Consider the following 72,089-nt stretch of genomic DNA (forward strand, 5'->3'; position numbering starts at 1 on the left):
TACAGTCGGTGCTTTGAGCATTCCCTGTGAGACCAGTATTAGTTTTCGATACACCACTGCAGGTTGAATGTATTCCTTGGAACATCACATTGACGATGAAACACAGAAATCGCATCGGAATTAAACACAAATGGTACAATGCCGCCTTAAGTACAAGAATAGAGACTCTTCTTACAGTCGGTGCTTTGAGCATTCTCTGTGAGACCAGTATTAGTTTCCGATACACCACTGCAGGTTCAATGTATTCCTTGGAACTTCACATTGACGATGAAACACAGAAATCGCATCGGAATTAAATACAAAAGGCACAATGCCGCCTTAAGTACAAGAATACAGACTCTTCTTACAGTAGGTGTTTTGAGCATTCCCTGTGAGACCAGTATTAGTTTCCGCTGCACCTCAGCTGGTTCAGTTTATTCCTTGGACCTTCACATTGACGATGGAACACAGAAATGGCATCGGAATGAAATACAAAAGGCACAATGCCGACTTAAGTACAAGAATAGAGGCTCTTCTTACAGTCGGTGCTTTGAGCATTCCCTGTGAGACCAGTATTAGTTTCCGATACACCACTGCAGGTTGAATGTATTCCTTGGAACTTCACATTGACGATGAAACACAGAAATCGCATCGGAATTAAACACAAATGGCACAATGCCGCCTTAAGTACAAGAATAGAGACTCTTCTTACAGTCGGTGCTTTGAGCATTCTCTGTGAGACCAGTATTAGTTTCCGATACACCACTGCAGGTTCAATGTATTCCTTGGAACTTCACATTGACGATGAAACACAGAAATCGCATCGGAATTAAATACAAAAGGCACAATGCCGCCTTAAGTACAAGAATACAGACTCTTCTTACAGTCGGTGTTTTGAGCATTCCCTGTGAGACCAGTATTAGTTTCCGCTGCACCTCAGCTTTCAGTTTATTCCTTGGACCTTCACATTGACGATGGAACACAGAAATGGCATCGGAATGAAATACAAAAGGCACAATGCCGACTTAAGTACAAGAATAGAGACTCTTCTTACAGTCGGTGCTTTGAGCATTCCCTGTGAGGCCAGTATTAGTTTCCGATGCACCACTGCAGGTTCAATGTATTCCTTCGACTTTCACATTGACGATGAAACACAGAAATGACATCGGAATTAAATACAAAAGGCACAATGCCGCCTTAAGTACAAGAATAGAGCCTCTTCTTACAGTCGGTGCTTTGAGCATTCTCTGTGAGACCAGTATTAGTTTCCGATACACCACTGCAGGTTCAATGTATTCCTTGGAACTTCACATTGACGATGAAACACAGAAATCGCATCGGAATTAAATACGAAAGGCACAATGCCGCCTTAGGTACAAGAATAGAGACTCTTCTTACAGTCGGTGCTTTGAGCATTCCCTGTGAGACCAGTATTAGTTTCCGCTACACCTCAGCAGGTTCAGTTTATTCCTTGGACCTTCACATTGACGATGAAACACAGAAATGGCATCGGAATGAAATACAAAAGGTACAATGCGCCTTAAGTACAAGAATAGAGACTCTTCTTACAGTCGGTGCTTTGAGCATTCCCTGTGAGACCAGTATTTGTTTCCGCTACACCTCTGCAGGTTCTTTTTATTCCTTGGACCTTCACATTGACGATGAAACACAGAAATCCCATCGGAATTAAATACAAAAGGCACAATGCCGCCTTAAGTACAAGAATAGAGACTCTTCTTACAGTCGGTGCTTTGAGCATTCCCTGTGAGACCAGTATTAGTTTCCGCTACACCTCTGCAGGTTCAGATTATTCCTTGGACCTTCACATTGACGATGAAACACAGAAATGGCATCGGAATTAAATACAAAAGGCACAATGCCGCCTTAAGTACAAGAATAGAGACTCTTCTTACAGTCGGTGCTTTGAGCATTCCCTGTGAGACCAGTATTAGATTCCGCTGCACCTCTGCAGGTTCAGTTTATACCTTGGACCTTCACATTGACGATGAAACAAAGAAATGGCATCGGAATTAAATACAAAAGGCACAATGCCGCCTTAAGTACAAGAATAGAGATTCTTCTTACAGTCGGTGCTTTGAGCATTCCCTGTGAGACCAGTATTAGTTTCCGCTACACCTCAGCAGGTTCAGTTTTTTTCCTTGGACCTTCACATTGACGATGAAACACAGAAATGGCATCGGAATTAAATACAAAAGGCACAATGCCGCCTTAAGTACAAGAATAGAGGCTCTTCTTACAGTTGGTGCTTTGAGCATTCCCTGTGAGACCAGTATTAGTTTTCGATACACCACTGCAGGTTGAATGTATTCCTTGGAACATCACATTGACGATGAAACACAGAAATCGCATCGGAATTAAACACAAATGGCACAATGCCGCCTTAAGTACAAGAATAGAGACTCTTCTTACAGTCGGTGCTTTGAGCATTCTCTGTGAGACCAGTATTAGTTTCCGATACACCACTGCAGGTTCAATGTATTCCTTGGAACTTCACATTGACGATGAAACACAGAAATCGCATCGGAATTAAATACAAAAGGCACAATGCCGCCTTAAGTACAAGAATACAGACTCTTCTTACAGTCGGTGTTTTGAGCATTCCCTGTGAGACCAGTATTAGTTTCCGCTGCACCTCAGCTGGTTCAGTTTATTCCTTGGACCTTCACATTGACGATGGAACACAGAAATGGCATCGGAATGAAATACAAAAGGCACAATGCCGACTTAAGTACAAGAATAGAGACTCTTCTTACAGTCGGTGCTTTGAGCATTCCCTGTGAGGCCAGTATTAGTTTCCGATGCACCACTGCAGGTTCAATGTATTCCTTCGACTTTCACATTGACGATGAAACACAGAAATGACATCGGAATTAAATACAAAAGGCACAATGCCGCCTTAAGTACAAGAATACAGCCTCTTCTTACAGTCGGTGCTTTGAGCATTCTCTGTGAGACCAGTATTAGTTTCCGCTGCACCTCAGCTGGTTCAGTTTATTCCTTGGACCTTCACATTGACGATGGAACACAGAAATGGCATCGGAATGAAACACAAAAGGTACAATGCGCCTTAAGTACAAGAATAGAGACTCTTCTTACAGTCGGTGCTTTGAGCATTCTCTGTGAGACCAGTATTAGTTTCCGATACACCACTGCAGGTTCAATGTATTCCTTGGAACTTCACATTGACGATGAAACACAGAAATCGCATCGGAATTAAATACAAAAGGCACAATGCCGCCTTAAGTACAAGAATAGAGACTCTTCTTACAGTCGGTGTTTTGAGCATTCCCTGTGAGACCAGTATTAGTTTCCGCTGCACCTCAGCTGGTTCAGTTTATTCCTTGGACCTTCACATTGACGATGGAACACAGAAATGGCATCGGAATGAAATACAAAAGGTACAATGCGCCTTAAGTACAAGAATAGAGACTCTTCTTACAGTCGGTGCTTTGAGCATTCCCTGTGAGACCAGAATTTGTTTCCGCTACACCTCTGCAGGTTCTTTTTATTCCTTGGACCTTCACATTGACGATGAAACACAGAAATCCCATCGGAATTAAATACAAAAGGCACAATGCCGCCTTAAGTACAAGAATAGAGACTCTTCTTACAGTCGGTGCTTTGAGCATTCCCTGTGAGACCAGTATTAGTTTCCGCTACACCTCTGCAGGTTCAGATTATTCCTTGGACCTTCACATTCACGATGAAACACAGAAATGGCATCGGAATTAAATACAAAAGGCACAATGCCGCCTTAAGTACAAGAATAGAGACTCTTCTTACAGTCGGTGCTTTGAGCATTCCCTGTGAGACCAGTATTAGATTCCGCTGCTCCTCTGCAGGTTCAGTTTATTCCTTGGACCTTCACATTGACGATGAAACAAAGAAATGGCATCGGAATTAAATACAAAAGGCACAATGCCGCCTTAAGTACAAGAATAGAGATTCTTCTTACAGTCGGTGCTTTGAGCATTCCCTGTGAGACCAGTATTAGTTTCCGCTACACCTCAGCAGGTTCAGTTTTTTTCCTTGGACCTTCACATTGACGATCAAACACAGAAATGGCATCGGAATTAAATACAAAAGGCACAATGCCGCCTTAAGTACAAGAATAGAGGCTCTTCTTACAGTCGGTGCTTTGAGCATTCCCTGTGAGACCAGTATTAGTTTCCGATACACCACTGCAGGTTGAATGTATTCCTTGGAACTTCACATTGACGATGAAACACAGAAATCGCATCGGAATTAAACACAAATGGCACAATGCCGCCTTAAGTACAAGAATAGAGACTCTTCTTACAGTCGGTGCTTTGAGCATTCTCTGTGAGACCAGTATTAGTTTCCGATACACCACTGCAGGTTCAATGTATTCCTTGGAACTTCACATTGACGATGAAACACAGAAATCGCATCGGAATTAAATACAAAAGGCACAATGCCGCCTTAAGTACAAGAATACAGACTCTTCTTACGGTCGGTGTTTTGAGCATTCCCTGTGAGACCAGTATTAGTTTCCGCTGCACCTCAGCTGGTTCAGTTTATTCCTTGGACCTTCACATTGACGATGGAACACAGAAATGGCATCGGAATGAAATACAAAAGGCACAATGCCGACTTAAGTACAAGAATAGAGACTCTTCTTACAGTCGGTGCTTTGAGCATTCCCTGTGAGGCCAGTATTAGTTTCCGATGCACCACTGCAGGTTCAATGTATTCCTTCGACTTTCACATTGACGATGAAACACAGAAATGACATCGGAATTAAATACAAAAGGCACAATGCCGCCTTAAGTACAAGAATAGAGCCTCTTCTTACAGTCGGTGCTTTGAGCATTCTCTGTGAGACCAGTATTAGTTTCCGATACACCACTGCAGGTTCAATGTATTCCTTGGAACTTCACATTGACGATGAAACACAGAAATCGCATCGGAATTAAATACAAAAGGCACAATGCCGCCTTAGGTACAAGAATAGAGACTCTTCTTACAGTCGGTGCTCTGAGCATTCCCTGTGAGACCAGTATTAGTTTCCGCTACACCTCAGCAGGTTCAGTTTATTCCTTGGACCTTCACATTGACGATGAAACACAGAAATGGCATCGGAATGAAATACAAAAGGTACAATGCGCCTTAAGTACAAGAATAGAGACTCTTCTTACAGTCGGTGCTTTGAGCATTCCCTGTGAGACCAGTATTTGTTTCCGCTACACCTCTGCAGGTTCTTTTTATTCCTTGGACCTTCACATTGACGATGAAACACAGAAATCCCATCGGAATTAAATACAAAAGGCACAATGCCGCCTTAAGTACAAGAATAGAGACTCTTCTTACAGTCGGTGCTTTGAGCATTCCCTGTGAGACCAGTATTAGTTTCCGCTACACCTCTGCGGTTTCAATGTATTCCTTGGACCTTCACATTGACGATGATACACAGAAATCGCATCGGAATTAAATACAAGAGGCACAATGCCGCCTTAAGTACAAGAATAGAGACTCTTCTTACAGTCGGTGCTTTGAGCATTCCCTTTGAGACCAGTATTAGTTTCCCATACACCACTGCAGGTTCAATGTATTCTTTGGAACTTCACATTGACGATGAAACACAGAAATCGCATCGGAGTCAAATAAAAAGGCACAATGCCGCCTTAAGTACAAGAACAGAGACTTTTCTTACAGTCGGTGCTTTGAGCATTCCCTGTGAGACCATTATTAGTTTCCGATACACCTCTGCAGGTTCAGTTTATTCCTTGGACCTTCACATTGACGATGAAACACAGAAATGGCATCGGAATTAAATACAAAAGGCACAATGCTGCCTTAAGTACAAGAATAGAGCCTCTTCTTACAGTCGGTGCTTTGAGCATTCCCTGTGAGACCAGTATTAGTTTCCGCTACACCTCTGCAGGTTCTTTTTATTCCTTGGACCTTCACATTGACGATGAAACACAGAAATGGCATCGTCATTAAATACAAAAGGCACAATGCCGACTTAGGTAAGAGAATAGAGACTCTTCCTACAGTCGGTGCTTTGGGCATTCCCTGTGAAACCAGTATTAGTTTCCGATACACCACTGCAGGTTGAATGTATTCCTTGGATCTTCACATTGACGATGAAACACAGAAATGGCATCGGAATTAAATACAAAAGGCACAATGCCGCCTTAAGTACAAGAATAGAGACTCTTCTTACAATCGGTGCTTTGAGCATTCCCTGTGAGGCCAGTATCAGTTTCCGAAGCACCACTGCAGGTTCAATGTATTCCTTGGACTTTCACATTGACGATGAAACACAGAAATGGCCTCGGAATTGAATACAAAAGGCACAATGCCGCCTTAAGTACAAGAATAGAGCCTCTTCTTACAGTCGGTGCTTTGAGCATTCCCTGTGAGACCAGTATTAGTTTCCGATACACCACTTGAGGTTTAATGTATTCCTTGGAACTTCACATTGACGATGAAACACAGAAATCGCATCGGAATTAAATACAAAAGGCACAATGCCGCCTTAAGTACAAGAATAGAGACTCTTCTTACAGTCGGTGCTTTGAGCATTCCCTGTGAGACCAGTATTAGTTTCCGCTACACCTCAGCAGGTTCAGTTTATTCCTTGGACCTTCACATTGACAATGAAACACAGAAATGGCATCGGAATGAAATACAAAAGGCACAATGCGCCTTAAGTACAAGAATAGAGACTCTTCTTACAGTCGGTGCTTTGAGCATTCCCTGTGAGACCAGTATTTGTTTCCGCTACACCTCTGCAGGTTCTTTTTACTCCTTGGACCTACACATTGACAATGAAACAGAGAAATCGCATCGGAATTAAATACAAAACGCACAATGCCGCCATAAGTACAGGAATAGAGACTCTTCTTACAGTCGGTGCTTTGAGCATTCCCTGTGAGACCAGTATTAGTTTCCGCTACACCTCTGCAGGTTCAATGTATTCCTTGGACCTTCACATTGACGATGATACACAGAAATGGCATCGGAATTAAATAGGAAAGGCACAATGCCGCCTTAAGTACAAGAATAGAGCCTCTTCTTACAGTCGGTGCTTTGAGCATTTCCTGTGAGACCAGTATTAGTTTCCGCTACACTTCTGCAGGTTCTTTTTATTCCTTGGACCTTCACATTGACGATGAAACACAGAAATGGCATCGGAATTAAATACAATAGGCACAATGGCGCCATAAGTACAAGAATAGAGACTCTTCTTACAGTCGGTGCTTTGAGCATTCCCTGTGAGACCAGTAATAGTATCCGATACACCACTGCAGGTTAAATCTATTCCTTGGACATACACATTGACGATGAAACACAGAAATTACATCGGAATTAAATACAAAAGGAACAATGCCGCCTTAAGTACAAGAATAGAGATTCTTCTTACAGTCGGTGCCTTGAGCATTCACTGTGAGACCAGTATTAGTTTCCGCTACACCTCAGCAGGTTCAGTTTTTTTCGTTGGACCTTCACTTTGACGATGAAACACAGAAATGGCATCGGAATTAAATACAAAAGGCACAATGGCGCCATAAGTACAAGTATAGAGACTCTTCTTACAGTCGGTGCTTTGAGCATTCCCTGTGAGACCAGTATTAGTTTCCGCTACACCTCTGCAGGTTCTTTTTATTTCTTGGACCTTCACATTGACGATGAAACACAGAAATGGCATCGGAATTAAATACAAAAGGCACAATGGCGCCATAAGTACAAGAATAGAGACTCTTCTTACAGTCGGTGCTTTGGGCATTCCCTGTGAGACCAGTACTAGTTTCCGATACACCACTGCAGGTTGAATGTATTCCTTGGATCTTCACATTCACAATGAAACACAGAAATCGCATCGGAATTAAATACAAAACGCACAATGCCGCCATAAGTACAGGAATAGAGACTCTTCTTACAGTCGGTGCTTTGAGCATTCCCTGTGAGACCAGTATTAGTTTCCGCTACACCTCTGCGGTTTCAATGTATTCCTTGGACCTTCACATTGACGATGATACACAGAAATCGCATCGGAATTAAATACAAGAGGCACAATGCCGCCTTAAGTACAAGAATAGAGACTCTTCTTACAGTCGGTGCTTTGAGCATTCCCTTTGAGACCAGTATTAGTTTCCCATACACCACTGCAGGTTCAATGTATTCTTTGGAACTTCACATTGACGATGAAACACAGAAATCGCATCGGAATCAAATAAAAAGGCACAATGCCGCCTTAAGTACAAGAACAGAGACTCTTCTTACAGTCGGTGCTTTGAGCATTCCCTGTGAGACCATTATTAGTTTCCGATACACCTCTGCAGGTTCAGTTTATTCCTTGGACCTTCACATTGACGATGAAACACAGAAATGGCATCGGAATTAAATACAAAAGGCACAATGCTGCCTTAAGTACAAGAATAGAGCCTCTTCTTACAGTCGGTGCTTTGAGCATTCCCTGTGAGACCAGTATTAGTTTCCGCTACACCTCTGCAGGTTCTTTTTATTCCTTGGAACTTCACATTGACGATGATACACAGAAATCGCATCGGAATTAAATACAAAAGGCACTATGGCGCCATAAGTACAAGAATAGAGACTCTTCATACAGTCAGTGCTTTGAGCATTCCCTGTGAGACCAGTAATAGTATCCGATACACCACTGCAGGTTCAATCTATTCCTTGGACATACACATTGACGATGAAACACAGAAATTACATCGGAATTAAATACAAAAGGAACAATGCCGCCTTAAGTACAAGAATAGAGATTCTTCTTACAGTCGGTGCTTTGAGAATTCCCTTTGAGACCAGTATTAGTTTCCCATACACCTCTGCAGGTTCAGTTTATTCCTTGGACCTTCACATTGACGATGAAACACAGAAATGGCATCGGAATTAAATACAAAAGGCACAATGCCGCCTTAAGTACAAGAATAGAGACTCTTCTTACAATCAGTGCTTTGAGCATTCCCTGTGAGGCCAGTATTAGTTTCCGATGCACCACTGCAGGTTCAATGTATTCCTTCGACTTTCACATTGACGATGAAACACAGAAATGGCATCGGAATTAAATACAAAAGGCACAATGCCGCCTTAAGTACAAGAATACAGCCTCTTCTTACAGTCGGTGCTTTGAGCATTCTCTGTGAGACCAGTATTAGTTTCCGATACACCACTGCAGGTTCAATGTATTCCTTGGAACTTCACATTGACGATGAAACACAGAAATCGCATCGGAATTAAATACAAAAGGCACAATGCCGCCTTAAGTACAAGAATAGAGACTCTTCTTACAGTCGGTGTTTTGAGCATTCCCTGTGAGACCAGTATTAGTTTCCGCTGCACCTCAGCTGGTTCAGTTTATTCCTTGGACCTTCACATTGACGATGGAACACAGAAATGGCATCGGAATGAAATACAAAAGGTACAATGCGCCTTAAGTACAAGAATAGAGACTCTTCTTACAGTCGGTGCTTTGAGCATTCCCTGTGAGACCAGTATTTGTTTCCGCTACACCTCTGCAGGTTCTTTTTATTCCTTGGACCTTCACATTGACGATGAAACACAGAAATCCCATCGGAATTAAATACAAAAGGCACAATGCCGCCTTAAGTACAAGAATAGAGACTCTTCTTACAGTCGGTGCTTTGAGCATTCCCTGTGAGACCAGTATTAGTTTCCGCTACACCTCTGCAGGTACAGATTATTCCTTGGACCTTCACATTGACGATGAAACACAGAAATGGCATCGGAATTAAATACAAAAGGCACAATGCCGCCTTAAGTACAAGAATAGAGACTCTTCTTACAGTCGGTGCTTTGAGCATTCCCTGTGAGACCAGTATTAGATTCCGCTGCACCTCTGCAGGTTCAGTTTATTCCTTGGACCTTCACATTGACGATGAAACAAAGAAATGGCATCGGAATTAAATACAAAAGGCACAATGCCGCCTTAAGTACAAGAATAGAGATTCTTCTTACAGTCGGTGCTTTGAGCATTCCCTGTGAGACCAGTATTAGTTTCCGCTACACCTCAGCAGGTTCAGTTTTTTTCCTTGGACCTTCACATTGACGATGAAACACAGAAATGGCATCGGAATTAAATACAAAAGGCACAATGCCGCCTTAAGTACAAGAATAGAGGCTCTTCTTACAGTCGGTGCTTTGAGCATTCCCTGTGAGACCAGTATTAGTTTTCGATACACCACTGCAGGTTGAATGTATTCCTTGGAACATCACATTGACGATGAAACACAGAAATCGCATCGGAATTAAACACAAATGGCACAATGCCGCCTTAAGTACAAGAATAGAGACTCTTCTTACAGTCGGTGCTTTGAGCATTCTCTGTGAGACCAGTATTAGTTTCCGATACACCACTGCAGGTTCAATGTATTCCTTGGAACTTCACATTGACGATGAAACACAGAAATCGCATCGGAATTAAATACAAAAGGCACAATGCCGCCTTAAGTACAAGAATACAGACTCTTCTTACAGTCGGTGTTTTGAGCATTCCCTGTGAGACCAGTATTAGTTTCCGCTGCACCTCAGCTGGTTCAGTTTATTCCTTGGACCTTCACATTGACGATGGAACACAGAAATGGCATCGGAATGAAATACAAAAGGCACAATGCCGACTTAAGTACAAGAATAGAGACTCTTCTTACAGTCGGTGCTTTGAGCATTCCCTGTGAGGCCAGTATTAGTTTCCGATGCACCACTGCAGGTTCAATGTATTCCTTCGACTTTCACATTGACGATGAAACACAGAAATGACATCGGAATTAAATACAAAAGGCACAATGCCGCCTTAAGTACAAGAATACAGCCTCTTCTTACAGTCGGTGCTTTGAGCATTCTCTGTGAGACCAGTATTAGTTTCCGCTGCACCTCAGCTGGTTCAGTTTATTCCTTGGACCTTCACATTGACGATGGAACACAGAAATGGCATCGGAATGAAATACAAAAGGTACAATGCGCCTTAAGTACAAGAATAGAGACTCTTCTTACAGTCGGTGCTTTGAGCATTCTCTGTGAGACCAGTATTAGTTTCCGATACACCACTGCAGGTTCAATGTATTCCTTGGAACTTCACATTGACGATGAAACACAGAAATCGCATCGGAATTAAATACAAAAGGCACAATGCCGCCTTAAGTACAAGAATAGAGACTCTTCTTACAGTCGGTGTTTTGAGCATTCCCTGTGAGACCAGTATTAGTTTCCGCTGCACCTCAGCTGGTTCAGTTTATTCCTTGGACCTTCACATTGACGATGGAACACAGAAATGGCATCGGAATGAAATACAAAAGGTACAATGCGCCTTAAGTACAAGAATAGAGACTCTTCTTACAGTCGGTGCTTTGAGCATTCCCTGGGAGACCAGTATTTGTTTCCGCTACACCTCTGCAGGTTCTTTTTATTCCTTGGACCTTCACATTGACGATGAAACACAGAAATCCCATCGGAATTAAATACAAAAGGCACAATGCCGCCTTAAGTACAAGAATAGAGACTCTTCTTACAGTCGGTGCTTTGAGCATTCCCTGTGAGACCAGTATTAGTTTCCGCTACACCTCTGCAGGTTCAGATTATTCCTTGGACCTTCACATTCACGATGAAACACAGAAATGGCATCGGAATTAAATACAAAAGGCACAATGCCGCCTTAAGTACAAGAATAGAGACTCTTCTTACAGTCGGTGCTTTGAGCATTCCCTGTGAGACCAGTATTAGATTCCGCTGCACCTCTGCAGGTTCAGTTTATTCCTTGGACCTTCACATTGACGATGAAACAAAGAAATGGCATCGGAATTAAATACAAAAGGCACAATGCCGCCTTAAGTACAAGAATAGAGATTCTTCTTACAGTCGGTGCTTTGAGCATTCCCTGTGAGACCAGTATTAGTTTCCGCTACACCTCAGCAGGTTCAGTTTTTTTCCTTGGACCTTCACATTGACGATGTAACACAGAAATGGCATCGGAATTAAATACAAAAGGCACAATGCCGCCTTAAGTACAAGAATAGAGGCTCTTCTTACAGTCGGTGCTTTGAGCATTCCCTGTGAGACCAGTATTAGTTTCCGATACACCACTGCAGGTTGAATGTATTCCTTGGAACTTCACATTGACGATGAAACACAGAAATCGCATCGGAATTAAACACAAATGGCACAATGCCGCCTTAAGTACAAGAATAGAGACTCTTCTTACTGTCGGTGCTTTGAGCATTCTCTGTGAGACCAGTATTAGTTTCCGATACACCACTGCAGGTTCAATGTATTCCTTGGAACTTCACATTGACGATGAAACACAGAAATCGCATCGGAATTAAATACAAAAGGCACAATGCCGCCTTAAGTACAAGAATACAGACTCTTCTTACAGTCGGTGTTTTGAGCATTCCCTGTGAGACCAGTATTAGTTTCCGCTGCACCTCAGCTGGTTCAGTTTATTCCTTGGACCTTCACATTGACGATGGAACACAGAAATGGCATCGGAATGAAATACAAAAGGCACAATGCCGACTTAAGTACAAGAATAGAGACTCTTCTTACAGTCGGTGCTTTGAGCATTCCCTGTGAGGCCAGTATTAGTTTCCGATGCACCACTGCAGGTTCAATGTATTCCTTCGACTTTCACATTGACGATGAAACACAGAAATGACATCGGAATTAAATACAAAAGGCACAATGCCGCCTTAAGTACAAGAATAGAGCCTCTTCTTACAGTCGGTGCTTTGAGCATTCTCTGTGAGACCAGTATTAGTTTCCGATACACCACTGCAGGTTCAATGTATTCCTTGGAACTTCACATTGACGATGAAACACAGAAATCGCATCGGAATTAAATACAAAAGGCACAATGCCGCCTTAGGTACAAGAATAGAGACTCTTCTTACAGTCGGTGCTTTGAGCATTCCCTGTGAGACCAGTATTAGTTTCCGCTACACCTCAGCAGGTTCAGTTTATTCCTTGGACCTTCACATTGACGATGAAACACAGAAATGGCATCGGAATGAAATACAAAAGGTACAATGCGCCTTAAGTACAAGAATAGAGACTCTTCTTACAGTCGGTGCTTTGAGCATTCCCTGTGAGACCAGTATTTGTTTCCGCTACACCTCTGCAGGTTCTTTTTATTCCTTGGACCTTCACATTGACGATGAAACACAGAAATCCCATCGGAATTAAATACAAAAGGCACAATGCCGCCTTAAGTACAAGAATAGAGACTCTTCTTACAGTCGGTGCTTTGAGCATTCCCTGTGAGACCAGTATTAGTTTCCGCTACACCTCTGCGGTTTCAATGTATTCCTTGGACCTTCACATTGACGATGATACACAGAAATCGCATCGGAATTAAATACAAGAGGCACAATGCCGCCTTAAGTACAAGAATAGAGACTCTTCTTACAGTCGGTGCTTTGAGCATTCCCTTTGAGACCAGTATTAGTTTCCCATACACCACTGCAGGTTCAATGTATTCTTTGGAACTTCACATTGACGATGAAACACAGAAATCGCATCGGAGTCAAATAAAAAGGCACAATGCCGCCTTAAGTACAAGAACAGAGACTTTTCTTACAGTCGGTGCTTTGAGCATTCCCTGTGAGACCATTATTAGTTTCCGATACACCTCTGCAGGTTCAGTTTATTCCTTGGACCTTCACATTGACGATGAAACACAGAAATGGCATCGGAATTAAATACAAAAGGCACAATGCTGCCTTAAGTACAAGAATAGAGCCTCTTCTTACAGTCGGTGCTTTGAGCATTCCCTGTGAGACCAGTATTAGTTTCCGCTACACCTCTGCAGGTTCTTTTTATTCCTTGGACCTTCACATTGACGATGAAACACAGAAATGGCATCGGAATTAAATACAAAAGGCACAATGGCGCCATAAGTACAAGAATAGAGACTCTTCTTAGAGTCAGTGCTTTGAGCATTCCCTGTGAGACCAGTAATAGTATCCGATACACCACTGCAGGTTCAACCTATTCCTTGGACATACACATTGACGATGAAACACAGAAATTACATCGGAATTAAATACAAAAGGAACAATGCCGCCTTAAGTACAAGAATAGAGATTCTTCTTACAGTCGGTGCTTTGAGCATTCCCTTTGAGACCAGTATTAGTTTCCCATACACCTCTGCAGGTTCAGTTTATTCCTTGGACCTTCACATTGACGATGAAACACAGAAATGGCATCGGAATTAAATACAAAATGCACAATGCCGCCTTAAGTACAAGAATAGAGACTCTTCGTACAATCGGTGCTTTGAGCATTCCCTGTGAGGCCAGTATTAGTTTCCGATGCACCACTGCAGGTTCAATGTATTCCTTCGACTTTCACATTGACGATGAAACACAGAAATGGCATCGGAATTAAATACAAAAGGCACAATGCCGCCATAAGTACAAGAATAGGGCCTCTTCTTACAGTCGGTGCTTTGAGCATTCTCTGTGAGACCAGTATTAGTTTCCGATACACCACTGCAGGTTCAATGTATTCCTTGGAACTTCACATTGACGATGAAACACAGAAATCGCATCGGAATTAAATACAAAAGGCACAATGCCGCCTTAAGTACAAGAATAGAGACTCTTCTTACGGTCGGTGTTTTGAGCATTCCCTGTGAGACCAGTATTAGTTTCCGCTGCACCTCAGCTGGTTCAGTTTATTCCTTGGACCTTCACATTGACGATGGAACACAGAAATGGCATCGGAATGAAATACAAAAGGTACAATGCGCCTTAAGTACAAGAATAGAGACTCTTCTTACAGTCGGTGCTTTGAGCATTCCCTGTGAGACCAGTATTAGTTTCCGCTACACCTCAGCAGGTTCAGTTTTTTTCCTTGGACCTTCACATTGACGATGAAACACAGAAATGGCATCGGAATTAAATACAAAAGGCACAATGCCGCCTTAAGTACAAGAATAGAGGCTCTTCTTACAGTCGGTGCTTTGAGCATTCCCTGTGAGACCAGTATTAGTTTCCGATACACCACTGCAGGTTGAATGTATTCCTTGGAACTTCACATTGACGATGAAACACAGAAATCGCATCGGAATTAAACACAAATGGCACAATGCCGCCTTAAGTACAAGAATAGAGACTCTTCTTACAGTCGGTGCTTTGAGCATTCCCTGTAAGACCAGTATTAGTTTCCGCTACACCTCTGCAGGTTACGTTAATTCCTTGGACCTTCACATTGACGATGAAACACAGAAATGGCATCGGAATTAAATACAAATGGCACAATGCCGCCTTAAGTACAAGAATAGAGACTCTTCTTACAGTCGGTGCTTTGAGCATTCCCTGTGAGACCAGTATTAGTTTCCGATACACCTCAGCAGGTTCAGTTTTTTTCCTTGGACCTTCACATTGACGATGAAACACAGAAATGGCATCGGAATTAAATACAAAAGGCACAATGCCGCCTTAAGTACAAGAATAGAGACTCTTCTTACAGTCGGTGCTTTGAGCATTCCCTGTGAGGCCAGTATTAGTTTCCGATGCACCACTGCAGGTTCAATGTATTCCTTCGACTTTCACATTGACGATGAAACACAGAAATGACATCGGAATTAAATACAAAAGGCACAATGCCGCCTTAAGTACAAGAATAGAGCCTCTACTTACAGTCGGTGATTTGAGCATTCTCTGTGAGACCAGTATTAGTTTCCGATACACCACTGCAGGTTCAATGTATTCCTTGGAACTTCACATTGACGATGAAACACAGAAATCGCATCGGAATTAAATACAAAAGGCACAATGCCGTTTTAGGTACAAGTATAGAGACTCTTCTTACAGTCGGTGCTTTGAGCATTCCCTGTGAGACCAGTATTAGTTTCCGCTACACCTCAGCAGGTTCAGTTTATTCCTTGGACCTTCACATTGACGATGAAACACAGAAATGGCATCGGAATGAAATACAAAAGGTACAATGCGCCTTAAGTACAAGAATAGAGACTCTTCTTACAGTCGGTGCTTTGAGCATTCCCTGTGAGACCAGTATTTGTTTCCGCTACACCTCTGCAGGTTCTTTTTATTCCTTGGACCTTCACATTGACGATGAAACACAGAAATCCCATCGGAATTAAATACAAAAGGCACAATGCCGCCTTAAGTACAAGAATAGAGACTCTTCTTACAGTCGGTGCTTTGAGCATTCCCTGTGAGACCAGTATTAGTTTCCGCTACACCTCTGCAGGTTCAGATTATTCCTTGGACTTTCACATTGACGATGAAACACAGAAATGGCATCGGAATTAAATACAAAAGGCACAATGGTGCCATAAGTACAAGAATAGAGACTCTTCTTACTGTCGGTGCTTTCAGCATTCCCTGTGAGACCAGTATTAGTTTCCGATACACCACTGCAGGTTCAATGTATTCCTTGGAACTTCACATTGACGATGAAACACAGAAATCGCATCGGAATTAAATACAAAAGGCACAATGCCGCCTTAAGTACAAGAATAGAGACTCTTCTTACAGTCGGTGCTTTGAGCATTCCCTGTGAGACCAGTATTAGATTCCGCTACACCTCTGCAGGTTCAGTTTATTCCTTGGACCTTCACATTGACGATGAAACACAGAAATGGCATCGGAATTAAATACAAAAGGCACAATGCCGCCTTAAGTACAAGAATAGAGGCTCTTCTTACAGTCGGTGCTTTGAGCATTCCCTGTGAGACCAGTATTAGTTTCCGATACACCACTGCAGGTTGAATGTATTCCTTGGAACTTCACATTGACGATGAAACACAGAAATCGCATCGGAATTAAACACAAATGGCACAATGCCGCCTTAAGTACAAGAATAGAGACTCTTCTTACAGTCGGTGCTTTGAGCATTCCCTGTAAGACCAGTATTAGTTTCCGCTACACCTCTGCAGGTTACGTTAATTCCTTGGACCTTCACATTGACGATGAAACACAGAAATGGCATCGGAATTAAATACAAATGGCACAATGCCGCCTTAAGTACAAGAATAGAGACTCTTCTTACAGTCGGTGCTTTGAGCATTCCCTGTGAGACCAGTATTAGTTTCCGATACACCTCAGCAGGTTCAGTTTTTTTCCTTGGACCTTCACATTGACGATGAAACACAGAAATGGCATCGGAATTAAATACAAAAGGCACAATGCCGCCTTAAGTACAAGAATAGAGACTCTTCTTACAGTCGGTGCTTTGAGCATTCCCTGTGAGGCCAGTATTAGTTTCCGATGCACCACTGCAGGTTCAATGTATTCCTTCGACTTTCACATTGACGATGAAACACAGAAATGACATCGGAATTAAATACAAAAGGCACAATGCCGCCTTAAGTACAAGAATAGAGCCTCTACTTACAGTCGGTGATTTGAGCATTCTCTGTGAGACCAGTATTAGTTTCCGATACACCACTGCAGGTTCAATGTATTCCTTGGAACTTCACATTGACGATGAAACACAGAAATCGCATCGGAATTAAATACAAAAGGCACAATGCCGTTTTAGGTACAAGTATAGAGACTCTTCTTACAGTCGGTGCTTTGAGCATTCCCTGTGAGACCAGTATTAGTTTCCGCTACACCTCAGCAGGTTCAGTTTATTCCTTGGACCTTCACATTGACGATGAAACACAGAAATGGCATCGGAATGAAATACAAAAGGTACAATGCGCCTTAAGTACAAGAATAGAGACTCTTCTTACAGTCGGTGCTTTGAGCATTCCCTGTGAGACCAGTATTTGTTTCCGCTACACCTCTGCAGGTTCTTTTTATTCCTTGGACCTTCACATTGACGATGAAACACAGAAATCCCATCGGAATTAAATACAAAAGGCACAATGCCGCCTTAAGTACAAGAATAGAGACTCTTCTTACAGTCGGTGCTTTGAGCATTCCCTGTGAGACCAGTATTAGTTTCCGCTACACCTCTGCAGGTTCAGATTATTCCTTGGACTTTCACATTGACGATGAAACACAGAAATGGCATCGGAATTAAATACAAAAGGCACAATGGTGCCATAAGTACAAGAATAGAGACTCTTCTTACTGTCGGTGCTTTCAGCATTCCCTGTGAGACCAGTATTAGTTTCCGATACACCACTGCAGGTTCAATGTATTCCTTGGAACTTCACATTGACGATGAAACACAGAAATCGCATCGGAATTAAATACAAAAGGCACAATGCCGCCTTAAGTACAAGAATAGAGACTCTTCTTACAGTCGGTGCTTTGAGCATTCCCTGTGAGACCAGTATTAGATTCCGCTACACCTCTGCAGGTTCAGTTTATTCCTTGGACCTTCACATTGACGATGAATCAAAGAAATGGCATCGGAATTAAATACAAAAGGCACAATGCCGCCTTAAGTACAAGAATAGAGATTCTTCTTACAGTCGGTGCTTTGAGCAGTCCCTGTGAGACCAGTATTAGTTTCCGCTACACCTCAGCAGGTTCAGTTTTTTTCCTTGGACCTTCACATTGACGATGAAACACAGAAATGGCATCGGAATTAAATACAAAAGGCACAATGCCGCCTTAAGTACAAGAATAGAGGCTCTTCTTACAGTCGGTGCTTTGAGCATTCCCTGTGAGACCAGTATTAGTTTCCGATAGACCACTGCAGGTTGAATGTATTCCTTGGAACTTCACATTGACGATGAAACACAGAAATCGCATCGGAATTAAACACAAATGGCACAATGCCGCCTTAAGTACAAGAATAGAGACTCTTCTTACAGTCGGTGCTTTGAGCATTCCCTGTAAGACCAGTATTAGTTTCCGCTACACCTCTGCAGGTTAAGTTAATTCCTTGGACCTTCACATTGACGATGAAACACAGAAATGGCATCGGAATTAAATACAAATGGCACAATGCCGCCTTAAGTACAAGAATAGAGACTCTTCTTACAGTCGGTGCTTTGAGCATTCCCTGTGAGACCAGTATTAGTTTCCGCTACACCTCAGCAGGTTCAGTTTTTTTCCTTGGACCTTCACATTGACGATGAAACACAGAAATGGCATCGGAATTAAATACAAAAGGCACAATGCCGCCTTAAGTACAAGAATAGAGGCTCTTCTTACAGTCGGTGCTTTGAGCATTCCCTGTGAGACCAGTATTAGTTTCCGATACACCACTGCAGGTTGAATGTATTCCTTGGAACTTCACATTGACGATGAAACACAGACATCGCATCGGAATTAAACACAAATGGCACAATGCCGCCTTAAGTACAAGAATAGAGACTCTTCTTACAGTCGGTGCTTTGAGCATTCCCTGTGAGACCAGTATTAGTTTCCGCTACACCTCTGCAGGTTCTTTTTATTCCTTGGACCTTCACATTGACGATGAAACACAGAAATCCCATCGGAATTAAATACAAAAGGCACAATGCCGCCTTAAGTACAAGAATAGAGACTCTTCTTACAGTCGGTGCTTTGAGCATTCCCTGTGAGACCAGTATTAGTTTCCGCTACACCTCTGCAGGTTCAGATTATTCCTTGGACCTTCACATTGACGATGAAACACAGAAATGGCATCGGAACTAAATACAAAAGGCACAATGGTGCCATAAGTACAAGAATAGAGACTCTTCTTACTGTCGGTGCTTTCAGCATTCCCTGTGAGACCAGTATTAGTTTCCGATACACCACTGCAGGTTCAATGTATTCCTTGGAACTTCACATTGACGATGAAACACAGAAATCGCATCGGAATTAAATACAAAAGGCACAATGCCGCCTTAAGTACAAGAATAGAGACTCTTCTTACAGTCGGTGCTTTGAGCATTCCCTGTGAGACCAGTATTAAAATCCGCTACACCTCTGCAGGTTCAGTTTATTCCTTGGACCTTCACATTGACGATGAATCAAAGAAATGGCATCGGAATTAAATACAAAAGGCACAATGCCGCCTTAAGTACAAGAATAGAGATTCTTCTTACAGTCGGTGCTTTGAGCATTCCCTGTGAGACCAGTATTAGTTTCCGCTACACCTCAGCAGGTTCAGCTTTTTTCCTTGGACCTTCACATTGACGATGAAACACAGAAATGGCATCGGAATTAAATACAAAAGGCACAATGCCGCCTTAAGTACAAGAATAGAGGCTCTTCTTACAGTCGGTGCTTTGAGCATTCCCTGTGAGACCAGTATTAGTTTCCGATAGACCACTGCAGGTTGAATGTATTCCTTGGAACTTCACATTGACGATGAAACACAGAAATCGCATCGGAATTAAACACAAATGGCACAATGCCGCCTTAAGTACAAGAATAGAGACTCTTCTTACAGTCGGTGCTTTGAGCATTCCCTGTAAGCCCAGTATTAGTTTCCGCTACACCTCTGCAGGTTAAGTTAATTTCTTGGACCTTCACATTGACGATGAAACACAGAAATGGCATCGGAATTAAATACAAATGGCACAATGCCGCCTTAAGTACAAGAATAGAGACTCTTCTTACAGTCGGTGCTTTGAGCATTCCCTGTGAGACCAGTATTAGTTTCCGATACACCTCTGCAGGTTCAGTTTATTCCTTGGACCTTCACATTGACGATGAAACACAGAAATGGCATCGGACTTAAATACAAAAGGCACAATGCCACCTTAAGTACAAGAATAGAGACTCTTCTTACAGTCGGTGCTTTGAGCATTCCCTGTGAGACCAGTATTAGTTTCCGATACACCACTGCAGGTTCATTGTATTCCTTGGACCTTCACATTGACGATGAAACACAGAAATCGCATCGGAATTAAATACAAAACGCACAATGCCGCCTTAAGTACTGGAATAGAAACTCTTCTTACAGTCGGTGCTTTGAGCATTCTCTGTCAGACCAGTATTAGTTTCCCCTACACCTCTGCAGGTTCAATGTATTCCTTGGACCTTCACATTGACGATGATACACAGAAATCGCATCGGAATTAAATACAAAAGGCACAATGCCGCCTTAAGTACAAGAATAGAGACTCATCTTACAGTCGGTGCTTTGAGCATTCCCTTTGAGACCAGTATTAGTTTCCGATACACCACTGCAGGTTCAATGTATTACTTGGAACTTCACAATGACGATGAAACACAGAAATCGCATGGGAATCAAATACAAAAGGCACAATGCCGCCTTAAGTAAAAGAATAGAGACTCTTCTTACAGTCGGTGTTTTGAGCATTCCCTGTGAGACCAGTATTAGTTTCCGCTACACCTCTGCAGGTTCAGTTTATTCCTTGGACCTTCACATTGACGATGAAACACAGAAATGGCATCGGAATTAAATACAAAAGGCACAATGCGCCTTAAGTACAAGAATAGAGACTCTTCTTATAGTCGGTGCTTTGAGCTTTCCCTGTGAGACCAGTATTAGTTTCCGCTACACCTCTGCAGGTTCTTTTTATTCCTTGGACCTTCACATTGTCGATGAAACACAGAAATCCCATCGGAATTAAATACAAAAGGCACAATGCCGCCTTAAGTACAAGAATAGAGACTCTTCTTACAGTCGGTGCTTTGAGCATTCAATGTGAGACCAGTATTAGTTTCCGCTACACCTCTGCAGGTTCAGTTTATTCCTTGGACCTTCACATTGACGATGAAACGAAGAAATGGCATCGGAATTAATTACAAAAGTCACAATGCCTCCTTAAGTACAAGAATAGAGACTCTTCTTACAGTCGGTGCTTTGAGCATTCCCTGTGAGACCAGTATTACTTTCCGATACACCACTGCAGGTTCAATGTATTCCTTGGAACTTCACATTGACGATGAAACACAGAAATCGCATCGGAATTAAATACAAAAGGCACAATGCCGCCTTAAGTACAAGAATAGAGACTCTTCTTACAGTCGGTGCTTTGAGCATTCAATGTGAGACCAGTATTAGTTTCCGCTACACCTCTGCAGGTTCAGTTTATTCCTTGGACCTTCACATTGACGATGAAACACAGAAATGGCATCGGACTTAAATACAAAAGGCACAATGCCACCTTAAGTACAAGAATAGAGACTCTTCTTACAGTCGGTGCTTTGAGCATTCCCTGTGAGACCAGTATTAGTTTCCGATACACCACTGCAGGTTCATTGTATTCCTTGGACCTTCACATTGACGAAGAAACACAGAAATCGCATCGGAATTAAATAGAAAACGAACAATGCCGCCTTAAGTACTGGAATAGAAACTCTTCTTACAGTCGGTGCTTTGAGCATTCTCTGTCAGACCAGTATTAGTTTCCCCTACACCTCTGCAGGTTCAATGTATTCCTTGGACCTTCACATTGACGATGATACACAGAAATCGCATCGGAATTAAATACAAAAGGCACAATGCCGCCTTAAGTACAAGAATAGAGACTCTTCTTACAGTCGGTGCTTTGAGCTTTCCCTTTGAGACCAGTATTAGTTTCCGATACACCACTGCAGGTTCAATGTATTACTTGGAACTTCACAATGACGATGAAACACAGAAATCGCATGGGAATCAAATACAAAAGGCACAATGCCGCCTTAAGTAAAAGAATAGAGACTCTTCTTACAGTCGGTGTTTTGAGCATTCCCTGTGAGACCAGTATTAGTTTCCGCTACACCTCTGCAGGTTCAATGTATTCCTTGGACCTTCACATTGACGATGATACACAGAAATCGCATCGGAATTAAGTACAAAAGGCACAATGCCGCCTTAAGTACAAGAATAGAGACTCTCCTTACAGTCGGTGCTTTGAGCATTCCCTGTGAGACCAGTATTAGTTTCCGCTACACCTCTGCAGGTTCAGTATATTCCTTGGACCTTCACATTGACGATGAAACACAGAAATCGCATCGGAATTAAATACAAAAGGCACAATGCCGCCTTAAGTACAAGAATAGAGACTCTTCTTACAGTCGGTGCTTTGAGCATTCAATGTGAGACCAGTATTAGTTTCCGCTACACCTCTGCAGGTTCAGTTTATTCCTTGGACCTTCACATTGACGATGAAACGAAGAAATGGCATCGGAATTAATTACAAAAGTCACAATGCCGCCTTAAGTACAAGAATAGAGACTCTTCTTACAGTCGGTGCTTTGAGCATTCCCTGTGAGACCAGTATTACTTTCCGATACACCACTGCAGGTTCAATGTATTCCTTGGAACTTCACATTGACGATGAAACACAGAAATCGCATCGGAATTAAATACAAAATGCACAATGCCGCCTTACGTACAAGAATAGAGACTCTTCTTGCAGTCGGTGCTTTGAGCATTCCCTGTGAGACCACTATTAGTTTCCGCTGCACCTCTGCAGGTTCAGTTTATTCCTTGGACCTTCACATTGACGATGAAACACAGAAATCGCATCGGAATTAAATACAAAAGGCACAATGCCGCCTTAAGTACAAGAATAGAGACTCTTCTACAGTCGGTGCTTTGAGCATTCCCTGTGAGACCAGTATTAGTTTCCGCTACACCTCTGCAGGTTCAGTTTATTCCTTGGACCTTCACATTGACGATAAAACACACAAATGGCATCGGAATTAAATACAAAAGGCACAATGCCGCCTTAAGTACAAGAGTAAAGACTCTTCTTACAGTCGGTGCTTTGAGCATTCCCTGTGAGACCAGTATTAGTTTCCGCTACACCTCTGCAGGTTCAGTTTATCCTTTGGACCTTCACATTGACGATGAAACACAGAAATTGGCATCGGAATTAAATACAAATGGCACAATGCCGCCTTAAGTACAGGAATAGAGACTCATTTAACAGTCGGTGCTTTGAGCATTCCCTGTGAGACCAGTATTAGTTTCCGATACACCACAGCAGGTTCAATGTATTCCTTGGAACTTCACATTGACGATGAAACACAGAAATCGCATCGGAATTAAATACAAAAGGCACAATGCCGCCTTAAGTACAAGAATGGAGACTATTCTTACAGTCGGTGCTTTGAGCATTCCCTGTGAGACCAGTATTAGTTTCCGCTACACCACTGCAGGTTCAATGTATTCCTTGGACCTTCACATTGACGATGAAACACAGAAATCGCATCGGAATTAAATACAAAAGGCACAATGCCGCCTTAAGTACAAGAATAGAGACTCTTCTTACAGTCGGTGCTTTGAGCATTCCCTGTGAGACCAGTATTAGTTTCCGCTACACCTCTGCAGGTTCAGATTATTCCTTGGACCTTCACATTGACGATGAAACACAGAAATGGCATCGGAAGTAAATACAAAAGGCACAATGCCGACTTAAGTACAAGAATAGAGACCCTTCTTACTGTCGGTGCTTTGAGCATTCCCTGTGGGACCAGTATTAGTTTCCGCTACACCACTGCAGGTTCAGTTTATTCCTTAGACCTTCACATTGTCGATGAAACACCGAAATGGCATCGTAATTAAATACAAAAGGCACAATGCCGCCTTAAGTACAAGAATGGAGACTCTTCTTACAGTCGGTGCTTTGAGCATTCCCTGTGAGACCCGTATTAGTTTCCGCTACACCTCTGCAGGTGCAGTTTATTCCTTGGACCTTCACATTGACGATGAAACACAGAAATGGCGTCGGAATTAAATACAAAAGGCACAATGCCTCCTTAAGTACAAGAATAGAGACTCTTCTTACAGTCGGTGCTTTGAGCATTCCCTGTGAGACCAGTATTAGTTTCCGATACACCACTGCAGGTTCAATGTATTCCTTGGAACTTCACACTGACGTTGAAACACAGAAATCGCATCGGAATCAAATACAAAACGCACAATGCCGCCTTAAGTACAAGAATAGAGACTCTTCTTACAGTCGGTGCTTTGAGCATTCCCTGTGAGACCAGTATTAGTTTCCGATACACCACTGCAGGTTCAATGTATTCCTTGGAACTTCACACTGACGATGAAACACAGAAATCGCATCGGAATCAAATACAAAAGGCACAATGCCGTCTTAAGTACAAGAGTAGAGACTCTTCTTACAGTCGGTGCTTTGAGCATTCCCTGTGAGACAAGTATTAGTTTCCGATACACCTCTGTAGGTTCAGTTTATTCCTTGGACCTTCACATTGACGATGAAACACAGAAATCGCATCGAAATTAAATACAAAAGGCACAATACCGCCTTAAGTACAAGAATCGAGACTCTTCTTACTGTCGGTGCTTTGAGCATTCCCTGTGAGACCAGTATTAGTTTCCGATACACCACTGCAGGTTCAATGTATTCCTTGGACCTTCACATTGACGATGAAACACAGAAATCGCATCGGAATTAAATACAAAACGACAATGCCGCCTTAAGTACAAGAATAGAGACTCTCCTTACAGTCGGTGCTTTGAGCATTCCCTGTGAGACCAGTATTAGTTTCCGCTACACCTCTGCAGGTTCAATGTATTCCTTGGACCTTCACATTGACGATGATACACAGAAATCGCATCGGAATTAAGTACAAAAGGCACAATGCCGCCTTAAGTACAAGAATAGAGACTCTCCTTTCAGTCGGTGCTTTGAGCATTCCCTGTGAGACCAGTATTAGTTTCCGCTACACCTCTGCAGGTTCAGTATATTCCTTGGACCTTCACATTGACGATGAAACACAGAAATCGCATCGGAATTAAATACAATAGGCACAATGCCACCTTAAGTACAAGAATAGAGACTCTTCTTACAGTTGGTGCTTTGAGCATTCCCTGTGAGACCAGTATTAGTTTCCGCTACACCTCTGCAGGTTCAATGTATTCCTTGGAACTTCACATTGACGATGTAACACAGAAATGGCATCGGAATTAAATACAAAAAGCACATTGAAGCCTTAAGTACAAGAATAGAGACTCTTCTTACAGTCGGTGCTTTGAGCATTCCCTGTGAGACCAGTATTAGTTTCCGATACACCACTGCAGGTTCAATGTATTCCTTGGACCTTCACATTGACGATGAAACACAGAAATGGCATCGGAATTAAATACAAAAGGCACAATGCCGCCTTAAGTACAAGAATAGAGACTCTTCTTACAGTCGGTGCTTTGGGCATTCCTTGTAAGACCAGTATTAGTTTCCGATACACCACTGCAGGTTCAATGTATTCCTTGGACTTTCACATTGACGATGAAACACAGAAATGGCATCGGAATTAAATACAAAAGACACAATACCGCTTTAAGTACAAGAATAGAGACTCTTCTTGCAGTCGGTGCTTTGAGCATTCCATGTGAGACCAGTATTAGTTTCCAATACACCACTGCAGGTTCAATGTATTCCTTGGACCTTCGCATTGACGATGAAACACAGAAATCGCATCGGAATTAAATACAAAAGGCACAATGCCGCCTTAAGTACAAGAATAGAGACTCATCTTACAGTCGGTGCTTTGAGCACTCCCTGTCAGACCAGTATTAGTTTCCGATACTCCTCTGCAGGTTCAGTTTATTCCTTGGACCTTCACATTGACGATGAAACACAGAAATGGCATCGGAATTAAATACAAATGGCACAATGCCGCCTTAAGTACAAGAATAGAGACTCTTCTTACAGTCGGTGCTTTGAGCATTCCCTGTAAGACCAGTATTAGTTTCCGCTACACCTCTGCAGGTTCAGTTTATTCCTTGGACCTTCACATTGACGATGAAACACAGAAATGGCATCGGAATTAAATACAAAAGGCACAATGGCGCCATAAGTACAAGAATAGAGACTCTTCTTACAGTCGGTGCTTTGAGCATTCCCTGTGAGACCAGTAATAGTATCCGATACACCACTGCAGGTTCAATCTATTCCTTGGACATACACATTGACGATGAAACACAGAAATTACATCGGAATTAAATACAAAAGGAACAATGCCGCCTTAAGTACAAGAATAGAGATTTTTCTTACAGTCGGTGCTTTGAGCATTCCCTGTGAGACCAGTATTAGTCTCCGCTACACCTCAGCAGGTTCAGTTTTTTTCCTTGGACCTTCACATTGACGATGAAACACAGAAATGGCATCGAAATTAAATACAAAAGGCACAATGCCGCCTTAAGTACAAGAATAGAGACTCTTCTTACAGTCGGTTCTTTGAGCATTCCCTGTGAGACCGGTATTAGTTTCCGATACACCACTGCAGGTTGAATGTATTCCTTGGAACTTCCCATTGACGGTGAAACACAGAAATCGCATCGGAATTAAATACAAATGGCACAATGCCGCCTTAAGTACAAGAATAGAGACTCTTCTTACAGTCGGTGCTTTGAGCATTCCCTGTAAGACCAGTATTAGTTTCCGCTACACCTCTGCAAGTTCAGTTTATTCCTTGGACCTTCACATTGACGATGAAACACAGAAATGTCATCGGAATTAAATACAAATGGCACAATGCCGCCTTAAGTACAAGAATTGAGACTCTTCTTACAGTCGGTGCTTTACGCATTCCCTGTGAGACCAGTATTAGTTTCCGATACACCACTGCAATTTCAATGTATTCCTTGGACCTTCGCATTGATGATGAAACACAGAAATCGCATCGGAATTAAATACAAAAGGCACAATCCCGCCTTAAGTACAAGAACAGAGACTCTTCTTACAGTCGGTGCTTTGAGCATTCCCTGTGAGACCAGTATTAGTTTCCGCTACACCTCTGCAGGTTCAGTTTATTCCTTGGACCTTCACATTGACGATGAAACACAGAAATGGCATCGTCATTAAATACAAAAGGCAAAATGCCGCCTTAGGTACAAGAATAGAGACTCTTCTTACAGTCGGTGCTTTGGGCATTCCCTGTGAGACCAGTATTAGTTTCCGATACACCACTGCAGGTTGAATGTATTCCTTGGATCTTCACATTGACAATGAAACACAGAAATCGCATCGGAATTAAATACAAAACGCACAATGCCGCCATAAGTACAGGAATAGAGACTCTTCTTATAGTCGGTGCTTTGAGCATTCCCTGTGCGACCAGTATTAGTTTCCGCTACACCTCTGCAGGTTCAATGTATTCCTTGGACCTTCACATTGACGATGATACACAGAAATCGCATCGGAATTAAATACAAAAGGCACAATGCCGCCTTAAGTACAAGAATAGAGACTCTTCTTACAGTCGGTGCTTTGAGCATTCCCTTTGAGACCAGTATTAGTTTCCGATACACCACTGCAGGTTCAATGTATTCCTTGGAACTTCACATTGACGATGAAACACAGAAATCGCATCGGAATCAAATACAAAAGGCACAATGCCGCCATAAGTACAAGAATAGAGACTCTTCTTACAGTCGGTGCTTTGAGCATTCCCTGTGAGACCAGTATTAGTTTCCGATACACCTCTGCAAGTTCAATTTATTCCTTGGACCTTCACATTGACGGTGAAACACAGAAATGGCATCGGAATTAAATACAAAAGGCACAATGCCGCCTTAAGTACAAGAATAGAGCCTCTTCTTACAGTCGGTGCTTTGAGCATTCTCTGTGAGACCAGTATTAGTTTCCGATACACCACTGCAGGTTCAATGTACTCCTTGGAACTTCACATTGACGATGAAACACAGAAATCGCATCGGCATTAAATACAAAAGGCACAATGCCGCCTTAAGTACAAGAATAGAGACTCTTCTTACAGTCGGTGCTTTGAGCATTCCCTGTGAGACCAGTATTGGTTTCCGCTACACCTCAGCAGGTTCAGTTTATTCCTTGGACCTTCACATTCACGATGAAACACAGAAATGGCATCGGAATGAAGTACAAAAGGCACAATGGGCCTTAAGTACAAGAATAGAGACTCTTCTTACAGTCGGTGTTTTGAGCATTCCCTGTGAGACCAGTATTAGATTCCGCTACACCTCTGCAGGTTCAGTTTATTCCTTGGACCTTCACATTGACGATGAAACAAAGAAATGGCATCGGAATTAAATACAAATGGCACAATGCCGCCTTAAGTACAAGAATAGAGATTCTTCTTACAGTCGGTGCTTTGAGCATTCCCTGTGAGACCAGTATTAGTTTCCGCTACACCTCAGCAGGTTCAGTTTTTTTCTTTGGACCTTCACATTGACGATGAAACACAGAAATGGCATCGGAATTAAATACAAAAGGCACAATGCCGCCTTAAGTACAAGAATAGAATCTCTTCTTACAGTCGGTGCTTTGAGCATTCCCTGTGAGACCAGTATTAGTTTCCGATACACCACTGCAGGTTGAATGTATTCCTTGGAACTTCACATTGACGATGAAACACAGAAATCGCATCGGAATTAAACACAAATGGCACAATGCCGCCTTAAGTACAAGAATAGAAACTCTTCTTACAGTCGGTGCTTTGAGCATTCCCTGTAAGACCAGTATTAGCTTCCGCTACACATCTGCAGGTTAAGTTAATTCCTTGGACCTTCACATTGACGATGAAACACAGAAATGGCATCGGAATTAAATACAAATGGCACAATGCCGCCTTAAGTACAAGAATAGAGACTCTTCTTACAGTCGGTGCTTTGAGCATTCCCTGTGAGACCAGTATTAGTTTCCGATACACCTCTGCAGGTTCAGTTTATTCCTTGGACCTTCACATTGACGATGAAACACAGAAATGGCATCGGAATTAAATACAAAAGGCACAATGCCGCCATAAGTACAAGAATAGAGACTCTTCTTACAGTCGGTGCTTTGAGCATTCCCTGTGAGACCAGTATTAGTTTCCGATACACCACTGCATGTTCATTGTATTCCTTGGACCTTCACATTGACGATGAAACACAGAAATCGCATCGGAATTAAATACGAAACGCACAATGACGCCTTAAGTACTGGAATAGAGATTCTTCTTACAGTCGGTGCTTTGAGCATTCTCTGTCAGACGAGTATTAGTTTCCCCTACACCTCTGCAGGTTCAATGTATTCCTTGGACCTTCACATTGACGATGATACACAGAAATCGCATCGGAATTAAATACAAAAGGCACAATGCCGCCTTAAGTACAAGAATAGAGACTCTTCTTACAGTCGGTGCTTTGAGCATTCCCTTTGAGACCAGTATTAGTTTCCGATACACCACTGCAGGTTCAATGTATTACTTGGAACTTCACATTGACGATGAAACACAGAAATCGCATGGGAATCAAATACAAAAGGCACAATGCCGCCTTAAGTAAAAGAATAGAGACTCTTCTTACAGTCGGTGTTTTGAGCATTCCCTGTGAGACCAGTATTAGTTTCCGCTACACCTCTGCAGGTTCAGTTTATTCCTTGGACCTTCACATTAACGATGAAACACAGAAATGGCATCGGAATTAAATACAAAAGGCACAATGCGCCTTAAGTACAAGAATAGAGACTCATCTTACAGTCGGTGCTTTGAGCTTTCCCTGTGAGACCAGTATTAGTTTCCGCTACACCTCTGCAGGTTCTTTTTATTCCTTGGACCTTCACATTGTCGATGAAACACAGAAATACCATCGGAATTAAATACAAAAGGCACAATGCCGCCTTAAGTACAAGAATAGAGACTCTTCTTACAGTCGGTGCTTTGAGCATTCCCTGTGAGACCAGTATTAGTTTCCGCTACACCTCTGCAGGTTCAGTTTATTCCTTGGACCTTCACATTGACGATGAAACGAGGAAATGGCATTGGAATTAAATACAAAAGGCACAATGCCGCCTTAAGTACAAGAATAGAGACTCTTCTTACATTCGGTGCTTTGAGCATTCCCTGTGAGACGAGTATTAGTTTCCGATTCACCACTGCAGGTTCAATGTATTCCTTGGAACTTCACATTGACGATGGGAACACAAATCGCATCGGAATTAAATACAAAAGGCACAATGCCGCCTTAAGTACAAGAATAGAGACTCTTCTTGCAGTCGGTGCTTTGAGCATTCCCTGTGAGACCAGTATTAGTTTCCGCTACACCTCTGCAGGTTCAGTTTATTCCTTGGACCTTCACATTGTCGATGATACACAGAAATCGCATCGGAATTAAATACAAAAGGCACAATGCCACCTTAAGTACAAGAATAGAGACTCTTCTTACAGTCGGTGCTTTGAGCATTCCCTTTGAGACCAGTATTACTTTCCGATACACCACTGCAGGTTCAATGTTCTACTTGGAACTTCACATTGACGATGAAACACAGAAATCGCATGGGAATCAAATACAAAAGGCACAATGCCGCCTTAAGTAAAAGAATAGAGACTCTTCTTACAGTCGGTGTTTTGAGCATTCCCTGTGAGACCAGTATTAGTTTCCGCTACACCTCTGCAGGTTCAGTTTATTCCTTGGACCTTCACATTGACGATGAAACACAGAAATGGCATCGGAATTAAATACAAAAGGCACAATGCGCCTTAAGTACAAGAATAGAGACTCTTCTTATAGTCGGTGCATTGAGCTTTCCCTGTGAGACCAGTATTAGTTTCCGCTACACCTCTGCAGGTTCTTTTTATTCCTTGGACCTTCACATTGTCGATGAAACACAGAAATCCCATCGGAATTAAATACAAAAGGCACAATGCCGCCTTAGGTACAAGAATAGAGACTCTTCTTACTGTCGGTGCTTTGAGCATTCCCTGTGAGACCAGTATTAGTTTCCGCTACACCTCTGCAGGTTCAGTTTATTCCTTGGACCTTCACATTGACGATAAAACACAGAAATGGCATCGGAATTAAATACAAAAGGCACAATGCCGCCTTAAGTACAAGAATAAAGACTCTTCTTACAGTCGGTGCTTTGAGCATTCCCTGTGAGACCAGTATTAGTTTCCGCTACACCTCTGCAGGTTCAGTTTATTCTTTGGACCTTCAAATTGACGATGAAACACAGAAATCTCTCGGAATTAAATACAAAAGCACAATGCCGATTAATGTACAAGAATAGAGAATCTTCTTACAGTCGGTGCTTTGAGCATTCCCTGTGAGACCAGTATTAGTTTCCGATACTCCTCTGCAGGTTCACTTTACTCCTTGGACCTTCACATTGACGATGAAACACAGAAATGGCATCGGAATTAAATACAAATGGCACAATGCCGCCTTAAGTACAAGAATAGAGACTCATTTAACAGTCGGTGCTTTGAGCATTCCCTGTGAGACCAGTATTAGTTTCCGATACACCACAGCAGGTTCAATGTATTCCTTGGAACTTCACATTGACGATGAAACACAGAAATCGCATCGGAATTAAATACAAAAGGCACAATGCCGCCTTAAGTACAAAAATAGAGACTCTTCTTACAGTCGGTGCTTTGGGCATTCCCTGTGAGACCAGTATTAGTTTCCGCTACACCACTGCAGGTTCAATGTATTCCTTGGACCTTCACATTGACGATGAAACACAGAAATCGCATCGGAATTAAATACAAAATGCACAATGCCGCCTTAAGTACAAGAATAGAGACTCTTCTTACAGTCGGTGCTTTGAGCATTCCCTGTGAGACCAGTATTAGTTTCCGCTACACCACTGCAGGTTCAGATTATTCCTTGGACCTTCACATTGACGATGAAACACAGAAATGGCATCGGAAGTAAATACAAAAGGCACAATGCCGCCTTAAATACAAGAATAGAGACTCTTCTTACCGTCGGTGCTCTGAGCATTCCCTGTGAGACCAGTATTAGTTTCCGCTACACCACTGCAGGTTCAGTTTATTCCTTAGACCTTCACATTGACGATGAAACACCGAAATGGCATCGTAATTAAATACAAAAGGCACAATGCCGCCATAAGTACAAGAATGGAGACTCTTCTTACAGTCGGTGCTTTCAGCATTCCCTGTGACACCCGTATTAGTTTCCGCTACACCTCTGCAGGTGCAGTTTATTCCTTGGACCTTCACATTGACGATGAAACACAGAAATGGCGGCGGAATTAAATACAAAAGGCACAATGCCGCCTTAAGTACAAGAATAGAGACTCTTCTTACAGTCGGTGCTTTGAGCATTCCCTGTGAGACCAGTATTAGTTTCCGATACACCACTGCAGGTTCAATGTATTCCTTGGAACTTCACACTGACGATGAAACACAGAAATCGCATCGGAATCAAATATAAAAGGCACAATACCGTCTTAAGTACAAGAGTAGAGACTCTTCTTACAGTCGGTGCTTTGAGCATTTGCTGTGAGACCAGTATTAGTTTCCGATACACCTCTGCAGGTTCAGTTTATTCCTTGGACCTTCACATTGACGATGAAACACAGAAATCGCATCGAAATTAAACACAAAAGGCACAATGCCGCCTTAAGTACAAGAATAGAGACTCTTCTTACAGTCGGTGCTTTGAGCATTCCCTGTGAGACCAGTATTAGTTTCCGATACACCACTGCAGGTTCAATGTATTCCTTGGACCTTCACATTGACGATGAAACACAGAAATCGCATCGGAATTAAATACAAAACGCACAATGCCGCTTTAAGTACAAGAATAGAGACTCTTCTTACAGTCGATGCTTTGAGCATTCCCTGTGAGACCAGTATTAGTTTCCGCTACTCCTCTGCAGGTTCAATGTATTCCTTGGACCTTCACATTGACGATGATACACAGAAATCGCATCGGAATTAAGTACAAAAGGCACAATGCCGCCTTAAGTACAAGAATAGAGACTCTCCTTACAGTCGGTGCTTTGAGCATTCCCTGTGAGACCAGTATTAGTTTCCGCTACACCTCTGCAGGTTCAGTATATTCCTTGGACCTTCACATTGACGATGAAACACAGAAATCGCATCGGAATTAAATACAAAAGGCACAATGCCACCTTAAGTACAAGAATAGAGACTCTTCTTACAGTTGGTGCTTTGAGCATTCCCTGTGAGACCAGTATTAGTTTCCGCTACACCTCTGCAGGTTCAATGTATTCCTTGGAACTTCAAATTCACGATGAAACACAGAAATGGCATCGGAATTAAATACAAAAGGCACAATGAAGCCTTAAGTACAAGAATAGAGACTCTTCTTACAGTCGGTGCTTTGAGCATTCCCTGTGAGACCAGTATTAGTTTCCGATACACCACTGCAGGTTCAATGTATTCCTTGGACCTTCACATTGACGATGAAACACAGAAATGGCATCGGAATTAAATACAAATGGCACAATGCCGCCTTAAGTACAAGAATAGAGACTCTTCTTACAGTCGGTGCTTTGGGCATTCCTTGTAAGACCAGTATTAGTTTCCGATACACCACTGCAGGTTCAATGTATTCCTTGGACTTTCACATTGACGATGAAACACAGAAATGGCATCGGAATTAAATACAAAAGACACAATACCGCCTTAAGTATAAGAATAGAGACTCTTCTTGCAGTCGGTGCTTTGAGCATTCCATGTGAGACCAGTATTAGTTTCCGATACTCCTCTGCAGGTTCAGTTTATTCCTTGGACCCTCACATTGACGATGAAACACAGAAATGGCATCGGAATTAAATACAAAACGCACAATGCCGCCTTAAGTACAAGAATAGAGCCTCTTCTTACAGTCGGTGCTTTGAGCATTCCCTGTGAGACCAGTATTAGTTTCCGCTACACCACTGCAGGTTCACTTTATTTCTTAGACCTTCACATTGACGATGAAACACAGAAATCGCATCGGAATTAAATACAAAACGCACAATGCCGCTTTAAGTACAAGAATAGAGACTCTTCTTACAGTCGATGCTTTGAGCATTCCCTGTGAGACCAGTATTAGTTTCCGCTACACCTCTGCAGGTTCAATGTATTCCTTGGACCTTCACATTGACGATGATACACAGAAAACGCATCGGAATTAAGTACAAAAGGCACAATGCCGCCTTAAGTACAAGAATAGAGACTCTTCTTACCGTCGGTGCTTTGAACATTCCCTGTGAGACCAGTATTAGTTTCCGCTACACCACTGCAGGTTCAGTTTATTCCTTAGACCTTCACATTGACGATGAAACACCGAAATGGCATCGGAATTAAATACAACAGGCACAGTGCCGCCTTAAGTACAAGAATGGAGACTCTTCTTACAGTCGGTGCTTTGAGCATTCCCTGTGAGACCCGTATTAGTTTCCGCTACACCTCTGCAGGTGCAGTTTATTCCTTGGACCTTCACACTGACGATGAAACACAGAAGTCGCATCGGAATCAAATACAAAAGGCGCAATGCCGCCTTAAGTACTAGGATAGAGACTCTTCATACAGTCGGTGCTTTGAGCATTCCCTGTGAGACCAGTATTAGTTTCTGATACACCACTGCAGGTTCAATGTATTCCTTGGACCTTCACATTGACGATGAAACACAGAAATCGCATCGGAATTAAATACAAAAGGCACAATGCCGCCTTAAGTACAAGAATAGAGATTCTTCTTACAGTCGGTGCTTTGAGCATTCCCTGTGAGACCAGTATTAGTTTCCGATAGACCACTGCAGGTTCAATGTATTCCTTGGAACTTCACACTGACGATGAAACACAGAAATCGCATCGGAATCAAATATAAAAGGCACAATGCCGTCTTAAGTACAAGAGTAGAGACTCTTCTTACTGTCGGTGCTTTGAGCATTTGCTGTGAGACCAGTATTAGTTTCCGCTACACCTCTGCAGGTTCAATGTATTCCTTGGACCTTCACATTGACGATGATACACAGAAATAGCATCGGAATTAAGTACAAAAGGCACAATGCCGCCTTAAGTACAAGAATAGAGACTCTCCTTACAGTCGGTGCTTTGAGCATTCCCTGTGAGACCAGTATTAGTTTCCGCTACACCTCTGCAGGTTCAGTATATTCCTTAGACCTTCACATTGACGATGAAACACAGAAATCGCATCGGAATTAAATACAAAAGGCACAATGCCACCTTAAGTACAAGAATAGAGACTCTTCTTACAGTTGGTGCTTTGAGCATTCCCTGTGAGACCAGTATTAGTTTCCGCTACACCTCTGCAGGTTCAATGTATTCCTTGGAACTTCACATTGACGATGAAACACCGAAATGGCATCGGAATTAAATACAACAGGCACAGTGCCGCATTAAGTACAAGAATGGAGACTCTTCTTACAGTCGGTGCTTTGAGCATTCCCTGTGAGACCCGTATTAGTTTCCGCTACACCTATGCAGGTGCAGTTTATTCCTAGGACCTTCACACTGACGATGAAACACAGAAGTCGCATCGGAATCAAATACAAAAGGCGCAATGCCGCCTTAAGTACTAGGATAGAGACTCTTCATACAGTCGGTGCTTTGAGCATTCCCTGTGAGACCAGTATTAGTTTCTGATACACCACTGCAGGTTCAATGTTTTCCTTGGACCTTCACATTGACGATGAAACACAGAAATCGCATCGGAATTAAATACAAAGGGCACAATGCCGCCTTAAGTACAAGAATAGAGACTCTTCTTACAGTCGGTGCTTTGAGCATTCCCTGTGAGACCAGTATTAGTTTCCGATACACCACTGCAGGTTCAATGTATTCCTTGGAACTTCACACTGACGATGAAACACAGAAATCGCATCGGAATCAAATATAAAAGGCACAATGCCGTCTTAAGTACAAGAGTAGAGACTCTTCTTACAGTCGGTGCTTTGAGCATTTGCTGTGAGACCAGTATTAGTTTCCGCTACACCTCTGCAGGTTCAATGTATTCCTTGGACCTTCACATTGACGATGATACACAGAAATCGCATCGGAAATAAGTACAAAAGGCACAATGCCGCCTTAAGTACAAGAATAGAGACTCTCCTTACAGTCGGTGCTTTGAGCATTCCCTGTGAGACCAGTATTAGTTTCCGCTACACCTCTGCAGGTTCAGTATATTCCTTGGACCTTCACATTGACGATGAAACACAGAAATCGCATCGGAATTAAATACAAAAGGCACAATGCCACCTTAAGTACAAGAATAGAGACTCTTCTTACAGTTGGTGCTTTGAGCATTCCCTGTGAGACCAGTATTAGTTTCCGCTACACCTCTGCAGGTTCAATGTATTCCTTGGAACTTCACATTGACGATGAAACACAGAAATGGCATCGGAATTAAATACAAAAGGCACAATGAAGCCTTAAGTACAAGAATAGAGACTCTTCTTACAGTCGGTGCTTTGAGCATTCCCTGTGAGACCAGTATTAGTTTCCGATACACCACTGCAGGTTCAATGTATTCCTTGGACCTTCACATTGACGATGAAACACAGAAATGGCATCGGAATTAAATACAAAAGACACAATGCCGCCTTAAGTACAAGAATAGAGACTCTTCTTACAGTCGGTGCTTTGGGCATTCCTTGTAAGACCAGTATTAGTTTCCGATACACCACTGCAGGTTCAATGTATTCCTTGGACTTTCACATTGACGATGAAACACAGAAATGGCATCGGAATTAAATACAAAAGACACAATACCGCCTTAAGTATAAGAATAGAGACTCTTCTTGCAGTCGGTGCTTTGAGCATTCCATGTGAGACCAGTATTAGTTTCCAATACACCACTGCAGGTTCAATGTATTCCTTGGACCTTCGCATTGACGATGAAACACAGATATCGCATCGGAATTAAATACAAAAGGCACAATGCCGCCTTAAGTACAAGAATAGAGACTCATCTTACAGTCGGTGCTTTGAGCATTCCCTGTCAGACCAGTATTAGTTTCCGATACTCCTCTGCAGGTTCAGTTTATTCCTTGGACCCTCACATTGACGATGAAACACAGAAATGGCATCGGAATTAAATACAAAACGCACAATGCCGCCTTAAGTACAAGAATAGAGCCTCTTCTTACAGTCGGTGCTTTGAGCATTCCCTGTGAGACCAGTATTAGTTTCCGATACACCACTGCAGGTTAAATGTGTTCCTTGGACCTTCACATTTACGATGAAACACAGAAATCGCATCGGAATTAAATACAAAAGGCACAATGCCGCCTTAAGTACAAGAATAGAGACTCTTCTTACAGTCGGTGCTTTGAGCATACCCTGTGAGACAAGTATTAGTTTCCGAAACACCTCTGCAGGTTCAGATTATTCCTTGGACCTTCACAATGACGATGAAACACAGAAATGGCATCGGAAGTAAATACAAAAGGCACAACGCCGCCTTAAGTACAAGAATAGAGACTCTTCTTACCGTCGGTGCTTTGAACATTCCCTGTGAGACCAGTATTAGTTTCCGCTACACCACTGCAGGTTCAGTTTATTCCTTAGACCTTCACATTGACGATGAAACACCGAAATGGCATCGGAATTAAATACAACAGGCACAGTGCCGCCTTAAGTACAAGAATGGAGACTCTTCTTACAGTCGGTGCTTTGAGCATTCCCTGTGAGACCCGTATTAGTTTCCGCTACACCTCTGCAGGTGCAGTTTATTCCTTGGACCTTCACACTGACGATGAAACACAGAAGTCGCATCGGAATCAAATACAAAAGGCGCAATGCTGCCTTAAGTACTAGGATAGAGACTCTTCTTACAGTCGGTGCTTTGAGCATTCCCTGTGAGACCAGTATTAGTTTCTGATACACCACTGCAGGTTCAATGTATTCCTTGGAACTTCACACTGACGATGAAACACAAAAATCGCATCGGAATGAAATACAAAAGGCACAATGCCATCTTAAGTACAAGAATAGAGACTCTTCTTGCAGTCGGTGCTTTGAGCATTCCCTGTGAGACCAGTATTAGCTTCCGATACACCACTGCAGGTTCAATGTATTCCTTGGACCTTCACATTGACGATGAAACACAGAAATCGCATCGGAATTAAATACAAAACGCACAATGCCGCCTTATGTACAAGAATAGAGACCCTTCTTTCAGTCGGTGCTTTGAGCATTCCCTGTGAGACCAGTATTAGTTACCGCTACACCTCTGCAGGTTCAATGTATTCCTTGGACCTTCACATTGACGATGATACACAGAAATCGCATCAGAAATAAGTACAAAAGGCACAATGCCGCCTTAAGTACAAGAATAGAGACTCTTCTTACAGTCGGTGCTTTGAGCATTCCCTGTGAGACCAGTATTAGTTTCCGCTACACCTCTGCAGGTTCAGTATATTCCTTGGACCTTCACATTGACGATGAAACACAGAAATGGCATCGGAATTAAATACAAAAGGCACAATGCCGCCTTAAGTACAAGAATAGAGACTCTTCTTACAGTCGATGCTTTGAGCATTCCCTGTGAGACCAGTATTAGTTTCCGCTACACCTCTGCAGGTTCAGTTTATTCCTTGGACCTTCACATTGACGATGAAACACAGAAATGGCATCGGAATTAAATACAAAAGGCACAATGCCGCCTTAAGTACAAGAATAGAGACTCTTCTTACAGTCGGTTCTTTGAGCATTCCCTGTGAGACCAGTATTAGTTTCCGATACACCACTGCAGGTTCAATGTATTCCTTGGACCTTCACATTGACGATGAAACACAGAAATCGCATCGGAATTAAATACAAAACGCACAATGCCGCCTTATGTACAAGAATAGAGACTCTTCTTGCAGTCGGTGCTTTGAGCATTCCCTGTGAGACCAGTATTAGTTTCCGCTACACCTCTGCAGGTTCAGTTTACTTCTTGGACCTTCACATTGACGATGAAACACAGAAATGGCATCGGAATTAAATACAAATTGCACAATGCCGCCTTAAGTACAAGAATAGAGACTCTTCTTACAGTCGGTGCTTTGAGCATTCCCTGTGAGAACAGTATTAGTTTCCGATAAACCACTGCTGGTTCAATGTATTCCTTGGACCTTCGCATTGACGATGAAACACAGAAATCGCATCGGAATTAAATACAAAAGGCACAATGCCGCCTTAAGTACAAGAATAGAGACTCTTCTTACAGTCGGTGCTTTGAGCATTCCCTGTGAGACCAGTATTAGTTTCCGCTACACCTCTGCAGGTTCAGTTTATTCCTTGGACCTTCACATTGACGATAAAACACAGAAATGGCATCGGAATTAAATACAAATGGCACAATGCCGCCTTAAGTACAAGAATAAAGACTCTTCTTACAGTCGGTGCTTTGAGCATTCCCTGTGAGACCAGTATTAGTTTCCGCTACACCTCTGCAGGTTCAGTTTATTCTTTGGACCTTCACATTGACGATGAAACACAGAAATGGCATCGGAATTAAATACAAAAGGCACAATGCCGCCTTAAGTACAAGAATAGAGACTCTTCTTACAGTCGGTGCTTTGAGCATTCCCTGTGAGACCAGTATTAGTTTCCGATACACCACTGCCGGTTCAATGTATTCCTTGGAACTTCAAATTGACGATGAATCACAGAAATCGCTCGGAATTAAATACAAAAGCACAATGCCGATTTATGTACAAGAATTGAGAATCTTCTTACAGTCGGTGCTTTGAGCATTCCCTGTGAGACCAGTATTAGTTTCCGATACTCCTCTGCAGGTTCACTTTACTCCTTGGACCTTCACATTGACGATGAAACACAGAAATGGCATCGGAATTAAATACAAATGGCACAATGCCGCCTTAAGTACAAGAATAGAGACTCTTCTTACAGTCGGTGCTTTGAGCATTCCCTGTGAGACCAGTATTAGTTTCTGCTACACCACTGCAGGTTCAATGTATTCCTTGGACCTTCACATTGACGATGAAACACAGAAATCGCATCGGAATTAAATACAAAAGGCACAATGCCGCCTTAAGTACAAGAATAGAGACTCTTCTTACAGTCGGTGCTTTGAGCATTCCCTGTGAGACCAGTATCAGTTTCCGCTACACCTCTGCAGGTTCAGATTATTCCTTGGACCTTCACATTGACGATGAAACACAGAAATGGCATCGGAAGTAAATACAAAAGGCACAATTCCGCCTTAAGTACAAGAATAGAGACTCTTCTTACCGTCGGTGCTTTGAGCATTCCCTGTGAGACCAGTATTAGTTTCCGCTGCACCACTGCAGGTTCAGTTTATTCCTTAGACCTTCACATTGACGATGAAACACCGAAATGGCATCGTAATTAAATACAAAAGGCACAATGCCGCCTTAAGTAAAAGAATGGAGACTCTTCTTACAGTCGGTGCTTTGAGCATTCCCTGTGAGACCCGTATTAGTTTCCGCTAGACCTCTGCAGGTGCAGTTTATTCCTTGGACCTTCACATTGACGATGAAACACAGAAATGGCGTCGGATTTAAATACAAAAGGCACAATGCCGCCTTAAGTACAAGAATAGAGACTCTTCTTACAGTCGGTGCTTTGAGCATTCTCTGTGAGACCAGTATTAGTTTCCGATACACCACTGCAGGTTCAATGTATTCCTTGGAACTTCACACTGACGATGAAACACAGAAATCGCATCGGAATCAAATACAAAAGGCACAATGCCGCCTTAAGTACAAGAATAGAGACTCTTCTTACAGTCGGTGCTTTGAGCATTCCCTGTGAGACCAGTATTAGTTTCCGATACACCACTGCAGGTTCAATGTATTCCTTGGACCTTCACATTGACGATGAAACACAGAAATCGCATCGGAATTAAATACAAACCGCACAATGCCGCCTTATGTACAAGAATAGAGACTCTTCTTACAGTCGGTGCTTTGAGCATTCCCTGTGAGACCAGTATTAGATTCCGCTACACCTCTGCAGGTTCAATGTATTCCTTGGACCTTCACATTGACGATGATACACAGAAATCGCGTAGGAAATAAGTACAAAAGGCACAATGCCGCCTTAAGTACAAGAATAGATACTCTTCTTACAGCCGGTGCTTTGAGCATTCCCTGTGAGACCAGTATTAGTTTCCGATACACCACTGCAGGTTCAATGTATTCCTTGGTCCTTCACATTGACGATGAAACACAGAAATGGCATCGGAATTAAATACAAAAGGCACAATGCCGAATTAAGTACAAGAATAGCGACTCTTCTTACAGTCGGTGCTTTGAGCATTCCCTGTGAGACCAGTATTAGTTTCCGATACACCACTGCAGGTTCAATGTATTCCTTGGAACTTCACACTGACGATGAAACACAGAAATCGCATCGGAATCAAATACAAAAGGCACAATGCCGTCTTAAGTACAAGAGTAGAGACTCTTCTTACAGTCGGTGCTTTGAGCATTCCCTGTGAGACCAGTATTAGTTTCCGATACACCTCTGCAGGTTCAGTTTATTCCTTGGACCTTCACATTGACGATGAAACACAGAAATCGCATCGAAATTAAATACAAAAGGCACAATGCCGCCATAAGTACAAGAATAGAGACTCTTCTTACAGTCGGTGCTTTGAGCATTCCCTGTGAGACCAGTATTAGTTTCCGATACACCACTGCAGGTTCAATGTATTCCTTGGACCTTCACATTGACGATGAAACACAGAAATCGCATCGGAATTAAATACAAAACGCACAAGGCCGCCTTAAGTACAAGAATAGAGACTCTTCTTACAGTCGATACTTTGAGCATTCCCTGTGAGACCAGTATTAGTTTCCGCTACACCTCTGCAGGTTCAATGTATTCCTTGGACCTTCACATTGACGATGATACACAGAAATCGCATCGGAATTAAGTACAAAAGGCACAATGCCGCCTTAAGTACAAGAATAGAGACTCTCCTTACAGTCGGTGCTTTGAGCATTCCCTGTGAGACCAGTATTAGTTTCCGCTACACCTCTGCAGGTTCAGTATATTCCTTGGACCTTCACATTGACGATGAAACACAGAAATCGCATCGGAATTAAATACAAAAGGCACAATGCCGCCTTAAGTACAAGAATAGAGACTCTTCTTACAGTCGATGCTTTGAGCATTCCCTGTGAGACCAGTATTAGTTTCCGCTACACCTCTGCAGGTTCAGTTTATTCCTTGGACCTTCACATTGACGATGAAACACAGAAATGGCATCGGAATTAAATACAAAAGGCACAATGCCGCCTTAAGTACAAGAATAGAGACTCTTCTTACAGTCGGTTCTTTGAGCATTCCCTGTGAGACCAGTATTAGTTTCCGATACACCACTGCAGGTTCAATGTATTCCTTGGACCTTCACATTGACGATGATACACAGAAATCGCATCATAAATAAGTACAAAAGGCACAATGCCGCCTTAAGTACAAGAATAGAGACTCTTCTTACAGTCGGTGCTTTGAGCATTCCCTGTGAGACCAGTATTAGTTTCCGCTACACCTCTGCAGGTTCAGTTTATTCCTTGGACCTTCACATTGACGATGAAACACAGAAATGGCATCGGAATTAAATACAAAGGGCACAATGCCACCTTAAGTACAAGAATAGAGACTCTTCTTACAGTCGATGCTTTGAGCATTCCCTGTGAGACCAGTATTAGTTTCCGCTACACCTCTGCAGGTTCAGTTTATTCCTTGGACCTTCACATTGACGATGAAACACAGAAATGGCATCGGAAGCAAATACAAAAGGCACAATGCCGCCTTAAGTACAAGAATAGAGACTCTTCTTACAGTCGGTTCTTTGAGCATTCCCTGTGAGACCAGTATTAGTTTCCGATACACCACAGCAGGTTCCATGTATTCCTTGGACCTTCGCATTGACGATGAAACACAGAAATCGCATTGGAATTAAATACAAAATGCACAATGCCGCCTTAAGTACAAGAATAGAGACTCTTCTCACAGTCGGTGCTTTGAGCATTCCCTGTGAGACCAGTATTAGTTTCCGGTACACCTCTGCAGGTTCCGTTTATTCCTAGGACCTTCACATTGACGATAAAACACAGAAATGGCATCGGAATTAAATACAAAACGCACAATGCCGCCTTAAGTACAAGAATAGAGACTCGTCTTACAGTCGGTGATTTGAGCATTCCCTGTGAGACCAGTATTAGTTTCCGATACACCACTGCAGGTTCAATGTATTCCTTGGACCTTCACATTGACGATGAAACTCAGAAATCGCATCGGAATTAAATACAAAAGGCACAATGCCGCCTTAAGTACAAGAATAGAGACTCTTCTTACAGTCGGTGCTTTGAGCATTCCCTGTGAGACCAGTATTAGTTTCCGCTACACCTCTGCAGGTTCAGATTATTCCTTGGACCTTCACATTGACGATGAAACACAGAAATGGCATCGGAAGTAAATACAAAAGGCACAATGCCGCCTTAAGTACAAGAATGGACACTCTTCTTACCGTCGGTGCTTTGAGCATTCCCTGTGAGACCAGTATTAGTTTCCGCTACACCACTGCAGGTTCAGTTTATTCCTTAGACGTTCACATTGACGATGAAACACCGAAATGGCATCGGTATTAAATACAAAAGGCACATTGCCGCCTTAAGTACAAGAATGGAGACTCTTCTTACAGTCGGTGCTTTGAGCATTCCCTGTGAGACCCGTATTAGTTTCCGCTACACCTCTGCAGGTGCAGTTTATTCCTTGGACCTTCACATTGACGATGAAACACAGAAATGGCATCGGAATTAAATACAAAAGGCACAATGCCGCCTTAAGTACAAGAATAGAGACTCTTCTTACAGTCAGTGCTTTGAGCATTCCCTGTGAGACCAGTATTAGTTTCCGATACACCACTGCAGGTTCAATGTATTCCTTGGAACTTCACACTGACGATGAAACACTGAAATCGCATCGGAATCAAATACAAAAGGCGCAATGACGCCTTAAGTACAAGAATAGAGACTCTTCTTGCAGTCGGTGCCTTGAGCATTCCCTGTGAGACCAGTATTAGTTTCCGATACACCACTGCAGGTTCAAAGTATTCCTTGGACCTTCACATTGACGATGAAGCACAGAAATCGCATCGGAATTAAATACAAAACGCACAATGCCACCTTATGTACAAGAATAAAGACTCTTCTTACAGTCGGTGCTTTGAGCACTCCCTGTGAGACCAGTATTAGTTACCGCTACACCTCTGCAGGTTCAATGTATTCCTTGGATCTTCACATTGACGATGATACTCAGAAATCGCATCGGAATTAAGTACAAAAGGCACAATGCCGCCTTAAGTACAAGAATAGAGACTCTTCTTACAGTCGTTGCTTTGAGCATTCCCTGTGAGACCAGTATTAGTTTCCGCTACACCTCTGCAGGTTCAGTATATTCCTTGGATCTTCACGTTGACGATGAAACACAGAAATCGCATCGGAATTAAATACAAAAGGCACAATGCCGCCTTAAGTACAAGAATGGAGACTCTTCTTACAGTCGGTGCTTTGAGCATTCCCTGTGAGACCAGTATTAGTTTCCGATACACCACTGCAGGTTCAATGTATTCCTTGGACCTTCACATTCACGATGAAACTCAGAAATCGCATCGGAATTAAATACAAAAGGCACAATGCCGTCTTAAGTACAAGAATAGAGACTCTTCTTACAGTCGGTGCTTTGAGCATTCCCTGTGAGACCAGTATTAGTTTCCGCTACACCTCTGCAGGTTCAGATTATTCCTTGGACCTTCACATTGACGATGAAACACAGAAATGGCATCGGAAGTAAATACAAAAGGCACAATGCCGCCTTAAGTACAAGAATGGAGAATCTTCTTACCGTCGGTGCTTTGAGCACTCCCTGTGAGACCAGTATTAGTTTCCGCTACACCACTGCAGGTTCTGTTTATTCCATAGACTTTCACATTGACGATGAAACACCGAAATGGCATCGGAATTAAATACAAAAGGCACAATGCCGCCTTAAGCACAAGAATGGAGACTCTTCTTACAGTCAGTGCTTTGAGCATTCCCTGTGAGACCAGTATTAGTTTCCGCTACACCTCTGCAGGTTCAATGTATTCCTTGGACCTTCACATTGACGATGAAACACAGAAATGGCATCGGAATTAAATACAAAAGGCACAATGCCGCCTTAAGTACAAGAATAGAGACTCTTCTTACAGTCGATGCTTTGAGCATTCCCTGTGAGACCGGTATTAGTTTCCACTACACCTCTGCAGGTTCAGTTTATTCCTTGGACCTTCACATTGACGAAGAAACACAAAAATGGCATCGGAATTAAATACAAAAGGCACAATGCCGCCTTAAGTACAAGAATAGAGACTCTTCTTACAGTCGGTTCTTTGAGCATTCCCTGTGAGACCAGTATTAGTTTCCGATACACCACTGCGGGTTCCATGTATTCCTTGGACCTTCGCATTGACGATGAAACACAGAAATCGCATCGGAATTAAATACAAAAGGCACAATGCCGCCTTAAGTACAAGAATAGAGACTCTTCTTACAGTCGATGCTTTGAGCATTCCCTGTGAGACCGGTATTAGTTTCCGCTACACCTCTGCAGGTTCAGTTTATTCCTTGGACCTTCACATTGACGATGAAACACAAAAATGGCATCGGAATTAAATACAAAAGGCACAATGCCGCCTTAAGTACAAGAATAGAGACTCTTCTTACAGTCGGTTCTTTGAGCATTCCCTGTGAGACCAGTATTAGTTTCCGATACACCACTGCGGGTTCCATGTATTCCTTGGACCTTCGCATTGACGATGAAACACAGAAATCGCATCGGAATTAAATACAAAACGCACAATGCCGCCTTAAGTACAAGAATAGGGACTCGTCTTACAGTCGGTGCTTTGAGCATTCCCTGTGAGACAAGTATTAGTTTCCGCTACACCACTGCAGGTTCAGTTTATTCCTTAGACGTTCACATTGACGATGAAACACCGAAATGGCATCGGAATTAAATACAAAAGGCACAATGCCGCCTTAAGTACAAGAATGGAGACTCTTCTTACAGTCGGTGCTTTGAGCATTCCCTGTGAGACCCGTATTAGTTTCCGCTACACCTCTGCAGGTGCAGTTTATTCCTTGGACCTTCACATTGACGATGAAACACAGAAATGGCATCGGAATTAAATACAAAAGGCACAATGCCACCTTAATTACAAGAATAGAGACTCTTCTTACAGTCGGTGCTTTGAGCATTCCCTGTGAGACCAGTATTAGTTTCCGATACACCACTGCAGGTTCAATGTATTCCTTGGAACTTCACTCTGACGATGAAACACAGAAATCGCATCGGAATTAAATACAAAAGGCGCAATGCCGCCTTAAGTACGAGAATAGAGACTCTTCTTGCAGTCGGTGCTTTGAGCATTCCCTGTGAGACCAGTATTAGTTTCCCATACACCACTGCAGGTTCAAAGTATTCCTTGGACCTTCACATTGACGATGAAACACAGAAATCGCATCGGAATTAAATACAAAACGCACAATGCCACCTTATGTACAAGAATAAAGACTCTTCTTACAGTCGGTGCTTTGAGCATTCCCTGTGAGACCAGTATTAGTTTCCGATACACCACTGCAGGTTCAATGTATTCCTTGGACCTTCACATTGACAATGAAACACAGAAATCGCATCGGAATTAAATACAAACCGCACAATGCCGCCTTATGTACAAGAATAGAGACTCTTCTTACAGTCGGTGCTTTGAGCATTCCCTGTGAGACCAGTATTAGATTCCGCTACACCTCTGCAGGTTCAATGTATTCCTTGGACCTTCACATTGACGATGATACACAGAAATCGCATCGGAAATAAGTACAAAAGGCACAATGCCGCCTTAAGTACAAGAATAGAGACTCTTCTTACAGCCGGTGCTTTGAGCATTCCCTGTGAGACCAGTATTAGTTTCCGATACACCACTGCAGGTTCAATGTATTCCTTGGGCCTTCACATTGACGATGAAACACAGAAATCGCATCGGAATTAAATACAAAAGGCACAATGCCGCCTTAAGTACAAGAATAGAGACTCTTCTTACAGTCGGTGCTTTTAACATTCCCTGTGAGACCAGTATTAGTTTCCGATACACCACTGCAGGTTCAATGTATTCCTTGGAACTTCACACTGACGATGAAACACAGAAATCGCATCGGAATCAAATATAAAAGGCACAATACCGTCTTAAGTACAAGAGTAGAGACTCTTCTTACAGTCGGTGCTTTGAGCATTTGCTGTGAGACCAGTATTAGTTTCCGATACACCTCTGCAGGTTCAGTTTATTCCTTGGACCTTCACATTGACGATGAAACACAGAAATCGCATCGAAATTAAATACAAAAGGCACAATGCCGCCTTAAGTACAAGAATAGAGACTCTTCTTACAGTCGGTGCTTTGAGCATTCCCTGTGAGACCAGTATTAGTTTCCGATACACCACTGCAGGTTCAATGTATTCCTTGGACCTTCACATTGACGATGAAACACAGAAATCGCATCGGAATTAAATACAAAAGGCACAATGCCACCTTAAGTACAAGAATAGAGACTCTTCTTACAGTTGGTGCTTTGAGCATTCCCTGTGAGACCAGTATTAGTTTCCGCTACACCTCTGCAGGTTCAATGTATTCCTTGGAACTTCAAATTGACGATGAAACACAGAAATGGCATCGGAATTAAATACAAAAGGCACAATGAAGCCTTAAGTACAAGAATAGAGACTCTTCTTACAGTCGGTGCTTTGAGCATTCCCTGTGAGACCAGTATTAGTTTCCGATACACCACTACAGGTTCAATGTATTCCTTGGACCTTCACATTGACGATGAAACACAGAAATGGCATCGGAATTAAATACAAATGGCACAATGCCGCCTTAAGTACAAGAATAGAGACTCTTCTTACAGTCGGTGCTTTGGGCATTCCTTGTAAGACCAGTATTAGTTTCCGATACACCACTGCAGGTTCAATGTATTCCTTGGACTTTCACATTGACGATGAAACACAGAAATGGCATCGGAATTAAATACAAAAGACACAATACCGCCTTAAGTATAAGAATAGAGACTCTTCTTGCAGTCGGTGCTTTGAGCATTCCATGTGAGACCAGTATTAGTTTCCAATACACCACTGCAGGTTCAATGTATTCCTTGGACCTTCGCATTGACGATGAAACACAGAAATCGCATCGGAATTAAATACAAAACGCACAATGCCACCTTATGTACAAGAATAAAGACTCTTCTTACAGTCGGTGCTTTGAGCATTCCCTGTGAGACCAGTATTAGTTTCCGATACACCACTGCAGGTTCAATGTATTCCTTGGACCTTCACATTGACAATGAAACACAGAAATCGCATCGGAATTAAATACAAACCGCACAATGCCGCCTTATGTACAAGAATAGAGACTCTTCTTACAGTCGGTGCTTTGAGCATTCCCTGTGAGACCAGTATTAGATTCCGCTACACCTCTGCAGGTTCAATGTATTCCTTGGACCTTCACATTGACGATGATACACAGAAATCGCATCGGAAATAAGTACAAAAGGCACAATGCCGCCTTAAGTACAAGAATAGAGACTCTTCTTACAGCCGGTGCTTTGAGCATTCCCTGTGAGACCAGTATTAGTTTCCGATACACCACTGCAGGTTCAATGTATTCCTTGGGCCTTCACATTGACGATGAAACACAGAAATCGCATCGGAATTAAATACAAAAGGCACAATGCCGCCTTAAGTACAAGAATAGAGACTCTTCTTACAGTCGGTGCTTTTAACATTCCCTGTGAGACCAGTATTAGTTTCCGATACACCACTGCAGGTTCAATGTATTCCTTGGAACTTCACACTGACGATGAAACACAGAAATCGCATCGGAATCAAATATAAAAGGCACAATACCGTCTTAAGTACAAGAGTAGAGACTCTTCTTACAGTCGGTGCTTTGAGCATTTGCTGTGAGACCAGTATTAGTTTCCGATACACCTCTGCAGGTTCAGTTTATTCCTTGGACCTTCACATTGACGATGAAACACAGAAATCGCATCGAAATTAAATACAAAAGGCACAATGCCGCCTTAAGTACAAGAATAGAGACTCTTCTTACAGTCGGTGCTTTGAGCATTCCCTGTGAGACCAGTATTAGTTTCCGATACACCACTGCAGGTTCAATGTATTCCTTGGACCTTCACATTGACGATGAAACACAGAAATCGCATCGGAATTAAATACAAAAGGCACAATGCCACCTTAAGTACAAGAATAGAGACTCTTCTTACAGTTGGTGCTTTGAGCATTCCCTGTGAGACCAGTATTAGTTTCCGCTACACCTCTGCAGGTTCAATGTATTCCTTGGAACTTCAAATTGACGATGAAACACAGAAATGGCATCGGAATTAAATACAAAAGGCACAATGAAGCCTTAAGTACAAGAATAGAGACTCTTCTTACAGTCGGTGCTTTGAGCATTCCCTGTGAGACCAGTATTAGTTTCCGATACACCACTGCAGGTTCAATGTATTCCTTGGACCTTCACATTGACGATGAAACACAGAAATGGCATCGGAATTAAATACAAATGGCACAATGCCGCCTTAAGTACAAGAATAGAGACTCTTCTTACAGTCGGTGCTTTGGGCATTCCTTGTAAGACCAGTATTAGTTTCCGATACACCACTGCAGGTTCAACGTATTCCTTGGACTTTCACATTGACGATGAAACACAGAAATGGCATCGGAATTAAATACAAAAGACACAATACCGCCTTAAGTATAAGAATAGAGACTCTTCTTGCAGTCGGTGCTTTGAGCATTCCATGTGAGACCAGTATTAGTTTCCAATACACCACTGCAGGTTCAATGTATTCCTTGGACCTTCGCATTGACGATGAAACACAGATATCGCATCGGAATTAAATACAAAAGGCACAATGCCGCCTTAAGTACAAGAATAGAGACTCATCTTACAGTCGGTGCTTTGAGCATTCCCTGTCAGACCAGTATTAGTTTCCGATACTCCTCTGCAGGTTCAGTTTATTCCTTGGACCCTCACATTGACGATGAAACACAGAAATGGCATCGGAATTAAATACAAAACGCACAATGCCGCCTTAAGTACAAGAATAGAGCCTCTTCTTACAGTCGGTGCTTTGAGCATTCCCTGTGAGACCAGTATTAGTTTCCGCTACACCACTGCAGGTTCACTTTATTTCTTAGACCTTCACATTGACGATGAAACACAGAAATCGCATCGGAATTAAATACAAAACGCACAATGCCGCTTTAAGTACAAGAATAGAGACTCTTCTTACAGTCGATGCTTTGAGCATTCCCTGTGAGACCAGTATTAGTTTCCGCTACACCTCTGCAGGTTCAATGTATTCCTTGGACCTTCACATTGACGATGATACACAGAAATCGCATCGGAATTAAGTACAAAAGGCACAATGCCGCCTTAAGTACAAGAATAGAGACTCTTCTTACCGTCGGTGCTTTGAACATTCCCTGTGAGACCAGTATTAGGTTCCGCTACACCACTGCAGGTTCAGTTTATTCCTTAGACCTTCACATTGACGATGAAACACCGAAATGGCATCGGAATTAAATACAACAGGCACAGTGCCGCCTTAAGTACAAGAATGGAGACTCTTCTTACAGTCGGTGCTTTGAGCATTCCCTGTGAGACCCATATTAGTTTCCGCTACACCTCTGCAGGTGCAGTTTATTCCTTGGACCTTCACACTGACGATGAAACACAGAAGTCGCATCGGAATCAAATACAAAAGGCGCAATGCCGCCTTAAGTACTAGGATAGAGACTCTTCATACAGTCGGTGCTTTGAGCATTCCCTGTGAGACCAATATTAGTTTCTGATACACCACTGCAGGTTCAATGTATTCCTTGGACCTTCACATTGACGATGAAACACAGAAATCGCATCGGAATTAAATACAAAAGGCACAATGCCGCCTTAAGTACAAGAATAGAGACTCTTCTTACAATCGGTGCTTTGAGCATTCCCTGTGAGACCAGTATTAGTTTCCGATACACCACTGCAGGTTCAATGTATTCCTTGGAACTTCACACTGACGATGAAACACAGAAATCGCATCGGAATCAAATATAAAAGGCACAATGCCGTCTTAAGTACAAGAGTAGAGACTCTTCTTACAGTCGGTGCTTTGAGCATTTGCTGTGAGACCAGTATTAGTTTCCGCTACACCTCTGCAGGTTCAATGTATTCCTTGGACCTTCACATTGACGATGATACACAGAAATCGCATCGGAATTAAGTACAAAAGGCACAATGCCGCCTTAAGTACAAGAATAGAGACTCTCCTTACCGTCGGTGCTTTGAGCATTCCCTGTGAGACCAGTATTAGTTTCCGCTACACCTCTGCAGGTTCAGTATATTCCTTGGACCTTCACATTGACGATGAAACACAGAAATCGCATCGGAATTAAATACAAAAGGCACAATGCCACCTTAAGTACAAGAATAGAGACTCTTCTTACAGTTGGTGCTTTGAGCATTCCCTGTGAGACCAGTATTAGTTTCCGCTACACCTCTGCAGGTTCAATGTATTCCTTGGAACTTCACATTGACGATGAAACACCGAAATGGAATCGGAATTAAATACAACAGGCACAGTGCCGCCTTAAGTACAAGAATGGAGACTCTTCTTACAGTCGGTGCTTTGAGCATTCCCTGTGAGACCCGTATTAGTTTCCGCTACACCTCTGCAGGTGCAGTTTATTCCTTGGACCTTCACACTGACGATGAAACACAGAAGTCGCATCGGAATCAAATACAAAAGGCGCAATGCCGCCTTAAGTACTAGGATAGAGACTCTTCATACAGTCGGTGCTTTGAGCATTCCCTGTGAGACCAGTATTAGTTTCTGATACACCACTGCAGGTTCAATGTATTCCTTGGACCTTCACATTGACGATGAAACACAGAAATCGCATCGGAATTAAATACAAAAGGCACAATGCCGCCTTAAGTACAAGAATAGAGACTCTTCTTACAGTCGGTGCTTTGAGCATTCCCTGTGAGACCAGTATTAGTTTCCGATACACCACTGCAGGTTCAATGTATTCCTTGGAACTTCACACTGACGATGAAACACAGAAATCGCATCGGAATCAAATATAAAAGGCACAATGCCGTCTTAAGTACAAGAGTAGAGACTCTTCTTACAGTCGGTGCTTTGAGCATTTGCTGTGAGACCAGTATTAGTTTCCGCTACACCTCTGCAGGTTCAGTGTATTCCTTGGACCTTCACATTGACGATGATACACAGAAATCGCATCGGAATTAAGTACAAAAGGCACAATGCCGCCTTAAGTACAAGAATAGAGACTCTCCTTACAGTCGGTGCTTTGAGCATTCCCTGTGAGACCAGTATTAGTTTCCGCTACACCTCTGCAGGTTCAGTATATTCCTTGGACCTTCACATTGACGATGAAACACAGAAATCGCATCGGAATTAAATACAAAAGGCACAATGCCACCTTAAGTACAAGAATAGAGACTCTTCTTACAGTTGGTGCTTTGAGCATTCCCTGTGAGACCAGTATTAGTTTCCGCTACACCTCTGCAGGTTCAATGTATTCCTTGGAACTTCACATTGACGATGAAACACAGAAATGGCATCGGAATTAAATACAAAAGGCACAATGAAGCCTTAAGTACAAGAATAGAGACTCTTCTTACAGTCGGTGCTTTGAGCATTCCCTGTGAGACCAGTATTAGTTTCCGATACACCACTGCAGGTTCAATGTAATCCTTGGACCTTCACATTGACGATGAAACACAGAAATGGCATCGGAATTAAATACAAAAGACACAATGCCGCCTTAAGTACAAGAATAGAGACTCTTCTTACAGTCGGTGCTTTGGGCATTCCTTGTAAGACCAGTATTAGTTTCCGATACACCACTGCAGGTTCAATGTATTCCTTGGACTTTCACATTGACGATGAAACACAGAAATGGCATCGGAATTAAATACAAAAGACACAATACCGCCTTAAGTATAAGAATAGAGACTCTTCTTGCAGTCGGTGCTTTGAGCATTCCATGTGAGACCAGTATTAGTTTCCAATACACCACTGCAGGTTCAATGTATTCCTTGGACCTTCGCATTGACGATGAAACACAGATATCGCATCGGAATTAAATACAAAAGGCACAATGCCGCCTTAAGTACAAGAATAGAGACTCATCTTACAGTCGGTGCTTTGAGCATTCCCTGTCAGACCAGTATTAGTTTCCGATACTCCTCTGCAGGTTCAGTTTATTCCTTGGACCCTCACATTGACGATGAAACACAGAAATGGCATCGGAATTAAATACAAAACGCACAATGCCGCCTTAAGTACAAGAATAGAGCCTCTTCTTACAGTCGGTGCTTTGAGCATTCCCTGTGAGACCAGTATTAGTTTCCGATACACCACTGCAGGTTCAATGTGTTCCTTGGACCTTCACATTTACGATGAAACACAGAAATCGCATCGGAATTAAATACAAAAGGCACAATGCCGCCTTAAGTACAAGAATAGAGACTCTTCTTACAGTCGGTGCTTTGAGCATACCCTGTGAGACAAGTATTAGTTTCCGATACACCTCTGCAGGTTCAGATTATTCCTTGGACCTTCACATTGACGATGAAACACAGAAATGGCATCGGAAGTAAATACAAAAGGCACAACGCCGCCTTAAGTACAAGAATAGAGACTCTTCTTACCGTCGGTGCTTTGAACATTCCCTGTGAGACCAGTATTAGTTTCCGCTACACCACTGCAGGTTCAGTTTATTCCTTAGACCTTCACATTGACGATGAAACACCGAAATGGCATCGGAATTAAATACAACAGGCACAGTGCCGCCTTAAGTACAAGAATGGAGACTCTTCTTACAGTCGGTGCTTTGAGCATTCCCTGTGAGACCCGTATTAGTTTCCGCTACACCTCTGCAGGTGCAGTTTATTCCTTGGACCTTCACACTGACGATGAAACACGGAAGTCGCATCGGAATCAAATACAAAAGGCGCAATGCTGCCTTAAGTACTAGGATAGAGACTCTTCTTACAGTCGGTGCTTTGAGCATTCCCTGTGAGACCAGTATTAGTTTCTGATACACCACTGCAGGTTCAATGTATTCCTTGGAACTTCACACTGACGATGAAACACAAAAATCGCATCGGAATGAAATACAAAAGGCACAATGCCGCCTTAAGTACAAGAATAGAGACTCTTCTTGCAGTCGGTGCTTTGAGCATTCCCTGTGAGACCAGTATTAGTTTCCGATACACCACTGCAGGTTCAATGTATTCCTTGGACCTTCACATTGACGATGAAACACAGAAATCGCATCGGAATTAAATACAAAACGCACAATGTCGCCTTATGTACAAGAATAGAGACCCTTCTTTCAGTCGGTGCTTTGAGCATTCCCTGTGAGACCAGTATTAGTTACCGCTACACCTCTGCAGGTTCAATGTATTCCTTGGACCTTCACATTGACGATGATACACAGAAATCGCATCAGAAATAAGTACAAAAGGCACAATGCCGCCTTAAGTACAAGAATAGAGACTCTTCTTACAGTCGGTGCTTTGAGCATTCGCTGTGAGACCAGTATTAGTTTCCGCTACACCTCTGCAGGTTCAGTATATTCCTTGGACCTTCACATTGACGATGAAACACAGAAATGGCATCGGAATTAAATACAAAAGGCACAATGCCGCCTTAAGTACAAGAATAGAGACTCTTCTTACAGTCGATGCTTTGAGCATTCCCTGTGAGACCAGTATTAGTTTCCGCTACACCTCTGCAGATTCAGTTTATTCCTTGGACCTTCACATTGGCGATGAAACACAGAAATGGCATCGGAATTAAATACAAAAGGCACAATGCCGCCTTAAGTACAAGAATAGAGACTCTTCTTACAGTCGGTTCTTTGAGCATTCCCTGTCAGACCAGTATTAGTTTCCGATACACCACTGCAGGTTCAATGTATTCCTTGGACCTTCACATTGACGATGAAACACAGAAATCGCATCGGAATTAAATACAAAACGCACAATGCCGCCTTATGTACAAGAATAGAGACTCTTCTTGCAGTCGGTGCTTTGAGCATTCCCTGTGAGACCAGTATTAGTTTCCGCTACACCTCTGCAGGTTCAGTTTACTTCTTGGACCTTCACATTGACGATGAAACACAGAAATGGCATCGGAATTAAATACAAATTGCACAATGCCGCCTTAAGTACAAGATTAGAGACTCTTCTTACAGTCGGTGCTTTGAGCATTCCCTTTGAGACCAGTATTAGTTTCCGATAAAGCACTGCTGGTTCAATGTATTCCTTGGACCTTCGCATTGACGATGAAACACAGAAATCGCATCGGAATTAAATACAAAAGGCACAATGCCGCCTTAAGTACAAGAATAGAGACTCTTCTTACAGTCGGTGCTTTGAGCATTCCCTGTGAGACCAGTATTAGTTTCCGCTACACCTCTGCAGGTTCAGTTTATTCCTTGGACCTTCACATTGACGATAAAACACAGAAATGGCATCGGAATTAAATACAAATGGCACAATGCCGCCTTAAGTACAAGAATAAAGACTCTTCTTACAGTCGGTGCTTTGAGCATTCCCTGTGAGACCAGTATTAGTTTCCGCTACACCTCTGCAGGTTCAGTTTATTCTTTGGACCTTCACATTGACGATGAAACACAGAAATGGCATCGGAATTAAATACAAAAGGCACAATGCCGCCTTAAGTACAAGAATAGAGACTCTTCTTACAGTCGGTGCTTTGAGCATTCCCTGTGAGACCAGTATTAGTTTCCGATACACCACTGCCGGTTCAATGTATTCCTTGGAACTTCAAATTGACGATGAAACACAGAAATCGCTCGGAATTAAATACAAAAGCACAATGCCGATTTATGTACAAGAATTGAGAATCTTCTTACAGTCGGTGCTTTGAGCATTCCCTGTGAGACCAGTATTAGTTTCCGATACTCCTCTGCAGGTTCACTTTACTCCTTGGACCTTCACATTGACGATGAAACACAGAAATGGCATCGGAATTAAATACAAATGGCACAATGCCGCCTTAAGTACAAGAATAGAGACTCTTCTTATAGTCGGTGCTTTGAGCATTCCCTGTGAGACCAGTATTAGTTTCTGCTACACCACTGCAGGTTCAATGTATTCCTTGGACCTTCACATTGACGATGAAACACAGAAATCGCATCGGAATTAAATACAAAAGGCACAATGCCGCCTTAAGTACAAGAATAGAGACTCTTCTTACAGTCGGTGCTTTGAGCATTCCCTGTGAGACCAGTATCAGTTTCCGCTACACCTCTGCAGGTTCAGATTATTCCTTGGACCTTCACATTGACGATGAAACACAGGAATGGCATCGGAAGTAAATACAAAAGGCACAATGCCGCCTTAAGTACAAGAATAGAGACTCTTCTTACCGTCGGTGCTTTGAGCATTCCCTGTGAGACCAGTATTAGTTTCCGCTACACCACTGCAGGTTCAGTTTATTCCTTAGACCTTCACATTGACGATGAAACACCGAAATGGCATCGTAATTAAATACAAAAGGCACAATGCCGCCTTAAGTAAAAGAATGGAGACTCTTCTTACAGTCGGTGCTTTGAGCATTCCCTGTGAGACCCGTATTAGTTTCCGCTAGACCTCTGCAGGTGCAGTTTATTCCTTGGACCTTCACATTGACGATGAAACACAGAAATGGCGTCGGATTTAAATACAAAAGGCACAATGCCGCCTTAAGTACAAGAATAGAGACTCTTCTTACAGTCGGTGCTTTGAGCATTCTCTGTGAGACCAGTATTAGTTTCCGATACACCACTGCAGGTTCAATGTATTCCTTGGAACTTCACACTGACGATGAAACACAGAAATCGCATCGGAATCAAATACATAAGGCACAATGCCGCCTTAAGTACAAGAATAGAGACTCTTCTTACAGTCGGTGCTTTGAGCATTCCCTGTGAGACCAGTATTAGATTCCGCTACACCTCTGCAGGTTCAATGTATTCCTTGGACCTTCACATTGACGATGATACACAGAAATCGCGTAGGAAATAAGTACAAAAGGCACAATGCCGCCTTAAGTACAAGAATAGATACTCTTCTTACAGCCGGTGCTTTGAGCATTCCCTGTGAGACCAGTATTAGTTTCCGATACACCACTGCAGGTTCAATGTATTCCTTGGGCCTTCACATTGACGATGAAACACAGAAATCGCATCGGAATTAAATACAAAAGGCACAATGCCGCCTTAAGTACAAGAATAGCGACTCTTCTTACAGTCGGTGCTTTGAGCATTCCCTGTGAGACCAGTATTAGTTTCCGATACACCACTGCAGGTTCAATGTATTCCTTGGAACTTCACACTGACGATGAAACACAGAAATCGCATCGGAATCAAATACAAAAGGCACAATGCCGTCTTAAGTACAAGAGTAGAGACTCTTCTTACAGTCGGTGCTTTGAGCATTCCCTGTGAGACCAGTATTAGTTTCCGATACACCTCTGCAGGTTCAGTTTATTCCTTGGACCTTCACATTGACGATGAAACACAGAAATCGCATCGAAATTAAATACAAAAGGCACAATGCCGCCTTAAGTACAAGAATAGAGACTCTTCTTACAGTCGGTGCTTTGAGCATTCCCTGTGAGACCAGTATTAGTTTCCGATACACCACTGCAGGTTCAATGTATTCCTTGGACCTTCACATTGACGATGAAACACAGAAATCGCATCGGAATTAAATACAAAACGCACAAGGCCGCCTTAAGTACAAGAATAGAGACTCTTCTTACAGTCGATACTTTGAGCATTCCCTGTGAGACCAGTATTAGTTTCCGCTACACCTCTGCAGGTTCAATGTATTCCTTGGACCTTCACATTGACGATGATACACAGAAATCGCATCGGAATTAAGTACAAAAGGCACAATGCCGCCTTAAGTACAAGAATAGAGACTCTCCTTACAGTCGGTGCTTTGAGCATTCCCTGTGAGACCAGTATTAGTTTCCGCTACACCTCTGCAGGTTCAGTATATTCCTTGGACCTTCACATTGACGATGAAACACAGAAATCGCATCGTAATTAAATACAAAAGGCACAATGCCGCCTTAAGTACAAGAATAGAGACTCTTCTTACAGTCGATGCTTTGAGCATTCCCTGTGAGACCAGTATTAGTTTCCGCTACACCTCTGCAGGTTCAGTTTATTCCTTGGACCTTCACATTGACGATGAAACACAGAAATGGCATCGGAATTAAATACAAAAGGCACAATGCCGCCTTAAGTACAAGAATAGAGACTCTTCTTACAGTCGGTTCTTTGAGCATTCCCTGTGAGACCAGTATTAGTTTCCGATACACCACTGCAGGTTCAATGTATTCCTTGGACCTTCACATTGACGATGATACACAGAAATCGCATCAGAAATAAGTACAAAAGGCACAATGCCGCCTTAAGTACAAGAATAGAGACTCTTCTTACAGTCGGTGCTTTGAGCATTCCCTGTGAGACCAGTATTAGTTTCCGCTACACCTCTGCAGGTTCAGTTTATTCCTTGGACCTTCACATTGACGATGAAACACAGAAATGGCATCGGAATTAAATACAAAGGGCACAATGCCGCTTTAAGTACAAGAATAGAGACTCTTCTTACAGTCGATGCTTTGAGCATTCCCTGTGAGACCAGTATTAGTTTCCGCTACACCTCTGCAGGTTCAGTTTATTCCTTGGACCTTCACATTGACGATGAAACACAGAAATGGCATCGGAATTAAATACAAAAGGCACAATGCCGCCTTAAGTACAAGAATAGAGACTCTTCTTACAGTCGGTTCTTTGAGCATTCCCTGTGAGACCAGTATTAGTTTCCGATACACCACTGCAGGTTCCATGTATTCCTTGGACCTTCGCATTGACGATGAAACACAGAAATCGCATTGGAATTAAATACAAAATGCACAATGCCGCCTTAAGTACAAGAATAGAGACTCTTCTTACAGTCGGTGCTTTGAGCATTCCCTGTGAGACCAGTATTAGTTTCCGGTACACCTCTGCAGGTTCCATTTATTCCTAGGACCTTCACATTGACGATAAAACACAGAAATGGCATCGGAATTAAATACAAAACGCACAATGCCGCCTTAAGTACAAGAATAGAGACTCGTCTTACAGTCGGTGATTTGAGCATTCCCTGTGAGACCAGTATTAGTTTCCGATACACCACTGCAGGTTCAATGTATTCCTTGGACCTTCACATTGACGATGAAACTCAGAAATCGCATCGGAATTAAATACAAAAGGCACAATGCCGCCTTAAGTACAAGAATAGAGACTCTTCTTACAGTCGGTGCTTTGAGCATTCCCTGTGAGACCAGTATTAGTTTCCGCTACACCTCTGCAGGTTCAGATTATTCCTTGGACCTTCACATTGACGATGAAACACAGAAATGGCATCGGAAGTAAATACAAAAGGCACAATGCCGCCTTAAGTACAAGAATGGACACTCTTCTTACCGTCGGTGCTTTGAGCATTCCCTGTGAGACCAGTATTAGTTTCCGCTACACCACTGCAGGTTCAGTTTATTCCTTAGACGTTCACATTGACGATGAAACACCGAAATGGCATCGGTATTAAATACAAAAGGCACATTGCCGCCTTAAGTACAAGAATGGAGACTCTTCTTACAGTCGGTGCTTTGAGCATTCCCTGTGAGACCCGTATTAGTTTCCGCTACACCTCTGCAGGTGCAGTTTATTCCTTGGACCTTCACATTGACGATGAAACACAGAAATGGCATCGGAATTAAATACAAAAGGCACAATGCCGCCTTAAGTACAAGAATAGAGACTCTTCTTACAGTCAGTGCTTTGAGCATTCCCTGTGAGACCAGTATTAGTTTCCGATACACCACTGCAGGTTCAATGTATTCCTTGGAACTTCACACTGACGATGAAACACAGAAATCGCATCGGAATCAAATACAAAAGGCGCAATGCCGCCTTAAGTACAAGAATAGAGACTCTTCTTGCAGTCGGTGCCTTGAGCATTCCCTGTGAGACCAGTATTAGTTTCCGATACACCACTGCAGGTTCAAAGTATTCCTTGGACCTTCACATTGACGATGAAGCACAGAAATCGCATCGGAATTAAATACAAAAGGCACAATGCCGCCTTAAGTACAAGAATAGAGACTCTTCTTACAGTCGGTGCTTTGAGCATTCCCTGTGAGACCAGTATTAGTTTCCGATACACCACTGCAGGTTCAATGTATTCCTTGGACCTTCACATTGACGATGAAACACAGAAATCGCATCGGAATTAAATACAAAACGCACAAGGCCGCCTTAAGTACAAGAATAGAGACTCTTCTTACAGTCGGTGCTTTGAGCATTCCCTGTGAGACCAGTATTAGTTTCCGCTACACCTCTGCAGGTTCAGTTTATTCCTTGGACCTTCACATTGACGATGAAACACAGAAATGGCATCGGAATTAAATACAAAAGGCACAATGCCGCCTTAAGTACAAGAATAGAGACTCTTCTTACAGTCGGTTCTTTGAGCATTCCCTGTGAGACCAGTATTAGTTTCCGATACACCACTGCAGGTTCAATGTATTCCTTGGACCTTCACATTGACGATGATACACAGAAATCGCATCAGAAATAAGTACAAAAGGCACAATGCCGCCTTAAGTACAAGAATAGAGACTCTTCTTACAGTCGGTGCTTTGAGCATTCCCTGTGAGACCAGTATTAGTTTCCGCTACACCTCTGCAGGTTCAGTTTATTCCTTGGACCTTCACATTGACGATGAAACACAGAAATGGCATCGGAATTAAATACAAAGGGCACAATGCCGCCTTAAGTACAAGAATAGAGACTCTTCTTACAGTCGATGCTTTGAGCATTCCCTGTGAGACCAGTATTAGTTTCCGCTACACCTCTGCAGGTTCAGTTTATTCCTTGGACCTTCACATTGACGATGAAACACAGAAATGGCATCGGAATTAAATACAAAAGGCACAATGCCGCCTTAAGTACAAGAATAGAGACTCTTCTTACAGTCGGTTCTTTGAGCATTCCCTGTGAGACCAGTATTAGTTTCCGATACACCACTGCAGGTTCCATGTATTCCTTGGACCTTCGCATTGACGATGAAACACAGAAATCGCATTGGAATTAAATACAAAATGCACAATGCCGCCTTAAGTACAAGAATAGAGACTCTTCTTACAGTCGGTGCTTTGAGCATTCCCTGTGAGACCAGTATTAGTTTCCGGTACACCTCTGCAGGTTCCGTTTATTCCTAGGACCTTCACATTGACGATAAAACACAGAAATGGCATCGGAATTAAATACAAAACGCACAATGCCGCCTTAAGTACAAGAATAGAGACTCGTCTTACAGTCGGTGATTTGAGCATTCCCTGTGAGACCAGTATTAGTTTCCGATACACCACTGCAGGTTCAATGTATTCCTTGGACCTTCACATTGACGATGAAACTCAGAAATCGCATCGGAATTAAATACAAAAGGCACAATGCCGCCTTAAGTACAAGAATAGAGACTCTTCTTACAGTCGGTGCTTTGAGCATTCCCTGTGAGACCAGTATTAGTTTCCGCTACACCTCTGCAGGTTCAGATTATTCCTTGGACCTTCACATTGACGATGAAACACAGAAATGGCATCGGAAGTAAATACAAAAGGCACAATGCCGCCTTAAGTACAAGAATGGACACTCTTCTTACCGTCGGTGCTTTGAGCATTCCCTGTGAGACCAGTATTAGTTTCCGCTACACCACTGCAGGTTCAGTTTATTCCTTAGACGTTCACATTGACGATGAAACACCGAAATGGCATCGGTATTAAATACAAAAGGCACATTGCCGCCTTAAGTACATGAATGGAGACTCTTCTTACAGTCGGTGCTTTGAGCATTCCCTGTGAGACCCGTATTAGTTTCCGCTACACCTCTGCAGGTGCAGTTTATTCCTTGGACCTTCACATTGACGATGAAACACAGAAATGGCATCGGAATTAAATACAAAAGGCACAATGCCGCCTTAAGTACAAGAATAGAGACTCTTCTTACAGTCAGTGCTTTGAGCATTCCCTGTGAGACCAGTATTAGTTTCCGATACACCACTGCAGGTTCAATGTATTCCTTGGAACTTCACACTGACGATGAAACACAGAAATCGCATCGGAATCAAATACAAAAGGCGCAATGCCGCCTTAAGTACAAGAATAGAGACTCTTCTTGCAGTCGGTGCCTTGAGCATTCCCTGTGAGACCAGTATTAGTTTCCGATACACCACTGCAGGTTCAAAGTATTCCTTGGACCTTCACATTGACGATGAAGCACAGAAATCGCATCGGAATTAAATACAAAACGCACAATGCCACCTTATGTACAAGAATAAAGACTCTTCTTACAGTCGGTGATTTGAGCATTCCCTGTGAGACCAGTATTAGTTACCGCTACACCTCTGCAGGTTCAATGTATTCCTTGGATCTTCACATTGACCATGATACTCAGAAATCGCATCGGAATTAAGTACAAAAGGCACAATGCCGCCTTAAGTACAAGAATAGAGACTCTTCTTACAGTCGTTGCTTTGAGCATTCCCTGTGAGACCAGTATTAGTTTCCGCTACACCTCTGCAGGTTCAGTATATTCCTTGGATCTTCACGTTGACGATGAAACACAGAAATCGCATCGGAATTAAATACAAAAGGCACAATGCCGCCTTAAGTACAAGAATGGAGACTCTTCTTACAGTCGGTGCTTTGAGCATTCCCTGTGAGACCAGTATTAGTTTCCGATACACCACTGCAGGTTCAATGTATTCCTTGGACCTTCACATTCACGATGAAACTCAGAAATCGCATCGGAATTAAATACAAAAGGCACAATGCCGTCTTAAGTACAAGAATAGAGACTCTTCTTACAGTCGGTGCTTTGAGCATTCCCTGTGAGACCAGTATTAGTTTCCGCTACACCTCTGCAGGTTCAGATTATTCCTTGGACCTTCACATTGACGATGAAACACAGAAATGGCATCGGAAGTAAATACAAAAGGCACAATGCCGCCTTAAGTACAAGAATGGAGAATCTTCTTACCGTCGGTGCTTTGAGCATTCCCTGTGAGACCAGTATTAGTTTCCGCTACACCACTGCAGGTTCTGTTTATTCCATAGACTTTCACATTGACGATGAAACACCGAAATGGCATCGGAATTAAATACAAAAGGCACAATGCCGCCTTAAGCACAAGAATGGAGACTCTTCTTACAGTCAGTGCTTTGAGCATTCCCTGTGAGACCAGTATTAGTTTCCGCTACACCTCTGCAGGTTCAATGTATTCCTTGGACCTTCACATTGACGATGAAACACAGAAATGGCATCGGAATTAAATACAAAAGGCACAATGCCGCCTTAAGTACAAGAATAGAGACTCTTCTTACAGTCGATGCTTTGAGCATTCCCTGTGAGACCGGTATTAGTTTCCGCTACACCTCTGCAGGTTCAGTTTATTCCTTGGACCTTCACATTGACGAAGAAACACAAAAATGGCATCGGAATTAAATACAAAAGGCACAATGCCGCCTTAAGTACAAGAATAGAGACTCTTCTTACAGTCGGTTCTTTGAGCATTCCCTGTGAGACCAGTATTAGTTTCCGATACACCACTGCGGGTTCCATGTATTCCTTGGACCTTCGCATTGACGATGAAACACAGAAATCGCATCGGAATTAAATACAAAAGGCACAATGCCGCCTTAAGTACAAGAATAGAGACTCTTCTTACAGTCGATGCTTTGAGCATTCCCTGTGAGACCGGTATTAGTTTCCGCTACACCTCTGCAGGTTCAGTTTATTCCTTGGACCTTCACATTGACGATGAAACCCAAAAATGGCATCGGAATTAAATACAAAAGGCACAATGCCGCCTTAAGTACAAGAATAGAGACTCTTCTTACAGTCGGTTCTTTGAGCATTCCCTGTGAGACCAGTATTAGTTTCCGATACACCACTGCGGGTTCCATGTATTCCTTGGACCTTCGCATTGACGATGAAACACAGAAATCGCATCGGAATTAAATACAAAACGCACAATGCCGCCTTAAGTACAAGAATAGGGACTCGTCTTACAGTCGGTGCTTTGAGCATTCCCTGTGAGACAAGTATTAGTTTCCGCTACACCACTGCAGGTTCAGTTTATTCCTTAGACGTTCACATTGACGATGAAACACCGAAATGGCATCGGAATTAAATACAAAAGGCACAATGCCGCCTTAAGTACAAGAATGGAGACTCTTCTTACAGTCGGTGCTTTGAGCATTCCCTGTGAGACCCGTATTAGTTTCCGCTACACCTCTGCAGGCGCAGTTTATTCCTTGGACCTTCACATTGACGATGAAACACAGAAATGACATCGGAATTAAATACAAAAGGCACAATGCCGCCTTAATTACAAGAATAGAGACTCTTCTTACAGTCGGTGCTTTGAGCATTCCCTGTGAGACCAGTATTAGTTTCCGATACACCACTGCAGGTTCAATGTATTTCTTGGAACTTCACTCTGACGATGAAACACAGAAATCGCATCGGAATTAAATACAAAAGGCGCAATGCCGCCTTAAGTACGAGAATAGAGACTCTTCTTGCAGTCGGTGCTTTGAGCATTCCCTGTGAGACCAGTATTAGTTTCCCATACACCACTGCAGGTTCAAAGTATTCCTTGGACCTTCACATTGACGATGAAACACAGAAATCGCATCGGAATTAAATACAAAACGCACAATGCCACCTTATGTACAAGAATAAAGACTCTTCTTACAGTCGGTGCTTTGAGCATTCCCTGTGAGACCAGTATTAGTTACCGCTACACCTCTGCAGGTTCAATGTATTCCTTGGATCTTCACATTGACGATGATACACAGAAATCGCATCGGAATTAAGTACAAAAGGCACAATGCCGCCTTAAGTACCAGAATAGAGACTCTTCTTACAGTCGTTGCTTTGAGCATTCCCTGTGAGACCAGTATTAGTTTTCGCTACACCTCTGCAGGTTCAGTATATTCCTTGGATCTTCACGTTGACGATGAAACACAGAAATCGCATCGGAATTAAATACAAAAGGCACAATGCCACCTTAAGTACAAGAATAGAAACTCTTCTTACAGTCGGTGCTTTGAGCATTCCCTGTGAGACCAGTATTAGTTTCCGCTACACCTCTGCAGGTTCAATGTATTCCTTAGACCTTCACATTGACGATGAAACACAGAAATGGCATCGGAATTAAATACAAAAGGCACAATGCCGCCTTAAGTACAAGAATGGAGACTCTTCTTACAGTCAGTGCTTTGAGCATTCCCTGTGAGACCAGTATTAGTTTCCAATACACCACTGCAGGTTCAATGTATTTCTTGGACCTTCACATTGACGATGAAACACAGACATGGCAGCGGAATTAAATACAAAAGGCACAATACCGCCTTAAGTACATGAATAGAGACTCTTCTTACAGTCGGTGCTTTGAGCATTCCCTGTGAGACCAGTATTACTTTCCGGTACACCTCTGCAGGTTCAGTTTATTCCTAGGACCTTCACATTGACGATAAAACACAGAAATGGCATCGGAATTAAATACAAAACGCACAATGCCGCCTTAAGTACAAGAATAGAGACTCGTCTTACAGTCGGTGCTTTGAGCATTCCCTGTGAGACCAGTATTAGTTTCCGATACACCACTGCAGGTTCAATGTATTCCTTGGACCTTCACATTGACGATGAAACTCAGAAATCGCATCGGAATTAAATACAAAAGGCACAATGCCGCCTTATGTACAAGAATAGAGACTTATCTTACAGTCGGTGCTTTGAGCATTCCCTGTGAGACCAGTATTAGTTTCCGCTACACCTCTGCAGGTTCAGATTATTCCTTGGACCTTCACATTGACGATGAAACACAGAAATGGCATCGGAAGTAAATACAAAAGGCACAATGCCGCCTTAAGTACAAGAATGGAGAATCTTCTTACCGTCGGTGCTTTGAGCATTCCCTGTGAGACCAGTATTAGTTTCCGCTACACCACTGCAGGTTCAGTTTATTCCTTAGACCTTCACATTGACGATGAAACACCGAAATGGCATCGGAATTAAATACAAAAGGCACAATGCCGCCTTAAGTACAAGAATGGAGACTCTTCTTACAGTCGGTGCTTTGAGCATTCCCTGTGAGACCCGTATTAGTTTCCGCTACACCTCTGCAGGTTCAGTTTATTCCTTGGACCTTCACATTGACGATGAAACACAGAAATGGCATCGGAATTAAATACAAAAGGCACAACGCCGCCTTAAGTACAAGAATAGAGACCCTTCTTACAGTCGGTGCTTTGAGCATTCCCTATGAGACCAGTATTAGTTTCCGATACACCACTGCAGGTTCAATGTATTCCTTGGAACTTCACACTGACGATGAAACACAGAAATCGCATCGGAATTAAATACAAAATGCACAATGCCGCCATAAGCACAAGAATAGAGACTCTTCTTACAGTCGGTGCTTTGAGCATTCCCTGTGAGACCAGTATTAGTTTCCGGTACACCTCTGCAGGTTCAGGTTATTCCTAGGACCTTCACATTGACGATAAACCACAGTAATGGCATCGTAATTAAATACAAAACGCCCAATGGCGCCTTAAGTACAAGAATAGGGACTCGTCTTACAGTCGGTGCTTTGAGCATTCCCTGTGAGACCAGTATTAGTTTCCGCTACACCTCTGCAGGTGCAGTTTATTCCTTGGACCTTCACATTGACGATGAAACACAGAAATGGCATCGGAATTAAATACAAAAGGCACAATGCCGCCTTAATTACAAGAATAGAGACTCTTCCTACAGTCGGTGTTTTGAGCATTCCCTGTGAGACCAGTATTAGTTTCCGATACACCACTGCAGGTTCAATGTATTCCTTGGAACCTCACTCTGACGATGAAACACAGAAATCGCATCGGAATCAAATACAAAAGGCGCAATGCCGCCTTAAGTACAAGAATAGAGACTCTTCTTGCAGTCGGTGCTTTGAGCATTCCCTGTGAGACCAGTATTAGTTTCCGATACACCACTGCAGGTTCAAAGTATTCCTTGGACCTTCACATTGACGATGAAACACAGAAATCGCATCGGAATTAAATACAAAACGCACAATGCCACCTTATGTACAAGAATAAAGACTCTTCTTACAGTCGGTGCTTTGAGCATTCCCTGTGAGACCAGTATTAGTTACCGCTACACCTCTGCAGGTTCAATGTATTCCTTGGATCTTCACATTGACGATGATACACAGAAATCGCATCGGAATTAAGTACAAAAGGCACAATGCCGCCTTAAGTACCAGAATAGAGACTCTTCTTACGGTCGTTGCTTTGAGCATTCCCTGTGAGACCAGTATTAGTTTTCGCTACACCTCTGCAGGTTCAGTATATTCCTTGGATCTTCACGTTGACGATGAAACACAGAAATCGCATCGGAATTAAATACAAAAGGCACAATGCCACCTTAAGTACAAGAATAGAGACTCTTCTTACAGTCGGTGCTTTGAGCATTCCCTGTGAGACCAGTATTAGTTTCCGCTACACCTCTGCAGGTTCAATGTATTCCTTGGACCTTCACATTGACGATGAAACACAGAAATGGCATCGGAATTAAATACAAAAGGCACAATGCCGCCTTAAGTACAAGAATGGAGACTCTTCTTACAGTCAGTGCTTTGAGCATTCCCTGTGAGACCAGTATTAGTTTCCAATACACCACTGCAGGTTCAATGTATTTCTTGGACCTTCACATTGACGATGAAACACAGAAATGGCGTCGGAATTAAATACGAAAGGCACAATGCCGCCTTAAGTACATGAATAGAGACTCTTCTTACAGTCGGTGCTTTGAGCATTCCCTGTGAGACCAGTATTACTTTCCGGTACACCTCTGCAGTTTCAGTTTATTCCTAGGACCTTCACATTGACGATAAAACACAGAAATGGCATCGGAATTAAATACAAAACGCACAATGCCGCCTTAAGTACAAGAATAGAGACTCGTCTTACAGTCGGTGCTTTGAGCATTCCCTGTGAGACCAGTATTAGTTTCCGATACACCACTGCAGGTTCAATGTATTCCTTGGACCTTCACATTGACGATGAAACTCAGAAATCGCATCGGAATTAAATACAAAAGGCACAATGCCGCCTTATGTACAAGAATAGAGACTCTTCTTACAGTCGGTGCTTTGAGCATTCCCTGTGAGACCAGTATTAGTTTCCGCTACACCTCTGCAGGTTCAGATTATTCCTTGGACCTTCACATTGACGATGAAACACAGAAATGGCATCGGAAGTAAATACAAAAGGCACAATGCCGCCTTAAGTACAAGAATGGAGAATCTTCTTACCGTCGGTGCTTTGAGCATTCCCTGTGAGACCAGTATTAGTTTCCGCTACACCGCTGCAGGTTCAGTTTATTCCTTAGACCTTCACATTGACGATGAAACACCGAAATGGCATCGGAATTAAATACAAAAGGCACAATGCCGCCTTAAGTACAAGAATGGAGACTCTTCTTACAGTCGGTGCTTGGAGCATTCCCTGTGAGACCCGTATTAGTTTCCGCTACACCTCTGCAGGTTCAGTTTATTCCTTGGACCTTCACATTGACGATGAAACACAGAAATGGCATCGGAATTAAATACAAAAGGCACAACGCCGCCTTAAGTACAAGAATAGAGACCCTTCTTACAGTCGGTGCTTTGAGCATTCCCTATGAGACCAGTATTAGTTTCCGATACACCACTGCAGGTTCAATGTATTCCTTGGAACTTCACACTGACGATGAAACACAGAAATCGCATCGGAATCAAATACAAAAGGCGCAATGCCGCCTTAAGTACAAGAATAGAGACTCTTCTTGCAGTCGGTGTTTGAGCATTCCCTGTGAGACCAGTATTAGTTTCCGATACACCACTGCAGGTTCAAAGTATTCCTTGGACCTTCACATTGACGATGAAACACAGAAATCGCATCGGAATTAAATACAAAACGCACAATGCCGCCTTATGTACAAGAATAGAGACTCTTCTTACAGTCGCTGCTTTGAGCATTCCCTGTGAGACCAGTATTAGTTACCGCTACACCTCTGCAGGTTCAATGTATTCCTTGGATCTTCACATTGACGATGATACACAGAAATTGCATAGGAATTAAGTACAAAATGCACAATGCCGCCTTAAGTACAAGAATAGAGACTCTTCTTACAGTCGGTGCTTTGAGCATTCCCTGTGAGACCAGTATTAGTTTCCGCTACACCTCTGCAGGTTCAGTATATTCCTTGGATCTTCACATTGACGATGAAACACTGAAATCGCATCGGAATTAAATACGAAAGGCACAATGCCACCTTAAGTACAAGAATAGAGACTCTTCTTACAGTCGGTGCTTTGAGCATTCCCTGTGAGACCAGTATTAGTTTCCGATACACCTCTGCAGGTTCAATGTATTCCTTGGACCTTCACATTGACGATGAAACACAGAAATGGCATCGGAATTAAATACAAAAGGCACAATGCCGCCTTAAGTTCAAGAATGGAGACTCTTTTTACAGTCGGTGCTTTGAGCATTCCCTGTGAGGCCAGTATTAGTTTCCGATACACCACTGCAGGTTCAATGTATTCCTTGGACCTTCACATTGACGATGAAACACAGAAATGGCATCGGAATTAAATACAAAAGGCACAATGCCGCCTTAAGTACAAGAATAGAGACTCTTCTTACAGTCGGTGCTTTGAGCATTCCCTGTGAGACCAGTATTAGTTTCCGCTACGCCTCTGCAGGTTCAGTTTATTCCTAGGACCTTCACATTGACGATAAAACACAGAAATGGCATCGGAATTAAATACAAAACGCACAATGCCGCCTTAAGTACAAGAATAGAGACTCTTCTTACAGTCGGTGCTTTGAGCACTCCCGGTGAGACCAGTATTAGTTTCCGCTACACCTCTGCAGGTTCAGTTTATTCTTTGGACCTTCACATTGACGATGAAACACAGAAATGGCATCGGAATTAAATACAAAAGGCACAATGCCGATTTAAGTACAAGAATAGAAACTCTTCTTACAGTCGGTGCTTTGAGCATTCCCTGTCAGACGAGTATTAGTTTCCGATACTCCACTGCAGGTTCAATGTATTCCTTGGAACTTCACTTTGACGATGAAACACAGAAATCGCATCGGAATTAAATACAAAAGGCACAATGCCGCCTTAAGTACAAGAATAGAGAATCTTCTTACAGTCGGTGCTTTGAGCATTCCCTGTCAGACCAGTATTAGTTTCCGGTACACCTCTGCAGGTTCAGTTTATTCCTTGGACCTTCACATTGACGATGAAACACAGAAATGGTATCGGAATTAAATACAAATGGCACAATGCCGCCTTAAGTACAAGAATAGAGACTCTTCCTACAGTCGGTGCTTTGAGCATTCCCTGTGAGACCAGTATTAGTTTCCGATACACCACTGCAGGTTTAATGTATTCCTTGGAACATCACATTGACGATGAAACACATAAATCGCATCGAAATTAAATACAAAAGGCACAATGCCGCCTTAAGTACAAGAATAGAGACTCTTCTTACAGTCGGTGCTTTGAGCATTCCCTGTGAGACCAGTATTAGTTTCCGCTACACCTCTGCAGGTTCAGTTTATTCCTTGGACCTTCACATTGACGATGAAACACAGAAATGGCATCGAAATTAAATACAAAAGCCACAATGCCGCCTTAAGTACAGGAATAGAGATTCCTCTTACAGTCGGTGCTTTGAGCATTCCCTGTGAGACCAGTATTAGTTTCCGCTACACCTCTGCAGGTTCAGTTTATTCCTTGGACCTTCACATTGACGATGAAACCTAGAAGTCGCATCGGAATTAAATACAAAAGGCACGATGCCGCCTTAAGTACAAGAATAGAGACTCTTCTTACAGTCGGTGCTTTGAGCATAACCTGTGAGACCAGTATTAGTTTCCGCTACACCTCTGCACGTTCAGTTTATTCCTTGGACCTTCACATTGACGATGAAACACAGAAATGGCATCGGAATTAAATACAAAACGCACAATGCCGCCTTAAGTACAAGAATAGAGACTCTTCTTACAGTCGGTGCTTTGAGCATTTCCTGTGAGACCAGTATTAGTTTCCGATACACCACTGCAGGTTCAATGTATTCCTTGGACCTTCACATTGAGAGTGAAACACAGAAATCGCATCGGAATTAATTACAAAAGGCAAAATGCCGCCTTAAGTACAAGAATAGAGACTCTTCTTACAGTCGGTGCTTTGAGCATTTCCTGTGAGACCAGTA

This window comes from Schistocerca americana, unplaced genomic scaffold (assembly GCF_021461395.2).
Source record: "Schistocerca americana isolate TAMUIC-IGC-003095 unplaced genomic scaffold, iqSchAmer2.1 HiC_scaffold_13, whole genome shotgun sequence".
Taxonomy (NCBI): domain Eukaryota; kingdom Metazoa; phylum Arthropoda; class Insecta; order Orthoptera; family Acrididae; genus Schistocerca; species Schistocerca americana.